We start from the raw sequence: 72,089 nt of genomic DNA on the forward strand, positions 1-72,089 counted from the left end.
GCGAGGAGGCGGAATCTCGCCACCACGCCAGGGACCCCACAACTCAGCCCTCGAGTGGGCTAGAGACACAGGGTCTTCACTGGTGGGGGCAGGTGGGTGGCCCGGAGAGAGGTACACTGTCCACGACCAGCTATGACCCGAGGGGGCGGAGTCTCGCCATCGTGCCACGGATCCCACAACTCAGCCCGAGTGGGCTAGAGACCACCGGTCTTCGCCAGTGGGTGCAAGGAGATTGCGCAGAGGTCACTGTACTGCGCTCAATCAGCTCTGACCCAAGCGGGCGGAGTCTCGCCACCATGCCACTATCCATGCCATGAACTCCACAACTCAGCCCCTGAGCGGGCTAGAGACACACCAGTGGGTGTATGGAGATTGCCCGGAAGCAACTGCACTACACCCGAACTGCTCTGATTCGAGGGGGCGGAGTCTCGCCACTACGCCATGGCCAATGGGCCTAGGATATAGACAATTAACTACCAGTGGAATGTTGGTGGAGCATCCATCGGGGACCCGCTGTAGGTCTGCTAGCCTTGTGTTATCTGGGTTTATCCCTTACCTTTGTCCAGAAACAGACGTTGAACCAAATGCAGCAAAATAGCTGACGTTACAGTAATCATCAGTGTAACTGCTTTAGCCACTGACCGCTACCATTAATGTTATGGAAGCTGCTGCTAATTGTTGTGAGCTCATGAGCTAACTGGCTATCTCGCTCTTATTGTGCAGGATTAGCATTGGAAGCATTGGAACTTATGTGTCCAGGCGACAAGACCTATTTTAATTTATCAGACATAATTTCATGTCATTTCAATTCACAGTTATTTCAGAGGCATGACTAGCTTCCATCCTACCAGTCCTGAACAGAAACAAGCCAGCAACGCACATAAGCCAGGCTAGACCTGGCCTGGTTTTTTTCAGGACGGCATGTAGCTCAGAAGGTAGGCCGGCTGGGGATCACAAGGTCCCCGGTTCGATCCCAGCTTCCGGAGTGTGCCAAAGTGTCCTGGACCCCAAAATCCCTCACAGTGGTGCAGTACCTAGTACATGTTGCCTCACAGCAAGAAGGTCTCCGGGCTCTGTGTGGAGCTTGCATGTTCTCCCCATGTTCGCAAGGATTTCCCCAATAAAGAACCCAATATCGAAAAACATGCAGAAGAACAGATTGCTAACACTGCCTGTCCCTGGCGAAGACAGACAGGAGCACTGGTTGGCACCCGGGCGCGTCCCCTGCACGCTGCCTACTGTCTGCTCCTGGCTGCCCTTGGGGGAAGGACGACGGGATAGGTTAAGAGCAGAGAACATTTCATCTGCGGCTCTAAATGCATGTGTGTGTGTGTGTGTGTGTGTTCCAAGTGTCGCCCATTTCATGTGTAAAAAATAGTGTGCTGTGTGACAAATAAAGATTTCTTCTTCTGTCTGGAAATGAGTGTGTGTGTGTGAATGTGAATGAGTGTGCACTCCTGTACTTGTGTGTGTTGCGTAAAGCACCCCGTCAGATTCTGTTGCCTTAGCTGAGCGTGCCACTCGCCCACAACAGACTTCCACTTTTCAAGCAGCCAGATCACCTTTCAGCTGGATTAGTGTGTGTGTACAAAGCTGAGCCACCTTTAATACATACTATTCTCCACCACTGTGACTGAACCACTTTAACTGAGTGGAATTTAAAGTCTCTGATAGCAAATCGATGCACAGTCAGAGAGAGTGAAGTGTTTAATTCGGAGGAAAGAAAAAATATTTTTAGATTTTAGTGCAATCCTCTGATAACAGGTGTGTTTATGTTTCTCTTTGTTGATGGATGCCATTTTGTATTCTGTTAACAGCATAACGGTGCTGAGCACCAACAATGTCCCCTATTGGAGAGGCAGTAAACGATGCACTCCGTTAAATCACCGGACCACCTGGCAGAGAGCTGGGTTGGCTTTTTATGCAGAAAATGCCAGTATGACAGAGTCATTGGAGGCCCAGTTTTATTGCAACATTAAGACATTTCCAGCGTTTATATTTGTGGTAAGATAAAAGGGAGAGAGAGGAGACATTGTACTTTAATGGACAGTTCTAGGAAGAGATAATATCTGCCGCTCTGGCAATATATGACCATTTTTACTCTCTTCTTTTTCAGATGAGTTTCGGGCACTGTTGAATTTTCTGTACAAGCTGGTACAAATATTATACTTTGTGTTGTCCTGCATGATTTTCTTCCACCTGGCAAAGGGGGCGGGAAGGGGGGGGTCTTAGATGGACCCCTGTATGCTAGTGCGTGCATGCGTACGTACGTGCGTCTGGCACAAATGTACCAGAGCCCACCACTATGGAGTCGCCACAATTCATTTTTCTCATTGTCAAGTACATTTTGTTTTGTACATAAAAAATCACACCCAGGTGGTGAAGTAAGCAGTGCAGTTTTATAAGCAGTCTCTACTGCCCTCTGCTGGTGTGCAATGGTATTTGGTTTAAATGTCAGACATTCACACACGTCACGTTTGTAGGTTGCACGGCCTAAAAATGTCCCAGTAAAAGTTGAGTCTATTCTATTTCCACATTTACAGTAGGAATAGATAGATAAGGACATCTGAGGGAGGCATAGACCAAATGAACAGTAGATTATCATACCATCTTTTTACATAGCCTGGTTTTCAGTTTTTTTTTCTATAAACATTGTCATCATCATCACATATTTTTTGTCCTACAGAAAGTTACAATTGCTTGAGGTTCATACATAAGTAAAAACTAATTTAATCACTTCCCTTTGAATTCCCTACTGACTTTTGAGTAAATGCTTACATTTTATATCAAACAAAAATATGATGGGCCTATATGCCGGCTTAAAGATGAATCTAAACTAGAAAAGTCCACACAACTCATAACTTAAGGAGGGTTCGGTGCACTTGTCAAATGAGCATGCATGTTTGTGTTTCTGTGGTGTGTGTGACTAACAGGCCAAGAGGTTAGTGTTTGACTGTGTAAAATCCGGATCTATCAAGATGCAGTCTTCTGACAGCTCAGAGCAACGAGCCATGTGCAGGACCGTGTCTAGGAACTCTCATTCTTACAAGAACAAGACATGCTCTAGTACGTCTTGTAACACATGGCTCCCATTCGTCTACTCAGCCTGCCGAGCCCGGCACTAGCTCTGACAAGTCATTTGTTCAGGCTGTTGTACCTCACTGCCCCCCAGTGAGAATGATTCTCTCTCAGTCCAGATGAGACGGGAGTGCTGGCAGCCCAATTTCCCTCTGCTAGGTTCATCGAATACAACCACTGATGATAGGGAGGTAGAACTAACTGTGATCAGCCTCAGCTTGGCTTTTAGTCCCTACAAATGTCCTTTTTAATGTTTCAAGGTATTTTTAGCATTGCAGTGGTCGTATTGTGTCATAAAGTCATTAGTGCACTCATTAAATAATCATTCAAAAGCTGTTAAAAGAGCAATTAAATATAAAATGAAAATGGATAGTAAAAATATACTCAGTAGATTTTATCTCTAGGATCAACGTCTAGGATCATACCATCTTATTACATGGGGATTACATTCTTGTTGTCCTACTCAATCCGAGTGCTTGAGTTCATGTGTACTGTATGCACATATATGTAGCCAGAGTCTGTCTGTGTTCCCTCTATTCCAAACATCCCACTTCTGTAATTTCAGTATTTATTGGGTTGGAAGGTTTGACTGTACTGAGTTGAAAGAGAAGGGACCTAGTGCCGCCTAGTGGCACAAAACATCTGCCTTTTTGCTCTGGTCTACTGCATGGTCACAAAAAGAATTGGTAATAGGTAGACATATAACAAACGTTGATCAGCACATGAGTAAAAAATGAAACTAGAAATAACCGCCTCGCTGTTATGTGTAACTCAAGTTACAGTTTACATCCATGTCTGTCCAGACTATATGTAGTGAAAATATATGTAGTGAAGACTTGTGAGGGTCATTCTACAGAAACCACACTTTGCCTGCCTGCCATCCATCCATCCATCCATCCATCCATCCATCCCTCCATCCATGATTAAATCCGTGACCCATACAGCAAACTGCAGGACTGCACATGTAGGCTATAGAAAGCATTACTCGCAACACCAGGGACAAATAAATCAACTAAATTGACCTCTGGTGTGCACCACAAACCGAAACAAACATTTTTTCTTTCATGCCAGAAACCAAAACAAATGCACCTAAAACTGAAGAACATTTACAGTAGCCTACAATGCCGTTTCAACAACTAACTATTGATCTGACCGTAGATAAGATGTAGCCTACATTTAAAGGGGCAGTAAAAATTTTGATGTAGACTAATTATGTTGCAAGAAAAAGAAAACACCCACAGAGCTTTTAAAAAGAAGCAGAATAGAAGTATTGATCCCCCCCCAAAAAGTAGTGATTATGAATTTATCATTTTCACAACACTAGGCTTTTAAAGAAAAAGGCTCTTTTTCGACAACCTGGACTATTTACGGCATATTATAAGATGTTTGACTCACCGAGATAACTTTGGTGTAATTCGGAGGCCTGTAGAAGAAATGTAAAATCCAGCGAGAGCCAGTATATCCATGTAATGGCGGCGGACGGGGCACCGAGAATGCAGCTTCTAAAAAATGTATTTTCTGCCGAGAAACGGTTGTTTTCATCAATCTATTTTTAGGAATCGCTAGTTGTGCTTCCATAGAGCGAGAGCTTGTTGTGGTTTTCACATGCCTCTGTAATATGATCTTTAGAAACGTCTTTAGAAACTAAATAAAGCTTCCCCACTTGCTCCAGCACGCATGCGCAGAGCAGCGCGCAGACTGGCTATTCTCCGTCTGTAGGCTACACTCACGGCTCACATTCTCGATCGGCTTGTTGGTGCCTGGAATATTCTGTGCAATATGGCTGATTATTTATCAGATTTTGAGGATATAGAAGATGACTTAGAATATGATGGAAGCCGATCATAGCGTAATGTGTGCCGCTACACTCTGCACACACACTGTACACTCAACACACTCCACTCCACTCCATCCCTTTTTAATAGTATATTGTATTTTGTATATTGCACTGTATTTTGTTGTACTGTATTTTGTATTTGCAGTTTTTTTGCATGGCTGTAAGCCAGCACACCTAGTATAGCGTTTCTCCAGTTATCACTCCCTCCCTCCCTCTGTTACTCTGGACAATGTTGGCCTGCATTTCTCTGTTGGCACCACAAGAGGCAGTAGTCCCAGCACACCAAATTCAAGAAGGACACCAAAATCAACCCGCCGATCTTCACTGCATAAGTAGATTAGTGGTCAGAGCATTGGACTCTCACCCGGGGTGGGGATGACTTTATGGGACTATACCCCAAACCACCACAAGTTTGTTCGTTCACTCCAACATTTACCTCTTGCCTTATTGGTCAGATCTTGTCCCAACCCCATCCCTTATTCTAACCCCAACCCACACTAGGGACTGGAAGAAGGACACCAAAACCAACCCACCGATCTCCAGTGCACAAGTAGAGTAGTGGTCAGAGCATTGGACTACCACCCGAGAGACCAGGGTTCAAGACTCTTTAATATTATGGAAGCTGCCGCTAGTTGTTGTGAGCTCATGAGCTAACTGGCTATCCCGCTCTTATTGTGCTGGATTAGCATTGGAACTGATGTGTCCAGGCGACAAGACCTATCTTAATGTATCAGACATTACTTCATGTCATTTCAATTCACAGCTATTTCAGTGGCATGACTAGCTTCCGTCCTATCAGTCCTGAACAGAAACAAGCCAGCCACGCACATAAACCATGCTGGACCTGGCCTGGATTTGTATTGCGTTTGCAATCATATCTTTGCACTGTCCTGTCCTGCACCCATTCCTATGTTTTCTGCAGCAGCGTACACCATTACCCTAGTCAAATTCCTAGGTAGGTGTGAACCATATAAAATTCCTAGTAGGTGTGAACCATATACATAACTAATAAAACAGATCTTGAATCTTGAAAAAAAATATTGAAGCTTTGCACAGGAGCGTATCCTACTTTTTACTGGACAGTGCCGGTCGAAAACTGTTGATCCAAACAACTTCAGAGGTGACACTGCACATTCTAGTGTGCTGAGAAATACACCTGCCAAATGTCAACTTCCAAATCTGTCATTATTAGATATAATTATTAATTAATGTGATTATTAAATTGTTTTCTCAGCTACAGTGGTAAGCAGAACATGATAGCACATTGAAAATCTTGAGCCTTTGAACTTTTGGATATGTGTCATCACTTCATTTTATCCTATTATACATTTGTGTGAAATCTTTTGTCATAATTAGAATTGAGTTATGGCCAAAAATGTATTTTGTAAGGTCAGTGACCTTGACCTTTGAACATTCTAATCAGGTCATCCTTGCAAAAATCCATACCGTTTCATCCCTATTCCTGAGATATCGCATTTATGAGAATGGGACGGACGTGAGGTCACAGTGACCTTGACCTTTGACCACCAAAAGTTAATCAGATCATCCTTGAGTCCATGTGGACATTTACAGTAAGCCAAATTTGAAGAAATTCCCTCAAGTTGTTCCTAAGATACTGTGTTCATGAGAATGGGACAAACAGATGAACAGACTGACCCGAAAACATAATGCCTCTGAGTCTAATGTTGGACATGTTGAGAAGATGACACATTGTCAGTGGAGAAGAGTTAATCTCAGCACCATCTTGCAGCATCACATTAAAACAACATTATCCAAATAGTAACTGCACTTTCACAGTACTAATGACATTTGTAAGCATCTCTAAGTGCTTTGAGAGGCTCTAACCAAAAAACAACCAATGTATTTACTGTAATGAATATTTAAATACACATACAACAGTGTTTGATTAGTGTTTTCAAAGCAACAAAGCATTCCAGTCTCTACTTAACAAATCAGGCAAACACTATGGCTGGTTTAATTCTCTATCAGTGTGCGCACTATCAACTGCTGATTTCACTAGGCCAAGAATTCTAAGCAGAACATCGTATCTAAAGAATGAGGACATTGTTCATAAAACTGTCAAACAGACAAAACCATCCCAAAATGAACCTAGGGAACATGTCATCAAAACACAAACGCGCCAGATCAAGCCCCATCAGAAACAGCAGTCTCTCAGCCCTCTCACCTGCTCCTCTCCTGCAGGCGGGGCACTGGGCCTGACCTGGACAGGTGGCTGGTCGTGACACGGGACAGACCCATCCTTCTGACTGGCCGCGCACGGACCATGGAGCGACGGGTGCGGGCGTTTGGACGGGTGCGGATACGGGTCTGAGAGGTGGTGGTGGAGGAGGAGGAGGCCGCCCCGGGTGGGTTGGCTGGCCGACTGCGAGTCGCAGGGGAAGTAGCTGTGGAGGGGCGTGAGGAGGAAGAGGAAGTGATGGAAGGAGCGCCCGTGGAGGGGACGCTGCTGGCAATGCGTTCCACAGCTCTAGCCATGCGCTCCAGACTGGAACACATGGAGGAGAGGAGGGGGATCAGACTTCTGACTAGCCTGTAGTGGCTGCTGACCATGCGTCTGACACTTTGGAGTAGGATGCTATACTGGAGCAGACGGTTATGCCCTCCTCCACTTCGGGCCTGTGAGATCCTGTCTGGCCCGGAGGTTGGGAGCTCTAGGTGTTGGGGTCATTACTGCGGGGATGGATGCTGGTTTTAGATGGATGCTGACTGTAGATTCAAACCTGGGGGCAGGGAGTGAGAGAGGAGAATGTTTAGAACTTGCTATTTTGAGTTTTGTAACTAGTTTAATGATGTTATACTACCAGCCAAAGAGTTAAAACAAATTAGTAAAAAAAAAGAAAAAAAAAAGAAAAAAGAATTGACACTATGGCATTTCATAGGGATGTCAGGTAAATTTGAGACATCAGGTAACATGGGACATATAAGCTTTGGGGCACTGTGCTCCCGTGCATATTAGCAGCCAATAACTGCAAACGCCTTCTTCTTCTTCGTGTGGGTTTCGTTGTTTCTCTCCCCCCCAGGCTTGGGCCGAGGGGCTATCCTTTTACTACCCTGAGCCTGGTTGAGGGGGTCACCCAGGCTATATATCCGGGCACACCTCCAGGAGCCATGCCACCGTTTCGTCATCCACAACCGTCAGGCCATGCATTCCGTTGGGTGTCCGATATATCGGACAGTCCTGGATGACGTGGTCTGCGGTTTGTTCCTCGGCGCCACACTCGCAGGCCGCACAGGATACCAAGCCCCATCTGTACATCGATGAGGGGAAGCGTCCGACGCCAGTCCGGAGGCGATTAAGCCTCACCCACGCCGGTCTGGGTAAGTCCATCCCGGGAGGGGAAGGACCGGCAGCCGGGATGAAATCACGGAGTCTGGAGGTGTTCGCCTCCCACTCCGCACCCCAGGTGTGGTCCGCCCATCCTGCCTCGCTGATGTTAAGATCTCTGCATTGCTGCAGGAGATCCCGTGCGGCAGGCACAAAAGGATGTCTCGACACGCCGGGGAGGCTCGGCTGTTACAGTGAGCCTGTCGTGGAGCAGATGGTTAGGCTCCACGGCCCGGCAGGCAAGACGTGCTGTGGTTCCTGTGCAGCAGAGGCCAGTGGGCTGAAAACGCCTTGAACAGTTGCTAAGACTATAACAATTATTTTGATTGGTCTGTCGTAACCGGTTATTTGTGGCAAAACCTTGAATGACGTCAGGTCAGGCCAATCGCTGGATAAGCTGTGAATTTCACTTTTGCAAGGGTGCTAAACCAAAAACTGAATATATATCTGCAGAACTGTATAATGATTATTTAAGAATTTTAAGAGACATATTTCAATAGACATATTTTGTTGAGTGTGCCTTATTATTATTATTTTAATTGGGACAATTTTTAAAGTGTTAATAGTTGCATTAAGATCGAGATTTAATCAGTTATGCTGTAAATTGTTGTTATTATTAGGCATTATTTATTGTAGCAACTTTCACACTGTCACACACTTTGCCTTGCACAGATACACAAACCCTATCAAACCTAATATAATGTAGGCTATGCTCCTACACAAACCATATCAAACCTAAGATAATGTAGGCTATGCTCTTACACAAACCATATCAAACCTAAGATAATGTAGGCTATGCTCCTACACAGGCTCAAATCAAACCATATGAGTCAAAATTAACCATATGAATCTAGGGAAGATGCTCTGTATCACCTGTGTAATTTAGAATTAATATTTTTGTATTCATAGACTACCACACCTGATAACATATTTCACTTTGTTCAGCCCTTCTAACTTATGATTTACTATGTAGTACTACAGCACGAATGAACAACAAAAAAAGTTGAACTGAAAATGAATATCCCAATTTATATATTAGGCTTATAGACTACCAGCTGTCCAGCTGAACATGCCATCAACATGACAGGGTCTTGGTGTGTTTTAAAGTCTGTATATTCTAAACAAGTAGGCCTAGGCCTAACTTAATTCCAAAACAGAACTGCAGAGATCCGTGATAATTTATAAAAACACTATTGGAGTAACCCGTTTTCAGGGCTGCCAGGTTTGACAAAATGTTTGGAGTGAGTCCATCCTACATGTGTGTAACTGTTAGCCTGTTACTTACAAGTTGAAATTGGGGTTGAGAAAGAATGAGGTGATGATCTCCCAGCTGGCAAGCTTAGGTCTGACTTCGAGTTAATTCTTCAGTGAACATAGGCGTTCGAAGCTAATCTAGCCCATGTCCTCCATTCGCTTTTGATCGGCGGCCCGATTATAATTGAAGTCAAACGAATTTGGCTAGCCTAGAAAGCTAACATGAGGAGGGGCGGGATCATGGATGTATGGGCGGGATAGGTCCACGTGGGGATTTGTTGTGGGAGGCGGTGAATTACACTAATGGCATTGATGGGCTTTTAAAATGTATGCGTCCATGAGTGAGGCTGTAAGCAGACAATGGACTTGTGGTGTCATAGGCAGGAAGTAGCGGAGGAAAGTAGGCCCTATGTTAATGTTTAGTTGTGGTGGTAATAAACGGTTTATTTTTGGTTCGTATGTAATTTGTAAGGTAAGCCAAGGTATTAGGTTGTAACCGTTAGTTGCTGTCCACGTAGAGTGATCTAGCTTAAAGTTATTCACCAAGTCAGGTAAAGTAGCCTAATGGCTTACCAAACGCCCAAATCCTTTGCTCTTTATTGTCACGCAAAAACTAGAAACAGCAGCGGGTTGTTTAAATGCCCTGGGCAATAAAATAAATTCTTTGCAGCATCTATGTTGTTCCAATATTACGACTTAAAAGCTCATGAACATCTCGAAAACACGTGAATGCAGCATACCTCATTCGAGTTAAAAAGAGAAGAAGCCCAAAGTCGCGCATTATAACGGACTTTGCGACTCGGATCAGGGTGTATCTGCAGAGCCGCACCCTGTTCATTCTGAGCGAAGACACGCCCTCGTATTCTGCGCGTGCGCAAAGTAAAGAAAAACAATAAGTTGCACACACCAAACTAGTAGGCTACTAGGGCAATCCTGCTTGACCACTGTATTTTCTCACGCATATTTTGTCTCTAGTTTCTATAAAGATGTTTCAAGAGACGTTTATGAATTTCAACATCAATTTCAACGCTTTAAATGCGAAGGGAAGCTTCTCAAGTGGCGACTTCATGGCCGGTCAGATCATCTTCGAGCTTGCGAAGACAACAAAGATCGAATCAATCAAAGTCTTTATAAAAGGGAAAGCCAGAATACTTTGGACAACGGGCGGTGGTAAGAAGAAATCAAGACGCACCCATTCGGCGAAGCTGAGTTTCTTCAACATCAGCATGGATGTTCTGCAGGCATATGGTAAAATGTTGTATTGCCGTCACAAATTAGCAAAAACATACGCCCGACCTATTATTCTAATCTAAGTTTTGTATGTGTGTGTTCGCGTGCTGCTTTAAATCAACAGCTGTTGGTCCCACAGTACTTCAACCAGGAACCCATACCTACCCCTTCAGTTGCCAACTTCCAGCGGGGTATGAATTTAGTCTATCTAATAATCGAACGGTCCCTTCTGTAGTAGCCATGGATGTATGGATGTATTAGGGTATAGTAGCCTACTCTGATGTCATCATCATGAACGATCCGTGGTTCTCAAACTAGGGGTCATCTGATATGAAAATGGGGTTGCATTTAGCTAATATAAAAATAACATGTTTTTATTTAGTCTTTGTAGGCTATCCCGAAAGCATAGTCATACAAAGGTCGTAATGTTATGCTAAAATGTACAAGTATAGGCCAAGTCATGGGCAGTATTTCTATTATTTGTATATACAAGACCTAACCCTAACCCTCCGAAATATTTCTGAATCAGCTAGAATCCGTTTATTGCCATTGTAGTTTTTCAACATAGGCGTACTAGGAATTACAAAAATTACAATTTTACAAATTAACACAAATTACACAATAATTATTGTGTAAAATTAAAATTAAGGTGGGATGGGATATATAAAGGTCTGGATGGATATTATGTAGGGTGTTATAATAAATAAAGTCCAGGGGGCTGTTAGAGTCATTCAGGAGCCGGATGGCTTGCGGGAAGAAGCTCTTCCTGAGCCTCTGTGCCTGCCATTTGAGTGCGGTATCTCTTCCCTGACCGTAGCAGAGAGAACAGTCCATTTCCTGGGTGGCTGGGGTCATTCAGGATCCTGTTGGCCTTGGTCTTGGTCTTGGACAGTGTCTCTCAATGGTGGTAGAGTCCATGGTGAAGGGGAGGGGGGGAGGGGGGTCAGAGGGGAACACAAGCCTTGTTGAAGAGGCTGATGGTGTGGGGAAGAAGCTGCCTCTGTGGCGTGCAGACGTGGTCCTCCTGATAAACAGCAGCCTCTTGCCTGAGGGGAATGGCGTGACGAGATTATGGCCGGGGTGGGAGGGGCCGGTGTAATCTTCCTGGCCAGCTTCAGGGTCCTGGAGTTGTGCAGGACCAGGAGGGAGAGCAGGTGGCAGCCGATCACCTTCTCGGCGGATCGGATGACGCGCTGCAGTTTGGTGGTAGATGATGATGGAGGAGGTGAGGATAGACTCGATGATGGAGGTGTAAAAGAGTTCCATCATTTCCTTTTGGTGGTCCGAATTTCTTCAGCTGCCTCAGAAAGTACATCCTTTGCTCGCCTCACCTCTGGAATATGTAGGGGTGGGACGCCCACCTCCGTTGTTCTCTGTAAAGCGCATTGTGTTGCCTCTGGGTATGAAATGCGCTATACAAATCAAACTTTGATTGACTGATTGATTTGCTGTGCCTTCTTCACGAGGGAGCTGGTGTTTAGTTCCCATTTGAGGTTCCTGAAGATAGTGGTGCCCAGGAAGCAGAAGGAGTCAACAGTGGGCACTGTGGTGTCATTCAATGTGACACCACTGTCTTGAGAGCGTTGAGCTCCAGGTTGTTTTGGCCACACCAGAACAGTAGCTGGTCGATCTCCCACCTGTAGGCGGAGGGAGATGAGTCCGATGAAGGTGGTGTCGTCCACAAACTTCAGGAGCTTGGAGCTTGATATAAGGCCAGATGGGGCCAGCTGTAGGTAGATCACCTATTAACAAATACTTAAGTGATTAGTAAGTAGTTTACTAATCGCTTGTTAATGATCTATTAACTCTTTAAGTCATAAGATCATAAATCATTAACCAACTATTAACATTTAATTCAGTCTTTAATAACTAATTAACACTTTTATCTCATAGCGGCAAACCGGATGCAACCTGATCGGATGACACTTAATACAAAAATGGATGATCGGTACCCAGACTGTAGCGGATGACAGTTTCAGAGAGGCGGGCTCTAGACAGGATCTGAATCTGGTAGTGAATGGAAACGTGACGTGAGGTTAGCTCGTCAGATTGGCGAGAGCTTTTGGGGCGAGGGTGGGGGTCGCGAGTCTGCCAACATTATTTAGAAGTTTTGAGAACCACAGGTAGAAGTCAAATTGTCTTGCTCATTCATTCAGAGACTTCCCATCCTCATTCCGTGGAGCCCATGGCAGTATATTCTACTGCCTGAAGGTGGAGATACGAAGACCTTGGCGTCTAATGAAGGCGTTTGTGACTGAATTCAAATTTGCTTCTCACGAACCCAACGACCCACAGCTTTTGGTAAGATTGCTCTTTGGTCTCCTCTCTTTGCCATATCTGGGGAGTACCCCAGAGTAGAACCTTGAAGATCATAAGCTCAATGTTAATACTTGGTTAACTTAACTAACTGTCTATACGGCCATTGTGAAGAGTAGCATGTGCCCTTTTTGGTAACGGTTTATATGAAGGGGTGTGCATAAGACTGGCATGACACTGTCATGACACTAAGGAGTACATAAGACATGACACATTTTTTGCACGCATGCGTGAGGCAAAATGCGCACAAATCATGCCCACAACAGGGCTCATGACTGCGACCAAAACTGCATATGCAACCATTATTTTTGAGAGTGCGAGTTCAAATTGAATGTGGCATTCGTGCGAGTGCATGACGATCAAGGCTGTTTTGGTGCACGTTCATGCAGGAAAGCATGCACACACTAGCATATTTCCAGATTCCTTCATGTGTCATGTCATGGTTTTATGACAGTGCCATGTCAGTCTCATGCACACCCCTTCAAATAAAATGCTACACACCTGGTCTTTTCATTCTGTTGAGAGATGAGCTGTAGTTTGGTTTTATGGTTGTAGGCTCCTTTGGCTGGCTCCAACAGCAAGATGCTGTGCTGTCTGTGGTGTGCTTCGGGCCCTATCACAATGACTACACGACTGGAGAGGAAAGGCTTTTGTCCAGGTATGGTGAAATAAACAACTCCCGCTATTTCATCACTTATCAACATTTTTATAAATGCATAGGTAACCATTTGAATTAGTTGCCTATGCTTGCTGCTGATATTGTAGCCAAATTTAGCAAGCATTCATGATTTACTAGGTAACATTTGCCATTACAACAGAGGCTGAAAAAATACAGTATGTAGTATGTATGTATGTAGTGCAGTACTGTATGTAGGCTAATCTGCTGATTCTATTAAAAATAATTACACTTGTTTTCATACAAATGTAAGCGCCCAATTCAATCCATACTTGTTGCATAATATTAATGTAATTCAGACATTCATATTTCAATTGCTGTTTGCTGCTTGTATGTTATTTTTAGGCAAATTTAGATAATTTCCCACCTATTTCTCTACATACTGTAGAGCAATGCCACATTCAGCTTTAGAGGTGTGGAAGCATTATAACTTAGCCATTAAACATGGAAAGACTGTAGTGTGCAAATACTGCACAAAGTCATATGTGAAGGTTTGAAAAGCCTGTGATTCAAAATAGCGCTGGCATGGAACAGTATGTGTTATAATGTATTTTCATACATTTTCATCCGCAGATCAGTCTGGTCATGCTCAGATTCAGACTGAGTTCCACACCACTGATATTTTCTGGGCCAATCACAACCGTTTATCTACTTTGATACAACAACTGTACCCATTTGATTTGATGATACAATGATACGACGACTAACCCATGTTTCGTTGCTCTGATTGGTTCTTCCTGGAAGAACCTGGAATCTTGCAACCGTAGTCATGTACTGTATACATTTCACAGAATGTTCATATTCAAAACAATAATGCCACAGTTGTTTAAAGTGATGTTTACTTGGACCAGGAGCGCAGATCTCATGACAACTTAGGGGGGGGGGGGTGTATCTCTGAACGTGCGTGAGGCAAACCGGGCACGTGTGCGAATCACGCCCACAACAGGGCTCGATAGAATCTGCACAGTAGATATGCTCCCATGAACATTTATTTCCACCTCAAGAGTGAGGGCTTGCGCCCGAAGGTATCGGTTAAAATTATCGTTAGTACTTTATCTTCTTCACTGGCTCAGTCGGTCTCTCCCTACTGCACTCTCCCTGCCTGCACTTACATCATCACTGCGCATGTACGTAACAGCACTGACGAAATGAGCAAAACATTCCTTTTACCTGTTTAGAATTGGGGGGGTGGCACAATGTTATTCAGAAGTTGAAGGGGACATATCACCTGTGTCCCCCGTGGGATCTGGATGCATGCTTGGACCAAAAAGCCGTTGCCCTCATGACCTAAAGTTCCATTGGTTCCACTGAAAAGGTCTTATAGAGACATCTTGAAATTGGAACACTCATTTAGGCAACTAATCACACATTCTTTTTTCACTTCAGGAGAGACCATTAAAATCATGTGTGAGTTCAGCAACCCCACATCCAGGGATGCCACTCCGAAGGCAGTCCTCGTGCAGCACCAGAGGTATTTCAGCAGTGGTGGAGCCAAGAAGATGGTTGAAACCCGTCTGGCCTCAGAGATTGGTCCACCTGTCAACGGCGGGAGCCCAGAGACGACGCTACAGGGAGATGACGCTGAGCATCCCTCCTGATACCGCTCACTCCATCTCCAACTGTAGCATCCTTGTGGTGGAATACAGTGTGGTTGTAGGTATCAGTATGGAATGGATGTAGTGTTCACCTTTTTGTTTGGGGGACAGTGGTTTTCCTTCTTGTTGTAGTGAAGTCTGACGCACATATGAAAGCACATATGAAAGCAGAGTTAGTAGCTCTATTGTGTGCATGTGATCCATTTCAGAGAGAGGATTGAATCGATTCAAAGCTTTTTAGGACTTTGATCTGACCTGGTTTTGTGTTGTCTTTTTTTTCTCTTACAGGTGAGACTGTGTGTCAAATATTCCTCGGACATCAAGGTAGTGTTCCCCATTATTCTGTGTAATTTTCCAACACCGCCTCCTGACTATTATTAATTGACTTACATACGTTTGCCAAACATATTGTGCGTGTGCGTGTGTGTGTGTGTGTGCACGAGTGTGCGTGCGTGTTGCGTGTCCGTGTCCAAAACCTTTTTTGCCTTATGCAGTGTGTCAGTTTACTTGATGAGAGCAAAAATATCCAGATGGCTCTCAGTCTGTTACTTATTAGTATGAAGTCTCCGACGTAACTTCAGGCGAGGCATGGACGTCAATGCCGGGTTAATCGGCAGAGGCTAATCAGTCACACCCCGTATGACGCAACCCACCAGCTGACTGTCAGCTGTCATAGCATTGGTTCAGCTCGCTAGAGCACATGTATTTAAGCTGTCAAAACATGTCATTACTCGCTCTTGCCATTACTGCTGATCGCTGTATCTGCATGCTCGCCCCACCTCCTCCCCTGCTCCGCCCGTGTTCTGTCGATGTCATCTCTGTTGTCATCGTTGCTCTGTTCTGGGGGTATTGCTGCATTCTTCTGGTATTCTACTATGCGTCGGCTAGTGGAAGCCGGGGAATTTCACTAGCTTAGTCTCTGTGGCTCTCCGTGGTGATCGTGGGCCGAAACATCTCCGAAGGGCCATCCAGCGGTCCCTCCGGTCACCATGGAGGCAGAGACACTAGGCTGTATCTCCTTCGGACTCCACAAAGCGTCGACCATTGGAGGCCAGAGACTATAATGTACAGCAGTCCCTCTGTGGCTCTCTTAGACGGTCTTAGTGGGCTGAGTTACCTCCGAGCGTCTTCCCAATCGTGGCCCACTCTGATTGTCATAGAGGCAGGGGGCTAGATGCCGTTCCCTCTTCCGGCACTCTGGGCCAAGCGGCCCAGAGGGGGGGAACATCTAGATTGCCTCCCCCTACTAACACGCTTTCCACATGCGTGGAAGGCAGGGGGCCCCCCGAACAGAGCACACCACCAAAAATTCATATCCTGTATATATTGTTGCATGCTATTAAATGGGTAAATTTTGACTAAAGTGATCTCGACTGAATTAGTATTATTGCACATGGGGCTATACTACTTGGCGCTTTGTCATCCCTCTCAGGTTTAGACACTAACTTAAGCCGCTCCTTGCTCTCGTCACACCTAAATCCACCCAGCGTAGCCGAGTGTATTTGTATTTCCCCTAACGCTGATTGGCAAGATCGTTTTCTGATCTGGCACAAACAGATCTCCATAGAGGGTATCCAGACTGATTTGCGAGAGAAACAGAATGTGAGCTGGTGAGATCAGGATGGTCTAACGAAGCTAGTTGTAGAGCTCAAGATGATGATTTCCGGATCTCTCCTGGTATTTGTCAACTTTATGGAGTGAATCTGTGTAATCATATTGTTATTGCAATGTTGGCCCCTGTGATATACTAATGCACAAAGGCTGTAATTAATGAATTCCTTTGAGTTGCCCACTGCGTTAAAAACTACAAATTCCTGGTTTCAAATGGCTCTACACAATATGTGAGCACTACAAATCACAGAAATGTGTGGTGCTCCCGCTATCTGATGAATTACTCGTAGAACGGCCCCTGAGCATTTTCTTTCAAATTCTGGAAATCCAGAAAACACAAATTAACACATTTAATTATAATGTACAATAATTTGTTCTTCCACTTTTAGGATAGATGATCATTCAGAATATCCTACACTACACCTGATCACAATTTACACCAGCACGACCGTGCTGGTTGGATTTAGAATGGATGAACGATGCCTATTTCATGAACCTTATTGCTCTGTAGAGGTATAGTTGGAGGAGATGGAGAGTGAGCCCATCTATGAATTTATACTGTACAGTCTACTGTATATCTGAGCAAGCATCAAGGCTACGTCTCGAAAATAATGTGTTGATAGTTAATGTTTGCAACAGTGCAGGGAATCCTGAGCCTCTTGAGACCATCCTGATCTTGCAAGCTCACATTCAGTTTCTCTCACAAATCAGTCTGGACAGATCTCCAGTGCCCGATCAGCCAATAAGCATTTTTTGAGAAAATACTAAAAGCTACACTGGGCGGGTTTAGGTGTGATGACAGTGGGAAGTGGTTGAAGTTCGAATAGATGTTTATAGACGGATGGTTCATCCAATCACCTGCCAAGTATTGAAATAAAATAAAACAAAAAGTAAATATTGAAAGTGCCTGCCGTTTTCCAAACAGTTTCCATTTTATGCGAAGCAAACCAGATGGTTATGCGAAGCAAGCTTACAGCAAGAGTTGTATTGGGTTGTTGGGTCGCTCCGTGGAAGCATGCCGAGACCACCCTCTCTAGGCAGTCTCTGTCTGGTTGATTTTGTGCATAATTGAGTGTGATTGCTGTGTTCACATGCTCTGTGTGTGATTTAGGTAGCATTCGGTGTTCTGAAAAGTTGGCCTACCTCCTCAGGATGACCTACCACCCATTATATTATGTTTAATTCATGGGTAGCACATCCTGTCAGGTAGGAAATATCTATCGGAATGTCCTACGACGCATTTTATTGTGCTTTATTCATGGATAGCGCATCCTGTCAGGTAGGAAATGTTGATAGACATTTTGACATTTCCTACCTGCATTCTGATAGACATTTACTCTCTGACAGGATGCGCTATAAGCACACTATAGGGCATTCTGATAGACATTCAGGTAGGAAATTTCTTATCAGAATGCCCTACTACCCATTATATTGTGCTTAAACCATGGGTAAATCCTGCCAAGAAATGTATATCAGAATGCCCTACTACCCATTATTGATCTAAACCATGTATCTCAACAAGCCTTACAGTACAACAGTTGATGTTACAGATATGATGCCTTGTATGATATTTTGAATGTCTTATCTGTTTTTATCATGTGTAAAAAGGGTGGAAAAATCTCTGTCAGAATGTTTCAATTGAAAAGTCTAAACCACCATAAACGTAAACCTGTTGATTGTCAGTTTTATACCCGATATAGTTTCTATAAAAATAAAAATGTATGTAAAAATTCTGTATGTTTTTTTTATTTTTTAAACTTGCTGTTTACTCAAGTTATCTGGGGGGTCTACAGAATCTTACAGGAATGTATTGAAAAGAGTCATCAGAGTATGAAAGATCATGAAATTAAAGTGGAGGCAGAGGATGATGCAGCTATAGTGTGTCATTGTATGTAGCCTACAATGTAACACAGGTTACAGCCTATAGGGCAACTCATTTGATAAGTAAACCAAAATATCCTCATCAGAACGTACTTTATGTGTCCGTATGTCGTGTCATTTTTATGGGAATTCTAATATTACTACAGTTCTTCTCACACTCATCTTGGGGGGCAGGGGTTAACAGATTCAGGTGAGAGATGGAAGCCTTCAGATGCAGAAGGAGCTAATCTCCAACCAGGCCTCCATCTTAATCCTTTATTTTATTTGTTATTGTCCTGAGAACGTGATGGGGTTATGTTATGCTCCCAATTGTTCATCATCACTCTGCCCACCAGGGAATAGCAAGTTTAATACACCCATGGCAGCAACTCGTAAGCAAGCAGACATCGGGGACTTGAAGTTCAATCTCGTAAACTTTATAATGGCAACATTAAGACAGAAACATTGGCTTCTGGTGGACATAGCGCTGAAATAGCCTACGCCCTACAGCAAGGGTGGGACTAATCTACTGTAGGAATTAATCATCCCGTCGTCCACAGACGAGCCTCTCATCTTTGTCTTCAGTTATCCCGGTCCTCCATACACCTGGTGATCTCATCGGTGGTCTCTTATTCGGCATCAATCTTAATTATGTCCACAAATGTTTTAGTAGGACGTCCTTGCGACTTGCGTCTGCGCCATGGAGATGGCTCCCATAACACCAGCTTGCTGGCCGGAAGCTCATAGTGTCTGTAGCAGTGCCCAGCCAGCCTCATTCTCCTTGCTGCCATCTTCCCACTCAGCCTCTCTCTGTACAGATCTTCAATACTGACGTGCGCGTTATGACTTATGTCAAGTGCTGCATGTAGCATTCTGGTGTAGCATCCGTCCAGCGACCTCTGCGGGGAGTGGTTCAGGGTCCAGCACTCACAGTCATACAGGAGAATGGCCTCCGCAGTGGCGTTGAAGAATTGGAGCTTGGATTTCCACACATTGCTCATACCGTTTAGAGCTCTCCACGTGAGCGCCCTCCTCACTTTGAAGTCCTGCTCCGTTGAGTTGACCCAAGAGCCCAGGTATTTGAAGTCCTCAACCTCCTTCAGAGCAGTACCTTCAGCTGTCACTAGGGGCAGATGTTCCGGGGTGTTATAGGTGATGACCTCAGTTTTCTTGGTGTTCAGTCCAAGACCCACCTTGGCACATTCCTTTTCCACACAGCTCTTTGCTTGCCTCACTTGGTTAGATATCAGGCTAATGTCGTCAGCGTAGTGCAGGTCTGTTAGGACTACAGCGTGATACCTTCCTCCTAGGTGTTATAGTGAAGCCGAGATCCTCCTCCCTTCCCTGGATTGCCTGCCTAAGTGCGTAGTCCATGACTATTTGTAGTATATTTGTATACTGTATCATACTGTATTACATCAATCATACTGTATTACTCTCATGTAGTAATCATTTTTATTAAGAATAATGAATAAACTAAACTAGGAACTGTGTTATTATAAGTAGTTTAACATGTGAGCAAAGCAGATGTCCTGTCCTGAGTCAATAAGATAGCACCTTTGAAGTCAGTTAGCCTACAGTTGTAACATGATCCTAGCCCCCAAATAGCCCCATGTCCGAGGGGGTCAGACATCAGTTGACCGTTTGTGACCATGTTTGTATTCCTTGTATGCAAATTTGTTTGTCATGCGATTCCTGGCCTGAAGCCAGATATAAGCTCGGCACCTCGAATGAGAACCTTAGTAATGCCTACAGATTTGACCCGTGTTAGGCTTGCTCAATAAAGTGACGATTAGACGTTTTTGGCCTCCTTGAAGTTCTCTTCCACACGAAGATGATGCTTTTGAAATACACTGCATATTATTAAGAGGAAGGGCGCCAGAGTGTCCCCTTTTAACACTCCTGCCATGATGTCAAAATCTTCACTGTTGCCGTCCAGCGTCACAACCCTTGTCCTTGTGTTCGAATACATGAGCCCTATGGTCCTTAAGGATTCTCATCATGCAAGCTGTGTGCATTTAGTAACTGTATCAGCTGACGTTTTATCTTGACCTCTGTTGCATGGTTTTTCATGGTTGCATCTGGCAGGGCGTGACTTCTCGCTACCTGAGAAACATCAAGATCAAATGTCATTGTGCCATAAAAATACAGCCTGTATAGCCCACATCACTAAAATACACTGACAAGGAAGTGAAAATGTGTAACCCCAGATGCTTTCCTACCCCCCACCCTACCCCAACCCCTGCCTCTATCTGGGCCCAGGCACGCACACACACACAGACACACATCAGGGTTTGCCACACCTCTCCCATGATGCTCTTATCCTTTCTTGCTCTAAAAATGTAGTTTGATGTAATGTACTGCTCTATATATGGCTCTGTGTGCTACTAACCCTGCTCTGCCTCCCCTCTCCCTAGTGCCTCTCTCTCTCCCTCCTATCTTCTAACCAGGTCCAGTGGATGCCCCACTGTCACCAGTAGACCACCCTGAGTCCGATAGATACCCCTGTGTCTGCTGCAGATGTCGTAGCAAATTAGTTAACACACACACACGCACACACAGACATACAACAGTCCACTTCCGGCCTTAGGCCTGGGTCCAGTACCCCCTTCCCCTCACCCTACCCCGGGTCCGTATCCTCTTCCTACCCCCACCCTACCCCTGACCCCTGCCTCTACCTGGACCCAGGCACACTCACACACACACTGACAGACACCAGTCCTGGGCTCAGATCCCCTTCCCCTCACCCTAACCCGGGTCCGTATCCTTTTCCTACCCCCCACCCTACCCAAACCCCTGCCTCTATCTGGGCCCAGGCACATTTATGCACACACAGACATACACCAATGTTTGCCATGTCTCTCCTATGATGTTATTAGCCTCTCTTACTCTGAAAATGTAATTTAATGTTATTTATTGCTCTATAAATGTTCTTAGCCGGTAGACAAACATACTCCAGGAGCTTGCTCGATCGCCTCGTTGAGAGGGGTCAGGGAAGAATTTTTACAGCTCACTTATCTGGCCCCCGGGTGATTACTGTTTTTTTGCTTCCCTCTGGAATATGTAGGGGTGGGATGTCTGCCCACCTCCCTTGTTCTCTGTAAAGCGCATTGTGTTGCCTCTGGGTATGAAATGCGCTATATAAATAAAGCTTTGATTGATTGATTGATTGATGTTGCTTCATATAAAAATGTAGGCTACCCTACTGGTCTAGGACTTACATGTTAAACGTATACAGTAGGCCTACTGTATGCCAGCACCCTAGTCTTAATCAGAATATGGTGTATTGTGAAGGCTGATCTTAACGCGACTCTAAGGCTCACCAGCAATAAGTACTATCTATATGTTCAAATAAAAACAACACGTTGTGTAAAATATGATGCTATAAGCGGACCTGGCAACTCTGCTTGGCTCAATGAAACAACTGAACATTTCCTAAATTTGTCAATTTATCTGAATTAGCAAAAGAAAATGTGATTTTTGGTATATGTAAGAAAGATGGAGCACAGGACTGAGGATTTAGCATTATTATTCTTGGAAAATTATTTTATATACATACTGTAAGAATAGATTCCTGAAAGCTCAACCGAATTTCTTCATATTTCACAATCAATCAATCAAAGCTTTATTTGTATAGCGCATTTCATACCCAGAGGCAACACAATCCGCTTTACAGAGAACAAGGGAGGTGGGCATACGACCCACTCTCTACATATTCCAGAGGGAAGCAAAAAAACAGTAATCACCCGGGGGCCAGATAAGTGAGCTGTAAAAATTCTTCCCTGACCCCTCTCAACAAGGCGATCGAGCAAGCTCCAGGAGTATGTTTGTCTACCGGCTAAGAACATTTATAAAGCAATACATTACATTAAATTACATTTCAGAGTAAGAGAGGCTAAAAAGCATCATAGGAGAGAGAACATTCTACGGACATGCTACGACATCCACAGCAGACACGGGGGGTATCTATCGGACTCCGGGAGGTCTGCTGGTGACAGTGGGGCATCCACTGGACCTGGTTAGAAGATAGGAGGGAGAGAGAGAGGTACTAGGGAGAGGGAAGGCAGAACAGGGTTAGTAGCACATAGAGCCATACAGACCACACAGATATTGAAACAGGCAACCTGGGGCAAGCTCCTGGAATATATTTGTCTAATGGCTAAGAACATTTAAAGAACAATAAATTACATTAAATTAAGTTTTCAGAGCAAGAAAGGCTAAGAGCATCAGGTCCAGGCCTAAGCCGGATGTGGACTGATGTGTGTCTGTGTGTACGTGTGTGTGTGTGTGTGTACTAAATACTACGATATCCACAGCTCCACAGCTGACACTGGACCTGGTTAGAGGATAGGAGGGAGAGAGAGAGGCACTAGGGGAGGCAGAAAACGGTTAGTAGCACACAGCCATTGAAGCAACACAAGGAGCTGTGGCATTATTTATTCTCTGAAATTGATGTTGAAGAAGAATGCTTTGAAACTCCGTATACTTTAAACTTGCTTCTTAGGACTTATCTCTCTTTATTTTATATTTTTATTTATTTATTTATTCATTTTTGGGTCATTTTTTCATTTCCCTTCATTTATATGTGAATGTGCATTGTTTGATTGTTGGGGAAAAAAATGACATTCATATTTGTAAAGAACTTTTCACATGTTTAATAAAGTTATTGGGAAAAAGAACTGCTTGGCTCATGACCTCATGCAGGGTTTACGCTATATAGGGTTTACGCCCTCGTATTCTGCGCTTGCGCAAATGAATGAAAATACATGTATTGTTGCACACACCCAAGTAGAGCGATCTTCTTTGACGGCTGTTTATTTTCTCGCGCATATTTTGTACCTCCTATTTTGTCTCCCGCTTGTCTAAATATGTTTCAAGAGACGTTTAAGAATTTCAACATCAACTTCAACGCTTTAAATGCTAAGGCAAGCTTCTCAAGTGGCGACTTCATGACGGGTCAGATCTTCTTCGAGCTTGCGAAGAAAACAAAGATTACATCCATCAAAATGTTTCTAAAAGGGAAAGCCAGAGTACTTTGGACAACGAGGAGCGGTGGTAGAAAGAGGAGACGAACACAAAGCCATTCGGCGAAGCTGGATTTCTTCAACATTAGCATGGATGTCATGCAGGCACATGGTAGGCTACTGTAAATGTTTACTTACTGTTTACCACCGTAACTAATTAGCGAAAAAAAGTATACAGCTGCAGCCTTATCACAAGGCCTATATTCTAATGTATTTGTTTGGCGTGCTTTAAATCAACAGCTGTTGGTCCCAGAGAACTTCCACCAGGACCCCATACCTACCCCTTCACGTGCCAACTCCCACCTGGGTAGGAATGCTTTCTGTAGTCTACCCAATAATCGAATGGTCTTGTGTACAGGTTCTGTAGTTGCACTGTTGTCATAACCGATCCCCCTCAGTGGTTCTCAAACTTGTGTCTGATATGAAATGGTATTGCAAATTGATAGCAGATATATAATGTAGCCTATAGTAGGCCTATCTATGACCCCCCATACATATCTATACAATAAACATATAGCGAGTAGTGGTTTAATAAACTAAATTTATTCCGTAGTGGGGAGCATTAGCCTATTTGATAAATGATATTGGTCTATCGAAATATGATACCCCTGAAATCTTAGGCTACATAATGATGTTATAAAAGAGTAGGCTAGATTGTCAAACATTATTTTTAGGGTCGCGGGCTGAAAAGTTTGAGAACCATTGGTAGGTATGAGGACAATTGTCTTATCCATTCAGAAACTTCCCATCCTCATTCCATGGAGTCCATGGTCGTACAATCTACTGCATGAAGGTGACAATACAAAGACCTTGGCATCTAGACAAGGAGTTTGTGACTGAATTCAACTTTGTGAGTCACAGCGAAGCCAACCACCCACAGCTACTGGTAAGATTGCAGTTTGTTCTACTCCCTTTGCCCCCTCTGCGTCCGTCAATCATCAACCATATACTCTAAGGAAATTAAGAAAATAAAGGAAATTAATCAATTGCAGTTAATGACAGCCTGCGCTACTGCAGCCGTTGCGTCGCATTCGACGTTAGAGAATCGCTGAGGTTCATCTCGATTTTTGATGGACACAGTGGAGCCAATGAGCCGTTACCTGGGGACTAGCCTACCCCAGAGTAGCCTATAAGCTTGAAGATCATGCTCAATGTTAATAGTTAACTTACTAACTCATGACCAGTGTGAAGAGTATGCACTTTTTCATTATGATGAAATGAGATGGAGTTTGGTCTTATGGTTGTAGGCTCCTTTGGCTGGCACCAACACCATGACGCTTGGCTGTCTGTGGTGTGCTTCGGCCCCTATCGCAATTACTGCACGCATGGAGAGGAAAGGCTTTTCTCCAGGTATTGTGAAACAAACAGTTTAAGATCATTGCTGCTATTTCGTCACTTATATATCAACATTTCAATACATACATATAGTTAAGAACTAGTTGCCTGCTTGCTTGCTTGGATATAACGGTAGGCTATCAAACAACCACAGTTCTGAACCCGTAAGCCTTTCCCTAATACCCAGCCCACGGTATATTGTGCACTGTGCATGCATGGCGCCGCACAGCTCTGCTTGTGACAGCCAGGGTGAAAGATGAAGCATCACTTCAAATTGCTAGGAATGTTGAATTTCAACAGTGTAATATACATTAAAATACCATGACCTGGGTGAATAGGCTACTCAATTGTGATTGGCTGGAGGGGTGTGCATTATTTCCCTGACAATGCACGACAAGAGAATCACAGAATTTTGCAACCCTAATCATGTATATGCGACATCTTGAAATTGGAACATGCTGATTTAGGCAACTAATCACACATTCTCTTTTCACTTCAGGAGAGACCATTAAAATCATGTGTGAGATCAGCAACCCCACATCCAGGGATGCCACTCCGAAAGCAGTCCTCATGCAGCATCAGAAGTTTCGCAGCAGTGGTGGAGCCACGAAGCAACACAAAATACCTCTGTTATCAGTGACTGGTCCGCCTGTCACTGGTGGGAGACGAGAGACCTACAGCGAGATGACGATGATCATCCCTCCTGATACCTCTCACTCCATCTCCAACTGTAGCATCATTGAGGTGGAATACAGTGTGGTTGTAGGTATCAGTATGGAATGGATGTAGAGTGTTCACCCTTTGTTTGGGGGACAATGGTTTTCCTTCTTGTTGTAGAAGAGTGAAGCACATATGAAAGCAGAGTTAGTACAGTAGCTCTATTGTGTGCATGTGAACCATTTCAGAGAGAGGATGAATAGATTCAAATCTTTTTAGGACTACTTTGACCTTGTTTTTTGTCTCTGTTTTTCTCTTACAGGTGAAACTGTGTGTCAGATATTCCCCGGACATCACGGTAGTGTTCCCCATTATTCTGTGTAATATTCCTGTGTACGCACCAGCACTACCTCCTCAATATTAGAGTAGTTACATAAGTTTACCAAACGTGTGTGTGTGTGTGTGTGTGTGTGTGTCCGAAACCTTCCTTGCCTTATGCAGTGTCTGTCAGTTTATTTGTGGAAAGCAAAAATATCCAGATTGTGTAACTGGGATTCAGTCTGTTACTTATTAGTATTATTGTTATTGCTCATGGGGCTAGCAACTGCCAGATCTATAGCAAGGAGGTTTGTTCATGCTGATTGTTGAGACAACCCTGGTGTCCCTTATCCAGCGGGTTGTTGGTTTCTAGGAGAGCATGCATATTTGTTGTTGGGATGACTCTTTTTATATTTTAGCACTATAATCTAGGTTACTAATTTCTCTTATAGATGTCATTTCATTATTTTGTGTGACCTATACTTGGTGCTTTATCATACCTCACAGGTCTAGGCCTAATTCTAATGCAGGATACAGGATACACCTGTAATTCTAACAGGATACACTAAAGTGCTTCGGTAAATGATTACATATTGATTACATATTACATATGGTAAACAATTGACATTGATAACCTATTTTTTCTTTTAAATGCTGCACTCAAGATGTTGATTTCTCGACCGCTTCTGGTCTTTGTGAACTTTATGGAGTCCTAGAGTCTATTTAGTAGTGAATCTGTATGGCTTAGGGCTGCACCATTAATCATACGGTTATCACGAGTTTGGCCCCTGATAATAATCACAAAGGCTGCGATTAATGGATTCCTTTGAGTCTAGCTACCAACTACTACCAATCGCGTGCTCCTTTCAAGTAATACGGGTGTTGCATTGTCCCAACGCACATTGACAACGTTCAACAACAGCTTGACAACAGCGTTAGTCCCGCCCTTGGCGCTGATTGGCTAATTGTTAGAACCCACTGCACTCATTTGACCGATTATTTTTTACTCTGAGAAACAGCTGTTACATGTAGCAACACCACACCAAGAATCAGTCAACTTTGGTGGAGTGGGCGAATTCGAACATTTGGACCCAGGCAAACTCTCACCATGTGAGTACTACTAATCACAGAAATGTGCATTGAGTGTGTTGAGACACGCTGATTAAAACACAGGCACTCCCACTTTCTGACGAATTACAGCCATTCCCTAGTAGAATGGCCCCTGAGCACTTTTTTCAATTCTGGAAATCCAGAAAAACACATCACTCTCCATTGTCTGACAAGGGTGCAGTGTACACCAGTCAGTTTTTTGCTTGTGTCGTGGTTTTTGATATATGAACAACATATTTAATTTGAGTGAGCAGCATGCAAAATATGTTTTAGCCTAGGTGGCATACATATTATGATTATATCTTGAAAAAAAGTGAACATATTCCTGGTCTACTCCAGCACTAATTAATAATGTAATCCATAGTTGCTCATTCGCATACACATAGACTATAATACTTCACTGTATTTATATAGCCTACTTGAAGTTTTATAAAATATGATTTGTTCTTCCACCTTCAGGCTAGATGATCATACAGAATAGCCAACACCTGATCAAAAATTGTTTTAGTATTTCAAACGTGTTGGTTGGATTTTATTACACCCCCTGGTGGCTCGGAGGACCTGGGCGCAACATTAAAATCAGCAGACGGGAGAATGAGGCGTACAGACACACAAAAAAACACTTAATTTATAATGCAAACACAGTGGAACAAAATTATTTTAAAGGTGGCACCAAACAAATACATAATCCCAAAATACCCCCCCTCCCCCCCTTAACAGGTGCAAAATACCCTTAAATACAGAGGATGGTGCACACCACTAAACTAGTGAGGATAACATAAAGAAACTATGAAGCAATACACCTTTATGTGAAAAGCCACGCCCTCCGCAATCTTCATCGGCTTATTGTGGCTCTGTCTTTTTACTTTTCAAATGTTTGCCGAGATGGAACTTTAGATATTGGTCCCTTTATTGTGTCTACCGCGTTTCATGCAGATTGGTGAAGAGGAGACAGATTGTAAGCGTTTTAAAGAAAAAGAAAAATGGCGGAAAATGTAAATAACTGGAAGTTATGGGTTCTTTGGCTAATTTAGGAGAGGCATGTGTGCACAATTTCATGACTCTAGGTCAAACGGGGGCGTGATATATGCCTGTTCAAAGTCAGTCAGTCAGTATAGTGCCCCCTTTTGGCCAATCAATGTAAAAAAAAATTCATAGCATATTGGCATGATCTAAAGTTGAGTGATCTAAGGGGCAAAGTTTCTGAATATTCATATGAATAGATTTAATTTAATATTTTTTTATGCTGATTTAAGCGCAAAAATCTGTGTCAGGGGACCTTGAAGCACAGATGTTGTGGAGTGTAGAATGATTGTTGCAGCGCCTTGAATTGATTGTTGCAGCACCTTGAATCACCTTGTTTTTATATGAAAGTGTCACTACAGTTAATTAGACTTAATAGTCGTAATTACAACCAAAGGCAAAATAATCACAATTAGTAATCTGTCATTGTGCAGGCCACTATTACCTTTTATGTTTGTTAGTATTTACTGTTTACCTACATGTTCAGAAAATAGCCTGTTTGTAATATATAATGCAATGGTTATATGAAGAACATTTACATTAGCCTACATGGTCCATCTTACTTGAACTGTACAACTTTGAAGAACCGCTATAGGATTATTACTTATTACACAGTTGGAAATGTCTCATTTGTACGATATATAACATTTTATATGCTTAATATATTTCTGTTACTACAGTTGATGGTTTGTTACTGGACATTTTGTCCACACCTGTAGGTTTATCATGCTTTGCACACTTCAGTGCCATGTTCATTGAAGGCTACGGTCTAAACTATGCATCTCAACAAGCCTTATAGTACAACAGCTGATGCTACAGATATGATGCCTTGTATGATGTTTTGAATACGTGTTTGTTTTTATCATGTGTCAAAGGGTGGAAAAATAAGTTTATCCAATGTTTTAATTGAAAAGTCTAAACCACCCATCCTTGTAAACCTGTCAATTATCAGTACTAATTTCAGACCTGATGTTTTCTGTTAAAAATGTATGTACAATTCAGTATGTTTTCTTTACTAAAAGCAAGGTTTTCATTTTCGTTTTCATTTTAAACTTACAGTATACTCCTGGGGGGCAACTTTTACAGAATCCTAGAGGAATGTACGGAAAAGAGTCATGAATAAACCTTTGCAGTACCAACCTAAACATAGGATTTGGGTGTGTTGAATATATTTGCATATTTATTGAATCTGTTAATTGTTAAACTTAACTCCTCATCTGAGCCTATTTGTTTACTTGTACGTATGTCTTTTAATTTTTAGTGGGGTTTGCTAATATTCCACTGATCCATTACAGTTTTCTTTTCGTACTGCTCTGGGGGGGGGGGGGGGCAGGGCTTAATGGATTCAGTGAGAGATAAAGTAAGCCTACAGATGCAGTATACACTTAAAAAAAAAAGAAGAGTTTTCCAGAAAGTACACCCCCATGAGCTATTTGAAAATATCCTGCACAAAAGGTATATTGTATAGTTCTTCACAACAGATCTTCTACCATCTTAATCCTTAAAGGTGCACTAGTCAATAGTCAGTTAAAAAAAATATAGCAAGGTGTGAGCTAGTAGTATTAGGACTCCTGATCGCTCTCGTCTCCCGACATTTAATTTCATGAAAAACTCAAGTCTTGTGGAAAACTCCCATTGTTCATTATTACACTCTGCCCATCAGGCTTTAGAGCCCCGGAGGCTCGATTTTTTTTTCCTAGGATGGCGCCGGAATGTTTATGTCCCAAACTAATTTTATTGGTCATGTGTCACTGTTGTAGTGACAGTAAAATTAAAGCAACAAAAAGCGACTGTTAAGCTTAAGGTTAGGGGTCACGGCAGGGCACTACAACTGTGACACTCGACCAATGAACATTCCGTGGCCATCCTAGGTTTCGAGAAGGGGCGTGACTTTGGTTCTCTTTGGGCAAGTGTGGGGCTAATCTACAATAGTGATGGTTTTGTGATATGATACGAGTTCAGGTGTAGGCTAATGCAAGCTGTGTGCATTTGATGTTTGTATAAGCTGATGTTTTACCTTCACCACCACTTGAGGACTCCTAGTGATTCTCTAGATTCTCTGTGAATACGGCCCCAGAAGACTACCCTAACTTTCAACCTCAATCTTTTTCTGTTTTCTGACATCATGTCGAGCACAGTGAAGAATATTTCAGTGACCTATGATGCCATTAATGAAGACAACACCTTTTCCAGCGGTGATAATATTTCTGGACAAATAACTTTGTTTGGAATTAGCACTGCAAAATTGATTCTCTTTTCATAAAGATGAAAGGGAAAACAGAGGTTCCATCCATGTGTACCATTCCAAAGACAAGTACTTTGGCATCAAACAATTGATTTTTGTACCTCTAGGCATGCTTACAAAGATACTAAAAATCTAGCAAAATCCGACTCATGGGGTCTGATGGGGTCATTGGGTCTCAATGGGTCGTTGTCAAGATGGCACGCTGGCTATATCTTTTCAGTCCAAGATGGCTGCCGGGAGCTTAAAATGGCACGCCTAAGCGGAAGCAGGAAGAGCCGTCCCATGGGACCTTAATTCGGAAAAGAAATATGGCGATAAACACATAATTTCTTGATCCCGTTTGAATTGTGCCATGACCATCACATGATGTTCGTCCTTTTCTTTGGTCAAGTTTGGAGCTAATTTTACAGCTTGCCCTCCTCATACATTTAAGTGAAGCTGTTTGCCTAGCAATCATGGTATCGATTTTTTTAATGATAATTCTTTTTTTTTATGTTAATCTTCATCAGTTGTTCCATAAAATGTGTACAAAAGCAATATGGAATTAAGCAATTAAACCTGCTTACTCCAGAATCAGCTGTGGCCTCCTTTAACCCAACCCCCAGCCCCTAAAATGTGTACAAAAGCAATGAGAAATGGAACAATTTAACCTTTATATGCTTACTCCAGAATCAGCTGTGGCCTGCTTTGACACAGACCCCAGCCTCTGCACTCCAAAGATGCTTTTGATGGTTGGCTATTTTGACTTATTAGTGAACTGCTACCATTGGCAATTACTTACACACCCATAATTAGCAATTACTTACATAATCTTTCAATTATGTAATGAATGGTGAACTTTTGAGCTGATCTATTCTTTTTAATGTTTGTATCGTATACCGTTTACTGCTGCCATTCTTGGCCAGGTCACTCTTGAAAAATATAGATCTCAATGGGATTATATTAAGGTTAAATAAAGGTCAATAAAGAAAAAAATAAAAGGGGGGGGGGGATTGGTATTCATACAATATTTTTTGATTTTCTTTATGTTAATTCCAAGACCTATTCTTCATCAATTTTTCCATTAAACACAAAAAAACTAATTGGGTGAATTGTGGCAAGCACTTAAAGAACATAAAGGAACAGAAAAAAAAGTCGGGGGTGGGGGCCCACATCAATATACTTTCAGGGGCCCCAGAATTCCTAGCAACAACCCTGGTTGCCAGTGAGCGAACGTTCAGAAAACACACCTTCACAAGGGCATTTTAGACTTTGAAAACGGGAAGATAGGTCACATTATATAACATGTTTTTCAGACTGTAATGTGGTAGCCCTGGGATTCCATGTCTATCCCTTCCCCTTCCAGATCCCTCAACAGTAAGTTTGATGCAGAGTCACACATCAGGAAACTGGACAATTGAGCTACAGTAGATAACTATACTTCTGTAAGCACACGCTCTGTTCAGTTGTCTATAACACTATATGCCGTTACCTCATGGACTCATGGATCACGTTTTGTCTCTCTTGTCATTTCTACCAGGGACATGCCCTCCTCCTTCAAAGGATGCCATGGGAAGGTTCTCTACACATTGGAGGCGAGGTTGTGTAGATCAATGAGGATTGATAGCAAAGCCATTACAGAGTTCTCATTCATCTCGAAGACAATGATGAACAAATGTATATAGTAATATATTGCGATATTTTGTTCTGTGATACTGTATCGATTTTCTGCGGTACAGTATTGATAAATAAATAAACAAAAACAAATAATTAGCACAAGGAAAATATACAAAACAGGACAGGGAATATATATATATATATATTTATATATATAGATTTAAAATGTCCTTACATTCCCCCCACCCTCAGGATCACCTCCAGGGAGCGGGGGATGGAGTGTTTTTTTCAGCTGCATTTAAAAATGTAAATTATATAGAGTATTGCAATCATAATATTGTATCACAATATGTATTGTATCGCAGTGTATCGTGATACAATCGTATCGTGACCCATGTATCGTGATAGGTATTGTATCGTGAGGGACAATACCCATGCCCTAGATATAGTTATAACCATTGTGTGCACTCCATATTGGGCTGAATATTGAACTTGCATTTACATTTCTATGCGTGGAGCTCCAGCAAGTTGGCCCATAATATTATCACATCACATGTATTCGCAAAACAAAATGGTTGCCTTGATGTCCTGCTGTCTTCCTCTGTTCCCACTGCAGGAGAAGGCCTGAAGGTTGTGGCTATCATTCAGAACTCCTCTCGGGAGATTAAGCCCAAGTATTGTCTGTACTCGAAGCACAGCTTCTTTGTGCGGGGGAGGGGCTTTGTGAGGGGGAGGGGCTTTGTGAGGGGGAGGAACACCCTCCTCAGGAGGGTCCACATTAAAGAGATCCTGAAGGAGGAGGGAGAGCCCATCCAGCCCTCTGCCAGGCAGACCGTCACTAAGGTCCTCAACATCCCACATGACATTGCTGCATCCATCCTCAACTGCAGCATCCTCAAAGTAGAGTACAGGCTCAAGGTGTGTATTTAATCAAACAAATGTGTGTTTTGAATCGATACGTGTGTTTCCTCATGTGGCCTCATGGCTGGGTGTTCTGCCATATAACATTAAAAGCAAACCATAGTATAACTATGGAAACTTTATGTTTAGAGTGATTTTCTACAATGGGTTTGCTTTTGAAGTGTGTGTGTGTGTGTGTGTGTGTGTGTGTGTGTGTGTGTGTGTGTGTGTGTGTGTGTGTGTGTGTGTGTGTGTGTGTGTGTGTGTGTGTGTGTGACAGAGAGAGAGAGAGAGAGAGAGAGACTGAGTGTTTATTATGGCTAAGCAACAGTGGCTTATTATATCTCAAAATGCAAAACACTTTTGTAATATTGTAGAATTGTAAAGGAACAGCTTCTCCAAAACAAGTCTGCTCTTTATCGTCCTTTTTCCATAAGATGTGGAAAATCCAAGCGAATCAATTCCTAAATCTATGACAATTTGAGCAATATTAGAAGTCCCCAAACGGTTTTCCATTAGTTTAGTTTAGTTTAGTTTTTTCAGTTGATAAAAAGGATAATGAGCAGACATTAGTTGTTTACAAGAAACAAAAAGATGGTTGCACCAGATTTAGCAAAATGCTAATTTTCATCTGTAGTTCTCATATAATAAACATAAACACACACACACACACAAAAAAAAAAACAGTCTTAAAAGTAGAGGACAGTAAACACCTTTCATACAACAATGACAGTACAAAGTCCATGGTAATAGATGGTAATACGAAAATCAAGTAATCAAAATCTCAATTATTGCCTGACCTACCTAGAAACATACAGTATTAGAAACAATACGATCTGTATAAAGGGCATACTGTAGTTCCATACCTAGATACCGTATAAAGTGCATAATAAAGTGCATAGTTTAATACCTAGATACCGTATAAAGTGCATATATAAAGTACATAGTTCCAAACCTAGATGCCCTATAAAGTGCATATATAAAGTGCAAAGTTCCATGTCTACATACACATAAAAATCTATGTGATCAGTACAAAGTGCATGCAGTCAGTCATACAGATCAGTATGGAGTGCAAAGGTTACCTATATCTATAGCGACTAGTCTGTTCAAAGTATTTTAACCGGTATTGCAGACATGTCCCATATCCTTATATATACTGGCAGGATCCTGCCATTAACTGAATGATTCTAGCGAGTTAACTCAATGTCATAATGCTCTGTGTTGATGCATATTTTAGTAACTCGCTAGAGCATTTTCCATCAACAATGTAGTGAATGGAATACAAATATTATGTATTGGTCATGTGTCAATCTATTGAGGTGAATGTCTTTGGACATAAATACATAAAGACAAGACAAAATGATTTTGCACAAACTATATAATAGACTGAGCATGCGTAACATTCTTTACGCTCCAACCTATTTCCATCACATGAATGTCGAATCAACACACTAGTAAGCGTATAAGCGTGTCAAAATCGGCATTAACTAATTATTTTTCCATCAACCGTGTGTCGCTGTAACTTTTAGATGCTAGATGATGATGGAAACTATTTTTTAGAGTGATTTTCTACAATGGGTTTGCTTTTGAAGTGTGTGTGTGTGTGTGTGTGTGTGTGCACGCGCGCATGTGTGTGTGTGTCTGAGAGAGAGGGCGAGAGAGTGTTTATTATGGCTAAGCACAGTGGTTTATGTCTTAAGAAGCACAACACTGTAATATTGTATAATTGTAAAGGCACAAAGCTTCCCTAAAACAAGATAGAGATCAATAGAGACGTTTCTTATTTTGTTAGTCATTGTTTACAAAGGGAGGTGGTAGAGATGCAGATAGACCTGTTTGTTTTACAATTTTGCGGCTCTGTGTGTTATCACCACATGTAGAGCAAAGACTAATGCTGCGTTCCTTTTGCCTCAGACACTGGGACTTTCCGCCCTGGATGGCGTCATACCCCAGTTAAAAGCATTCCAGAAACAAAAGACGAAAATCCCACTTTAACCCTAATTTTATAGTTTTATCCAAGTTAGCCATTGTTAGCATCACCAGTTGACAACAATGCACTTTGCACTATTTTGCACATACGAACACCGTAGCAATATTGTCCATTGATAGGAATTGGACAGTAGTGTGCGCGACTGATTTAATGAGACACGAATAAGACAGAAGCGCTAATAAGCAGTCTTATTACAGCTTTCACTTGTTGTTGATTCACGGAGCAGCCATCTTGATTTGATGTAAAAAGCTGTGGTCGGATCAGGTCAGGGTAGATTTTTCCCTCTTGAGTAAAATGGCGGAAATCCAAGTCCAGGTGACGTATTGACGATTTTGACGTCAAACTCGGAAGGTCAGATTTTCAGATGCAACTGGAACAACTGGAACTGCTGACTTATTCCCCTATTGGGTGTGTATTCATTTGTTTAAATAGCTGCCCTGAGGCATTGAGTTTATTAGCCAAAGTAGTCTTTATCCTTTCCAGGATGTTTGAACAGGTTGAACAGGGTTCACATGCATATTTGATAAATTGCAATTTCTTGTAACTTTGTAAACAATAATCTATGAAATAAAATAAATAAAAAATACTGCTGAAACATGTTCCTGCTGTAGGTCAAACTGGATGTGCCGTACGCCTCAGACCCAGAGGTGAAGTTCCCTCTGGTTATTCTCAGCAGGCTGCTGCTGCCTGAACACCAGTCTGAGCAATGAGGAGCAACCGCCACCGTACTCTGACTTCCGCTTTAGTTTATTTGGAAACCCAGACCAGCCTGCAGGGAACAGTGTGCCTGCTGTACTGCAATCCCCTGCAGCCTCCCAGTTCCCCACAGCCTCCCAGTTCCCCGCAGCCTCCCAGTTCCCCGCAGCCTCCCAGTTCCCCACAGCCTCCCAGTTCCCCACAGCCTCCCAGTTCCCCGTAGCCTCCCAGTTCCCCGCAGCCTCCCAGTTCCCCGCAGCCTCCCAGTTCCCCGCAGCCTCCCAGTTCCCTGCAGCCTCCCAGTTCCCTGCAGCCTCCCAGTTCAATGCAGCCCCAGCCTCAGAGCCGGTTGCACCTTCAGGGCTGGGAGTAAGCTAAGTCTGTTGTAACTTTCTGGGCGGAAATTTTAAGTCCGTTGCACCAACTGTTCGTAACCACGGTTTTCATTAAGACCGGGCGTAAATTCTACGTCTACCTACAGGTAGGAGCAAGCATAAGTCTGATTTTAGAACATTTCTGTAGGCTGGTAAGCTAATGGTAGAAACATTATCATGTAAATAGTTAATTGCAATGCCGCGAATGACACAGAGGTAATAAAGCTTCCGGTTTAGGAGGGCCTAGTACCAGATCTTAACATGAATTCTGCTGCAGTGCCCGAAGATGTTGCAGGTGTCGGGACAAAATACTTGCGCACACATATGGCCATGTGCATCTTACTTTAAGTTAGTTAATTTTCAATAAATCTATACTTGTATTGTAAGCCCTGTTAGTGCAACCGGCCCCTGGAGCCTTTCTACCCTCACCAGCCTATTGTTCAATGTACCAATCATCAAATTTTGGCGAGAAGTCATAGTGCGAGAAATTACATTTTAGGGTGAAAACTTGAATTATAAAAGAACATTACAGCAGTCACTTACATCACAGTCATTTAGCAGATGCCTTTATCCAAAGCGATTTTAATAACTGCATTTAGTCATTGTACCACTTTGCCACTTGCCAAAACGTAAAAAGTTACGGTTCCCTGAAATCATAGAATGTCCTACATTCATTTTCATATCAACAGAAGGCTACACAGTCTTGCTTTGTACATAATTAGGCTACCTCTGTTTAATTGACTGCTTTAAAATATGAGGAGTGATGTGGTAGGCGTGTAAGTGTGTGATGGGGTTTAACGTGATGATCGCATAATCTGTACCCAATGCATAAAGATCACAATCTGTACCTGATGCGTAAAGATCGCATAATCTGTACCCGTTGCGTAAATCACGATTCCCTTAAACAGGGGTTCCCAACCTTTCTTCTCCAGAGCCCCCTACTTACATCTGATGGAATTTGCGCACCCCCCAAATCGCTGTGAACGTCCAGTCTGTGTATGTTTGTGTGCGCAAATTCCATCAGGTGTAAGTTAGCGTACAATGAAGTGCTTTGCCAATGTAGCAGTAATATTAATGTTGACACGATTCATAGTCTCTGATTAATTTGTTGAATTTATATGGTATTGAAGTGCCGTAAATACAAGGCTTTTTGGCCCTTCATCAGATATAATCATGTATTTTGTTAAAATTGCTGTGTAGCATGTCAATAACATAATTCTTTGACAAATATTTGTCTAGCTAATAAGGCCTCAAATTGTTTGAGGCCTGTGCCCCCCCTGCAATTGTTGGCGCCCCATCTGGCAATCTGATGGACGAGTCTGGGTTTGGCGGTTGCCAGGAGAACGGTACTTGTCTGACTGCATTGTGCCAAGTGTGAAGTTTGGTGGAGGGGGGATTATGGTGTGGAGTTGCATACCAAGTGATTCTGGACAAATCCATTCTCCCAACTTTGTGGGAAAAGTTTGGGGATGGCCCCTTCCTGTTCCAACATGACTGCGCACTAGTGCACAAAGCAAGGTCCATAAAGACATGGATGAGCGAGTTTGGTGTGGAAGAACTTGTCTGGCCTGCACAGAGTAACATACATCATGGGTGGGGGACACCATGTTTATTGTGCACTTGTTTGTTATAAGAAACTCTCACTCATGTTCCTTCATACTCTCAATGTAGGCTAGCAAACCTTGCCCTTGAACATAGAAAGAATGACTTGCTGATGACATAACCAGCTATGCCTCACCTACAATAGGCTAATGGACCATCCAAACATGTAACATGTGATCATGCATCACATGATGGATGAACTAGACCAGGTCAAGCCTGGTTCAGGGTCTGGGCCAGCTTGTTTCTTTAGCTGTGAACTGAAAGGACATGAAATCTAACATCAGCTAAATTAAGATAGGTCTTGTCACCTGGACACATCAGTGTTTATGCTTCCAATGCTTATCCAGCAAAATAAGACCGTGATAGCCAGTTGGCTCATGCGCTCACAACTAGTAGCAGCTTACATAACATTAACGGTAGCTGACAGTGGCTAAAGCAGTTACACAGATGATTCCTGTAATGTTAGCTATTTTGCTGCTGTTGGTTCAACCACTGTTTCTTGGGCATTAATGAAGGCAAACTCAAACTCACATTAGCAGCAAAACAGCTAATATTACAGGAATCATCTTAACGTTAGTTGCAAATGTCCAGCCAGTTTTTCCTACCCCTGTGTTTGTTAATCCAATACAAGGCCTTCATAGCCAATCAGCTGATGAGCTCACTGAGGTCACAACTAGCAGCAGCTTCCATAACGTAACGGTAGCTGTTGGTGGCTAAAGCAGTTAGCTAACTTTACAATGATGATTCCTGTAACGTTTGCCATTTTGTTACTATAGCTTTAAAATAAAGCTATAAAACATCCTATGTTATTTTGAGGGATTTTGAAATCGAAGATAAACATCAATAAACAAAATGATATGCTAAATATTTTCCTGATATTCTCATTGTGCATCAGACCAAGATCTTATAGTAATCTCTTCTCACATTTTTAATGAGCAGGTGCACAAAACAAACCACAGTGCAGGTGACTGAATCCCCCTGGGCATAGGCAGGCACAGGAAGACGATAGAAAAACACTGACATAGTCTGCTAAATGAATAATGTAATTATTCAGTGCAATACACAGGCATACAGAGGAGAGGAAAGCATCTGACAAGTAGTCAAACCAGTTCTCCGTAATACCTCGCTTAGGACTGCTTGTTCCGGGTTCGAGGAGAGCATTGTAGTCACCAGTAGACTACACAATCAGCGCTAGTGGTAGTAGCAGTAGTAACAGCAGCAGTCCTGCTACAGTACTGTAGTACTACTAGTCAGCAGCGCACATTTCCTGTGGAATGACTATCAAAAACTTCTCCATCGATTATGATGCAATCAACAAACCAAACATATTTTCCAATGGAGACTCTGTTACTGGGAGGATCACTTTGGAGGTCTCAAGTCAAACCAAGATCAAATCTTTGACTTTCACAGCAAAAGGAAAGGCAAATGTCTGCTGGTCTGAACACTATGGACAATATACCACCATTGTATACCATGCGAAAGAAAAATACTACAAAATTGAGCACAACATGCTGAGGGGGGGAAAAGGCGATGGTAATGTAATGTTTATTTTCTAATTATAATATTTCAAGAACATAGGCCACTTACACTCATATTCAGTCCTTATATGTCCACTTCCTCAGAATTGTTCCACTTTCTCAAAAATAAATGGATAACAATGAGAACATGTTTTTCAGGCTCTGAAACCATTGGTCCCGGGAGGCATGTGTTCCCTTTCAGTTTTCAGATTCCTGACAGGTAGCTGTCTCCAGTATATTACTGTACATGCATACGTGTAGGCCCTATGCTAATTGTAGTTACCTTTGTCCGGGGGACAGTGAGGAGGTTCGAGCTGCCTGACCTGAGTGTCCAGGGTGATGATTGTGGTGTGAGAAGTTCCTGGAGGTAGCTTGGTCCGGTGGAGTTCATGGCCTTCCTCACTCACTGTCCCCCGGACAAAGCTGACAACCATGGGAGATTGTGCCTTCTCTGTGCTGGGGCGACATATGTGGAACCAGCTCCCAGAAAGGATTAGGGACTTGGACTCTCTTGCTGCTTTTAAATCTATCCTTAAAGGTGATCAGTTCGATTTTTTTTTTTGCCAGATGGGGCAGTGGTGCAGCGTATCAGATATAAACAAGTGGGCGTTTTCACTCCATAAGGTGCCGTTCAGGGGGTGGGGCTCAGCGCCGGGCCGGCTTCGCTCATAATAAAAAGAAATTCTGCATTTGCTCCACAGGCACTACACCTTTGGCTATATTTTCTGTACAGATAGTTATGACTCCAATGGACCTATTTATTGCATATATTGGATTTTTATTATTATTATTATTATTATTATTATTTTTATTTTTTTTTACAAAAAGTGCAGTAAATCGAACAGAGCACCTTTAAGACTCACTTGTTCTGTATCACCTTCCCATAGGGCCCTGCAAGCTCTAAGGTGATGATTGGCCTTTTGGTTATGTTACTGTCTTATCTAGTTCAGTTTATTTCTTTAGTTATGTTGAGTTTCGTTGTCTTTTATTATTGTCCTTATTCAGCTCTGCGTTGTGTTTTGATTTCAATAAAAGACGGCACCCAATGTCTCACAAATACCACACAGTCCAGTATCCCTTTTCCAGGTGTATTCCAAATGAATCTCTCCAACACGGGATTTGAGCGGCAATCAAAAGGTGCTTTATTACAGAAGGTTATAGCATACAAAAGACGATGGCATCTAGTCTAATGTCAGCTTGCCTGTCCGTATGGCTGGCCCAAATCCAAGCATCTGAGCTTGAGTAAGGTTCTTATGGTTTGGGGGCATCCCCCCCCCCCTTCCCCGATCAGACTGGTCTGGACTGGTCTGGTCTCTCCTGTGGCTTATAGCCTTGTAGCGAGATAACCGGCCGATGGTTCGGCGCCATGGTCTCTATCTCTAACCACAACAATTGCTGTTGTTCACAGAATGTACCAACCATGGAACCATGGTCACCCTTATCTCACAAGTCTATGGAAGGGAGACACGGTTTCTAATGCTGTGTTCACACCGGGTGCGGCGAGAAAATTTGCGCCGCCCAGTTCGCCCAATCTCGGATGCCGCGCGAATCCGCCGCAGAAAGTTCAAAAATTGAACTTTTGCGAATGTTGCCGCGTGGCGAATCCTGGCTGCCGCGCCGCTGGGTTCGGCAATTCGCGCCGCCCGTGCCACCCGCCGCCCAGTTCGCGCGAATTGTATTGACTTTCTATGTAAACTCGCCAGGCCGCCGGAAAAATCTGCGCCCGGTGTGAACACAGCATTACTCCGGCCGACAGCCACACTCAGGAGTCAACATCATAATTAGAAACAGCTAACAGGATCAGGTTAAACCACGCCATTTCTCTGAAAATAGCCATTTTCATCAGTTATTTGAATTATTTATGGTTGTCTGAATAATCTTTGAATCAATATCTTTTCCCAGTTTTGCATCTTTTAATCCCTTTGGCCCTAATTTTGCTTATTGATTTGATTTTTTTTTTTTTTTAACCTTGCCTCTAAAGCATCTTGAGAGTTCTCTGTAATTTAAAGTGTGTTATATAAATAAAATTCATTATTATGATTATTATTATTATTATAACCTTGTCTTTTAACATCTTTCAGAGAAATGCCATCTACATTCAAAGCTTGGAGAGGCAAAATTGCTTACTACTTGGAGGCACAGTTGAACCAATCAGTGAGAGCGCCAACTAAAGCCAAGACCAAGTTTACATTTGTCTCCAGAGCTAACATGGCTATCCCTATGCTCATGGTACAGTATTATACACCTGTAGAACTCCCATACCATCAGACATTCCTTCTTCCTTTCATCCAACTAAGAAAGCACATCTAGCAGATCGGACTGCATCCAACACATTATTTGCACAAGAGTTGAAGGACTAGTTTGGTGTTTAGCCTTGTTATAAGGTTATTTATGATCATATTCAACTGTCCATATCAAACTTTTCATGAACAATGCACTCATGAGCTCTTTGCTCATGTCACAGCTAAGTACACAATGCATCTCTATGGGCATACAGTATAGAGAATCTTTCAAAAATCACCATAAACTCGTTTTCAAAGACAGGAAACTCACCGAGCTCAAAACAATTCAGAAGTAGGCCTATTTATGGTTTCTGGCTGTGGATGAATCTAAACATAACCGGCTTTGGTGTCTATGGATTTAATAAAATGATGAATAAAACCCGATACAACGCATACTTTGCGTAATATCAGAATATCAACGGATACCAGTAACCACTCTGTGAGTTTCCTGTCTTTGAAAACGACAAAAGTGTTTTTGAAGGATATATGCCCATAGAGATCCATTGTGTACTTAACATGAGCAATGAGCACTAATATCCGAGTAGTGCACAGGTCGTCAAAATGTTGTTATAACAGGGCTTATAATGCTAAATACCAAACTACTGTAGTCCTTTAATACTCAAATCATCTTTATGACTCTCTCTCAGGAACCTCAGTATGGGTGTCACCTGGACAAAGATGTTGTTTTTTTTGCATCTGGAAATATCTCTCTGAATGTTTACATTGAGAAAATGGGATACCTACAAGGTAAGAGGTCCTGGCGTGATCTTTGTTCGCCCTATTATATGGTACATTTATAAAGTCAACCTATTGTCCCTTCACCTTATAGGAGAAGAACTGAATGTCATAGCTGAGGTCACCAACAGCTCCACTCGCACGGCGAAGCCCAAATTCTCCCTGTATAAGAAGGAGAGCTTCTTTGCTCAAGGCCAGAGGAGAGTCGAGACTAAGAACATCCTCAAGGACAAAAGTGATCCAGTTTGTTCTTCCAGCAGAAAGACCGTGACCAAGATTCTCACCATCCCCCCAGGATTGATCCCCTCCATCTTGAACTGCTCCATCATCAAGCTGGAGTACAGGCTGAAGGTACACATCTACATTACAGCAGTGTACAGAGCTTTGGTCCCCATCATAAGGCTTATGTGATGTATTACTGTCTATAGCAAACATGCTACAGTATGTTCACGTTTCAACTTTGGCAAGGTATGTCCTGTACTACTGCCATGGTATGTGAACCAACCTGTTTCTGTTTCAGGTCATCCTGGATGTGCCACTCGCCAAAAACCCCGAGATCAAGCTTCCTATTATAGTTCTCCCTGACATATATGGTTCAGCCCCAAAAGAGAAGGCATTCTTATCCTGAAACATTGCAAAGCACTCGAGGTCATATTTTCAGTCGGCATTATTAGTCTGTTTCATATGTTAAATGTTTTTGTTTTATTTGTGAGTCTTGTACTTACAGGAATATAGTCTTATACTAAAAGGAACGATAATGTTTATATTTGTCTGATATTGAGAAAAATTTTAAACCTTTTGTGATTGTATATTCATATTCTAATAGGCTATATTTTGAGGTATAGGTTTAGACTTTTAGGTTTAGGTTCTCTCTAGATTCAGGTTAATATATCAACTGTAGTATTTTCATATTTGTAGGCTTTACTGTTAGGTCTACATATAGGTTAATATTATATTACTCACATTTAAATCAGCCTATATTGTTTAGTCAGGAACTTTGGGACTGCTAAGCAAAGAGGGGCAGGACCAAGAATGCACCTGTTTTGTTGCATAATGGCAAAATAAAATCTCTTGAACCTTAACTCTTGAGGACGGTTTACTTAATGGGTAGTGTGAAAAAAGTAAAAACACTATAGGCCTAATATGAAGGCAATACTCAAAACAAAATCTATATTTTTGAAAATACCAATAATCCTACAGGATAATGATCCATCGACTCATTTTCCACCATATGGGTTTAACTAGTCAGGGTCATAGACAATGGGGTTCTAACATAGATAGGGTCTGTGAAATTGACACCATCGGCTTGGTCACATGATGCGTGACACAGATAGGCCTACATTCTTCCTGGAGTCCGTACACTGGAGTAGTGAGTTTGTATCCCTGTTCAGAGAAGAGAGAGGAGCCTTGAAAGCCAATTGACAGTGCATTCTCAGGGTGTGTTGTCCACCTTCACAGGTAGGCCTGGTCTCATGTGCTCCTAATAATATCATTGCAACTGGCTGGTTAATTACACTTTTTTTCTATATCTATCCGTATGAGATGAATCATACTTCAGTGATGTCTCTGCAGAAGCAGCTCAACTGACCCGTTTACCATGACGATCAAAAAGCTTCTGTTGGATTACAACACGGTCAATAGCCAAGGGACTTTCTCTGCTGGGGACACACTCACAGGACGGGTCACGGTGGAAGTTGCCAAGGAGACCAAAGTGCAGTGTTTTCTTGTCAAGGTGAAGGGGAAAGCTGAAGTAAAATGGTCGGAACAAGACAACCAAAGTCCAGTGGTCTACAGTGACAAGAAGATATATTTCTGTTTTGAGCAAATCATTTTGCAGGATAGGCGAGGGGATGGTATGTTGTTTTGTTTGTGATGTCACTCATTTAACCACATATTTGAAGAACCTGTACATTGACACACTAATGATGCGCTTCACCTTTGTAGGCTCTGAAATCATCTGTCCTGGGAAACGTGTGTTCCCTTTCACCTTCCACATCCCACACAAGTGAGTGTCAAATGCTATCAGTGTGTTTATGTGCATGTCTGGGTATTTTATTTTCATTTAAAAGAGACAATTATCCATGAATCAGAATCAGAATCTGTTTATTGTCGTTGTTTTTCATCATACTAGGAATTTGCTTTCAAAACTAACAACTAACAAAACTAACAGCAAGAATCTTCCTCCTTAGAAATATGCCTTCATCTTATGAGGGGAAATGGGGTAAAATCACATACAGTCTAAGCGCGAAGTTGACCAAAACCATTTGGATGGTGTACAAAATCAAGAAAGAGTTCCCCTTTATCTCAAAATCAGATTTGCCAGTCATCATCCCAGGACTCAAGGTATGGAGTACAGTAGGCTAAATTCTAACTGTATTGTATACCTCCAAACTGGTATTGCACCATGCTGTGTGTTACTGTATTATAACTACTTTGTGTCTCATGCCCTGTAGGAACCTCAGTATGGAACCAAAATGTCTTTCCTTGCTTGTGGAAACGTGACAATGAATGTTACCTCTGAAAGAATGGGCTTCATACAAGGTGATTAAATAGAATGTTACCTCTGTAAGAATAGGCTTGATACAAGGTAACAGGGTCTAAAACATTTTGGTCAATTAACTGGGCCATCATAGTTTTTGATTATTATTATAACTGGATCCTTTCAGTAAGGTGGAGAGGATTGATAGTAACTTTTTTTCTGGTAATAGATGCATAACATAATCCTCTTTTCTTTTAGGCGAGACTTTTGAAGTCCAAGTCGAGGTACACAACAACTCCACACATGCACTAACCCCTAAAATCTACCTGTATGAAAAGCAGGGCTTCTTAGCCCAAACCAAGGGCAACATCCACACTAATGAGATCAAGTTAGGAGAGGGAGACCCTGTCCCAGCCTCCTCAAGTCACTCTGTGTCCAGAATCCTGACCATACCCCCGCAACTCCACCCCACCATCTTCAACTGCTCCCTGGTTAAGCTGGAGTACAGACTCAAGGTATATATGCTCACGGATACATTTCATTCTGGTCATCTGATATCATGCCACCTGGTGTCTGTAAACTGAGACTACAACCTTTAACTTAAATGATTTTCCACTGATAGGAACATCTGTAACCTGTCGTTATCTGTACTGATAGGCATTACTGTGACCTGGGCATGTTTTCTTTATGCATGGAAAAAGTGATGAGAGCAGATGTCATGTGATCTAACACCATCATGTGTGGCCACACTTCACTCTGCTGATCAGATTTCACACCAACCGGTTTTGCAGCTGTCTTGTTTGATTCAAATTATTTTCCTATGGTTTGAATAAGACCAGTGAGATAACTGTTCTGTTGCAAGACTATCGACCAAACACAAAGGCTGTCGAAAGTTAACGGGAGAAGGCTCTTACAAGGTTTCTTCCTTAAGTTTCATTCATATTTCTTCCTGACAGATTATTCTTGATGTGCCACTGGTCAGAAACCATGAAATTCTACTACCCTTTGTCCTCTTCCTGAATGAATCAAAAGCACCAGAGGTACAGAAGAAGAAGTCCAGATGGTCCAAATGAGCCCCCAGTTCATCCAATTTTGCCAACAACAAGTACATGATGTCATGAGAGTCCCTATGCATTGGTCACCTGTATTTCCTACAGCTGACCGCTGCAAGAAAACTGCACTACACTGTGTGGCCACTAGATGGAAGTGTAAGCCATAGAGTAAGCCACAGCAAGTTGGACAAACACCAACACTGTTTAATAGCCTATTATGCTCCCATGTTATTGTGGTATATACATGCATTGTCAATGTGATCACTGTGAGGAGAAGTGTTGTCATCCAGGTCATGGTACCACCACACATAATTGAAGACATCAATGTATCTTGTTCTTCTACGTGTGTGACTGTCTAACCAAGGATCTTCTGCGTTCAGTCTTATGGCCATCATGAGTTATCAACAAGCTGGGTAAAGGTATGCTTAGTGATGAACATGGGACTCAGGTGGGTCTTTCTGGCTAGGTGGTTCAGGAAGTGTAGGTAGACAATCTGCAATGTAATCAAAAACCGCAAAGCAGAGAGCTACAGTAAATGTGTTGGTGCAGAAGATAAAGCGGGAACATTTCCCAGACCAAACCTCCTGTTGTCGTCTGGCATTGTTTGTGACTCACGCATGTCACAAGTCGTATACATGATTAAAAGACCAGAGTTTTGGTCTGGATGATTCTCACGGTCATCCTTGTCCAACAGTACTTGGAGGACAAAACAAAGGACAAAGAATATTCATGATTCATGTGATTTGGTACGTGTTACTGTACAAAATCAGAAAGCCCTAAGTGAAACCACGCCAGTGCTCTTGACAGAGAGTCAGGGAGCTCTGTCTGCCCAGAAGGATAGTGTGTTAAGAGCTGAAAATTTTATGGCACAGCTCCATGCTGAAACCCTCAGATCTGGCAATTGGGACACCAGCACGCGCACGCACACACATACACACACACACACACACACACGGAGCTCCGCTGGGTTCTGACTCAGCAAAAAAGATTCACAGGGCCTAACTCTCAAGTTCAACCCAGCTGAGGAGAAGCCTGCTGGTGGGGAACATCAATTACCCGTTCAAAGCATTGGTGTTACATTCAAAAAGGAAAACAGGCTAAAATGGGAATATATCATGTCCATGTAATTGTAAGCTTTGAAATACAGTACACTACAGTATATTTATACCAAGCTGTGTTTTCTTGCACACAGATCTGTGGGGGGTAAAAGAGAAACAAACAAAAAACTCACAGAGAAAACAGCTCTGACTGAGCTCATGTTTCAGATTGATTTGTTAGTGACTTTTTATGGCTCTGGGGCTTGATTCTATTCTACTTGACTCTATTGCATCCTGTAATACCACACTGGCAGTAGATCATGTTATAATCCAGAGAGTACAGGGTCTTTACAGCTCCAGCCTGTATCTGCCACCATATGTGAATGGAGCCGTCAGCCAGGGGAGGAAGCACATGTGTAGAGAAACAGCGAGCGATAAATTACAGCAGGCCGAGCCTCCTGCTACGCCTTCATCCACTGACACAAACATCTGGATGGATAACAGTAAGACATTCAGTCAAGACAATGGTAAAAGCATGATGATCACCGAATACGGTAGTTCTAGAATAGGAAACGATAGAATTAATTGCGTGTGTGAGGTAAACACCGGACAGCTGGGAAGTCAGTTTGGACATTTATTGTACTGAAGCTGAGCCACTACGTAAGGTAATGCAACAGCACTACTATTGTATTCCCCCCCTCGTGTTCCTACACGTTTGAAAGTCTTCTGGCTGCCAGTCTTTTTAATATCTGGCCTTATCTTGGCTGAGGCAGAAGCTGCCTGCCTGGTAACCAGGCTACCCGTCAGTGTGGGGGCCCTACAGCCAGCTCCCTGTGCATGCCTCCGCCTCGGCTCCAGCCACAGCCCCGGCCTGCTTTTGGAACAGGCAGGGGGAGGGAGGTGTGGCCTCTGGCGTCTCCCGCCCCCGTAGCCAGAGAGAGTACCCATGACAACCGTACGGGCCTGCTGGCGACTCCCTGTCTTCGCCGGTCGGGGTTGCCATGGTGACTCCCCGCGGGGCTCCCGCAGATCAGCGGGAGGGGCGTCCAGTTGACTAACCCTCTCCCAGCTGGGGAGCAGCAGAGAGAGGGGGGGAGAGAGAGAGAGAGAGAGACGGAGGGCTGAGAGGGGGGGTTGGATGGCAGGGCGTGTGTGCGTGTCTGTCTTGTCTGTGTGTCTGTGTGTGTGTGTGTGTGTGTGTGTGGTGGCGGCACAGCAGAGACAGGAGTGGAGAGGGAGAGACATTACACACCAGAGCAACAGACAGCTTGGTGCTGGAGAGAGGCGAGGTGGGTCTGGGGGAAGAGAGGAAGGGTTGAAACCCCAGGAGATGGACACACACGGGACTCTAGCCTGGCGGTCTGGATGGTGAAAACAGGCCCTCAGAAAAGGCTCCCTCACTGACTGCAGACAGGCTTTAGCCTCCTGTGCTGCCTGCTGTATTTCAGTCAATATCACAGATAATAACTGAATATGTTAAAGACATCAAATTATGCTCTGGCTTTAGGCCTGAAATAAACCATAAATCTCTCTCTCTCTACCCAACGTAAATTATGTACCGTTTATGAATGGATGATGTTTCTTGACATGACCTCATCCCGCCTCAGTCTAATCTTCAGGAGAGCTCTTGACAGGACTTCCTTAACGAGAGGATCCAGTTGAAGGAGTTTGCCGAGAGCACCTCTCACAATGACCTTTCCTGCCCACTCCAGCCTGTCTCCCTGACAAGCATCACCAGCGGGTCTGGACCCTGGGCAGAGGCCTCCCGGCGGTTGTTCTCTAGCGTGGTTGGAGAGCCTCTGAAATGGCAACAGTATGTCCACTGGCTGGGAGGAACACAGGGGCTTTTTCTGCTCTGTAATTGCTCCAAGCTGTGTCCCCTGGAAGGTCTGGAAACAGCTTTCTGTATGTGGGTATGTGTTTGAGGGATCAAAGGGGATGCCGTTTTAAACACTGGTGAACAAATATGAATCCCATTTGTTGAAATTACAGTGTGTATTGTTCAACATTCAGGAGTTAATTTCTATATGAGTCTTTGTTCCATGTGAAATAAGTACAGTATGTGAGAGAAACAGCCTCATCATGAAGAATTTATTTCTGAAAAAGGAGAGATAAACTTCCCATGGTAAACATTTCATGAAGTGCAGAAAAGTCGTCTTTAACATTTTCTTTTCTAATTTCCATACAAAAACATAATCTTTTCATTGTATAAAAAAATGTGACACAAGGCAAGTTTGTCAGTGTTACGAAACGGCAATATGCCAAAACATTCTCCTAATGCAAATTAACTATCAGTTTTTCAGTTTCTTTTCTCTAAGTCATTCGTGCAATAATACTTCTACTATTCTACAACTTAGAACAGACTACTTCTACTTTGGATAAAGTGTGGCTATACTGTGTGCACCTGTAACTGGCAACCTTTGGAACTTCAAAATCGTTTTTAAGTGTATAAAACCCTCAGTCACATGTCACCCTCACAGTCACCCTGACACATGTTGAAATATGTTGAGCTAGAAAAGCGGTCCGGGTTTATTTGTGGAACTCGGAGAAGCAGCCTCCTCTGCACAGGTGCACGTTGCATATCTTGCAGCCGAAGACGCTCTCGTGGCGCAGTCCCTTGTTGGTGCAGTTCCTGCACCGCCGCGAGCGCTCCGACATGCGCTCCAGACGGTGGCCGTACTCGATGGGCGAGTCGGCGTGGCGTTTGCGTGCCGCGCGCTCCATGCCCCTGGCCCCCTGGTAGTCCCCGATCAGCTGCTGCGCCAGGCGCACGCGGAAGTGACGCTGGGTGAACTGCTTCCCGTTGAAGCCCGGCGGCGGCACGCCCCCCCGGCTTTCCCTCAGGATGACGTAGGCGTTGACGATGCACAGGTTGACGTAGAACCACAGGAAGTAGCGCCACCACTTCTTACAGGGCCGGCCCACCTGGTAGCACTCCCTCAGCTGGTCGCACAGGTCCACGCCCCTCATGTTCTCCTGGTACAACAGCAGGGGGAGTGGCCGCGGTACTCCGTACGACGCCCCGCCTCCTCCCGCCGCGTCCACGCCGTCGCTATCCCCGTCCCTCTGCTGCCGGCCCGGGCTGATACCCACGATCCCCGGCGCGGAGTTGGTGGACAGGCAGCTGACCACCTTGGCGTCCCGCGTCACCGTGGCGACCAGGTTCCCGCGCTGGCACTGGTAGAACTCGCCGGGCGCCAGCTTGCCGATGTTGCGCGGGCGGAGGACCTCGGGGTGGCCGCGGCGGGACGGCTGGGTGGGGCCGCAGGCATAGATGCTGTCCCTCAGCAGCCTCTGAAGGAGGGGCACGGAGGTGAAGAAGCTGTCCATGAACAGGTGGTGGTGCTGACCCTCCAGCCCCCTCACCAGGGAGGTCACCACCCTGTGGCCCAGGGCGGTCGCCGCCACCTCCTCGCTGGGCTTGCCCACGTAGATCCTGGCCCGGTGGCAGTAGCCCGAGCGAGAGTCACACAGCATCCACACCTTCAGACCCTTCTTCAGGGGCTTGGAGGGCATGTACTGAGTCGGGGAGAAGCGGCCCTTCATGGCGATGGCGCACTTGTCGATTGTCAGGCAGCGGTTGGGCGCGTACGAGTCCCACATGGTGTTGTCCACCACGTCCAGCAGGGGGCGTATCTTGAAGAGCGCGTCGTACCCCCGCTCGCCGCGCACCGGCTCTGAGTCCCGGTCGCACAGGTGGAGGTTCTGGGTGATCTTTTCAAAACGCCGGGATGTCATTGTCTTTTTAAAGCCTGCATTGCCGATAAAGATGTCACTAGCCCAGTACATGCCAGAGTCAGGCAGTTGGTTGATACCCATGAGGATGTTGAGCCCTATGTATGCCTTCAACTCTCTGAGGTCAGTGGGGTGCCAGTGGGGATCTGATTTCCCACTCCTCCTTTGCCGATAGAGGGCGTAATTGTTTGTTTGTTCTACCATGTGTTCAAAAAGAGAATCTGGGAAGAGTAACCGGAAATAGTCACGGCTATCAGCATCGTCCCCCAGCGAATGCTGAGGGCCACTGACAGCGGAGAATGGTTCTATCGAAATCACCTGGTCAGGCTCGCCCCAGAAGTCGGGAGAAGTGCAGTCCTCATCCAAGTCATCATCAAAGCTGAAAAAACTCGTGCGCTCCTCCTCCTCCAAATCGGAGAAATCAATATCCGAGTCGTTTGACGTGGTGTCAGAGCAGTTATTGGAAGTAGAATAATAACACTCCTCTGCGTACTCCTCCTCCTCGTGCTTGATTCCATTGCCAGTGACCAGAATAATATTGCAACCGCCTTCTGCGATGTAGCTGGCCGCGTCTGCAGTCTCCTCCGCCGCGGCTGTGCTCTTGTATTCATTCTCCCCCTCGCCGTCCTCCTGTACTTCTTCTTCCTCTTCCTCGTCCGAGTCTGGCTTTCTGAAAGGAATTTCAAACCACTTTACATCGGCTGATAGATTAAGCGGAGACTCCTCACTGTCGGAGACCGTGGTAGTTTCTGGGTCCGCGCTAGTTTCCAAAATAGTAAAAAGCTCTCTCCTTTTTCTTGCCGCCATGTCGGGGTATTGAACTGTCCCTGCATGAGTCTTTTATTTATTTTTTTGGCTTGGAAATTATCCTCAAAACTAACCCCTGTTCACGAAATGTACGGACCTGCACTTAAAGACGCCCTCGCAAAACTTGCTGGTCTTCAAACCATGCTGTTTCTATAGGCTTGATTCTCATTGTTTCCGCTCTTGGTTTTTCTACGCTTTGTAGCGCAGTGTGGCCGCAGACGTCAGAAGCTGCATGCATGTCCTGCTTTGTAGGGCGTTTTGCGACTGCAGCTGGTGGGGTTGCTAGTTCGCTAGGCTGGCAGATGGCCGCTTGCTGTTGTAATGCCCGCTGGCATTCGCCACTATCAATAGCTGGATACCCACCTCAGGGGGCACGGAGAGAAAGAAAGACTTTACTAATTCATATGTGTTCATTCTCTTGATTGTAAAATATGCTACAATTCCCTCCAATGTTTCTACGAAATTGAATATATCAGCAATGTGAGAATAAACGTGTTTTTCAAAGCCCCATATGTCACTGTGTCTATCTCTATGACTATTTTAAGGACATTGTTTTATCCGCGTAATTACGCATAGTATAATAATGCGCAATACGCACAATGTGATCGTGTTATAATGAAAGAAAAAAAAAAACTGCTAGTCTACAATGATACAGAATACTGATCCTAGTCATAGTGTCACACCAGAGTCAGTTCAAGCACAGGACGAGCTCAGCTCATTCATTCATAAACATGCTTCCTCCAACAGGTTCTTACATGAAACTGAAGTCCCATAGGCTATTGTGGGAACTTGGGCCGTCCCTCGATTCTATGAATGTGGGCCGTCCTTATTCTTCAGAGGAATGTTGGAGATAGGCTATGTTTGATGTCTGTCTACAGTAGACTACTTCACATTACTTAGTAGCCTAATAATTAGTTGACCAGTGTGGCTACTTTGATTTATTGTATTAATGCAAGAAGAACACTGATTTACAAACATGTAGGCTACATGTATTTTCATGTGCTAAGTGTATTGAAACACAGAGAAATACACTTGATTGCAATAAGACTTGGCACATAGGCTACTGTAGCAATATTATACAGTAGTAATAGATAAAGGTAAAATATATATATAATTTCAACCTCACCCAAGTGTTACGCCACCTGAATGGGCATAAACGTGTTTTTTTTTAAGCACAAACAAACAAAGGTTGGCCTGTATTGGACTGTATTTATCTATGTAGCCCGTGTTGTTGGACGTTGGCTACCGATGCATCTACCTCGAGCAATGAAATGCCCTAGTTTAGCCTATTTCTGTGCCTTGTGGTTACATTACACATTCAAAGATATGTCTTATGGTCAGTAACAAGCAACTGAACAACATTGCTATTACGGGTGCTTTTAGTCTGATGGTGTCCATCAACACAAGAAGAACTAACAAGAGCAGGCAGCAAGAAGGCAAAAATGGCTAACTGGTCATGATTTGCCTGAAAGAAGAAAACCCTTCCCTGGTCATGGATTCTTTGCACTAGGGAGGAGGAGGCTAAATCATGTTCTCTAGTGTGGGGGATGGGCACTGGGAAGGAGGGGGTCCTCCAAAAATCCTGCAGCCGCGTCCTGCCCGCCTGCCTCCATGGCTGGGTGAACACTTGGTCGCTGCCCCTGGTTCTTGCATAGAGAGAGAGAGAGAGAGAGAGAAGGGAGGGGGGGGGGGGGGGCAGATTTGTGTCGCCGTAGCTTTCATGCTCAGATTCTATTAGTCTGTGTGGTATCACATCGCCTTGCTAGTGTTGTTTCCTTATTAAGAAACCGTATTGTGTCTCATCTATGGGGAGCAGGACCTGCGGATGGTAGCAGAGCAGGATACACTGGGAACCAGTGTGTTAGAAATTGGGGGGGAAATGAAATGAGAGAGACTGTGGTCCTGTGCTTAAAGATATCCGGCCCCAAAATAGAAGGAAGGAAAAAAAGGCTTGCTCCAGCGTTTCCAGGCCCCTGGAGCGGAGTACTGCAGCAGACCCCTCAGAGACTCCCGCGGTGGGGTGGAGAGACGCCGACCAATGGGGGCTCAGGCACTGCGTGTGTGTGTGTGTGTGTGTGTGTGTGTGTGTGTGTGTGTGTGTGTGTGTGTGAGTGTGTGTGTGTGTGTGCGTGCGTGTGTGCGCGCGCGCGTGCACGCGTGCGGCTTTCTCAGCCTCACATTTTTTACACAGTCTAACAGATGGGGTAGAGCTGATCATAGACTGCATATGGTCATGGTCTGTTTTGTAGCAATAACACGACATCTTGAAGCTAATATTCACTGATGGGGATCAACCATTTAAAAAAAGAATATAAAATCTCAGAAAAACAGAATTACCGTGATGATGAGTACTGCCAGACATTGCGGTAATAATGACACTTTTCTTTCATATACTCAACCCAAAAAATTGCATTGCCACGAATTAAACTGCGGTGACCATGTCCTCATACGATACCCCTGCTCAAATAATGCGGCCGGGGGCAAATCGCGACCTTGAGTAACATTCACCTACCTGGTGGCCTTCTCAAACTGGACAGTCATGAACACACCTCCCCCTTGTGGGGGACACAGAGAATTGCTTTATTTCCAAGACCTTTGTAAAGAGCATCGCTTCAAGCCGTCCTGGTGCGTGTGTATGTTTGTATGATTATTGCCTACTCCTATCACACTGAATCAGTCACTGGCGCCCACTTATTTGTTGCATTACAGGCATTTTGTTTGAGCATATTTATATCAGCTGTATCTAGACATGGGGACATATGTGATGAGATGTTTAGTTCAGTGTACTAGCTGTGAGGATAAAGCTGTTCTGTAAGAAGGGGAGAAACAGAATGGTGTTCCAAACATGACCACTAGATGGTGGTAAAACATAGGTTTTCATATAAGCTGTGGTCCAAATGACAGACACCAAGAATGCTGAAGTAGAAAGGATTGGTAACAAATTGTAGCAGTATCCCATCATTTAACATCAATGACAACAATTGTCAGGACATGGGCCGTTGTATTGCTGTTATGTGCGTGAGTGAGTAGTCCTACAACAATACTACACACAGCTGTCCTGTCATCAGAGCAAGGAAACCCTCCCGGCTACTGTGTTGTCCAATGTCATAGGGAAGAGCGGCTGGTACATCCACATCATTCATCTTACTGTGCTGCTGTGTTTAGGGGCCTACAGAGACTCCAGAGAGTTTGTTGTGTGTCATGTCCAAGATGTCTGTTTCAATTTGTCCTCATGCAAATCACAGGATTATCTCTCTCTCTCCTACTCCTTCTCCCCCACATATACTCTTTGAGCAATTCACCCTATTCGTCTCCTTATTTATACCCCTTCATTTTCAATTACTTTTTCATTTCTGTCACCTTTTCCACAATCACTGAAATGTGATTGCATGAAGTATCCTTTATAATGGGATAGCTTTTCTTTCACATGATGAAAGAGTCATCTGATGCATAATTTACAACAAAAGTTAAAATAAGACAAACAAAAGTTGAGTGCAAGGGATCAAACAGTGGCCAGGCTCAGAGTGTGACCCTGCATTCTTCCATCGTCCTGCAGAAGTGTTCTCTTTAGGCTGTCCTGAGGTCCACTCTTGTCTGTATATGTACAAGGGCCAACAAAAAGAAAATCAGTAGAAGATTACAGACAATTAAAACTCCATTACTAACGGTAACACATCTCCGGGCGGTTCAGTTGGCCCACAGCCACCTTGGAACCTACTCTCAGCTTTTATTATCCCTGTAGAATAACAGTATAGCTTCTCCGGCTGGTGCCAGACTGGCCGACAGTGAGGTATGTAGAGGAGGCTGGGAACACGCACGGAGAGGGGATCTAGGATGGGAGAGAGGGGAAAGATTATGTTAGCATTATTCTATTTTTCCTTTCAGTGCCAGGGAGGCTTACTGGATGTACTGTATTGAGGTCACTTTGAGCTGGTTGTTTCCTTACAGGGAAGCACCATCTCTCTTCAAGGTTTGTGACATGACATTTCCTGGATTCTCAAGTTTCAAGATCTGTTTATTTTGCCATGTATGTGGTTTACACATACTAGGAATTTGACTAGGGTAATGCCTTATGCTGATGAAGACAACTGTACAGGTGCAGGATTGGAGAGGACAGTGCAAAGACATGTGTAAGTGTCTGACTGTGCAAATGCAATACAAACCAGGCCAGGTCAAGTCTGGCTTATGTGCGTGGCTGGCTTGTTTCTGTTCAGGACTAGTAGGATGGAAATTAATCATGCCACTGAAATAGCTGTGAATTGAAATTACATGAAATAATGTCGGATATTTAATCATATTAAATTAAGAAAGGTCTTGTCACCTGGACACATCAGTTCCAAAAGGTAAACAACAGCGTTTGTTTAGCTACATATAGACTAGAGCGGTTTTCTCAGCATAGACGGTAATCTCTAAGAATGTCCCGCGTGGGAGTCCAATGCGCTGACCACTACTCTACTTGTGGAATTTAGTTAAGGGCTAAAAAAATTGGAGTGAAAGAATGAACGTGTGTAGGTTTGGATTATAGTCTCATAAAGTCATCCCCACCGAGTCTTGAACCCCGGTCTCCCGGGTGGGAGTCCAATGCTCTGTCTGACCACTTCTCTACTTGTGCAGTGAAGATTGGCAGTTTTTTTTTGGTGACCTTCTTCCAGTCCCTAGTATGGGTTGGGGTTAGAATAAGGGTTGGGGTTAGGACAGGATCTGCCCCATAAGGCAAGGGTTAAAGGTTATCCCCACCCTACCCCCGACCCCTGCCTCTACCTGGATCCAGGCACACTCACACACACACACACACACACACACAGACATACACCAGTCCTGGGCTCAGATCCCCTTCCCCTCACCCTAATCCGGGTCCGTATCCTTTTCCTACCCCCCACCCTACCCCAACCCCTGCCTCTATCTGGGCCCAGGCACATTCACGCACACACAGACATACACCAGTATTTGCCATGTCTCTCCTATGATGTTTTTAGCCTCTCTTACTCAGAAAATGTAATTTAATGTAATTTATTGCTTTATAAATGTTCTTAGCCGGTAGAAAAACATACTCCAGGAGCTTGCTCGATCGCCTTGTTTAGAGGGGTCAGGGAAGAATTTTTACAGCTCACTTATCTGGCCCCCGGGTGATACTGGTTTTTGCTTCCCTCTGGAATATGTAGGGGTGGGACGTATGCCCACCTCCCTTGTACTCTGTAAAGCGCATTGTGTTGCCTCTGGGTATGAAATGCGCTATACAAATAAAGCTTTGATTGATTCATTGATTGGTTGGAGTGAAAGGATGAACATGTGGAGGTTTGGGGTATAGTCATCCCCACCGGAGTCCAATGCTCTGACCACTACTGTACTGTACTTGTGCAGTGGAGATTGGCAGGTTGATTTTGGTGTCCTTGATTTTGGTGTTCTGGGACTACTGCTTCTTGTGGTGCCAACAGAGAGATGCAGGCCAACATTGTCTGGAGTAAAGGAGGGTGGGAGTAAGGGAGGGAGTGATAACCCAACAAACGTTATACTAACTGCACGGCTGGCCAGCCACGTACAAAAATAGTGCAAATACAAAATGCAGCACAAATATAAAACACAGTATAACCACTAAAAAGAAAAAGAAAGGCACAGTGCAAATTACTCAAAACATATAGAATAGAATGTGGTGAGTGTATTTACACTGTGTGTGCAGAGTGTGGTGTGGTAGATGAGCAATGTTTTATGTACAATATGTGCAATGTGTTTGCAGTTCAGATATGTGGAACAATTAGAGGTTGAGTGCAAGAGGTGCAAAGGGTATAGAGTCAGTGGAAGCGTGGGGGCGGGGGGGGGTCGTGGGGGGACACAAGCCTTGTTAATGAATCTGATGGCCGTAGGAAGGAAGCAGTTTTTGTGCGTGGACCCGGTCCCGATGGACTGCAGTCTCCTGCCAGAGGGGAGTGGTTCAAAGAGACCGTGACTGGGATGGGAGGGGTCAGTCACAATCTTCCAGGGCCCTGGAGGCGTGCAGATCCTGAAAGGATGGCAGTTTATAGCCGATCACCCTCAGTGGAGTGGATGATGCGCTGCAGTCTGCCCTTGTCTTTGTCTGTTGCGGCCGAGAACCAGATGGTGATGGAGGAGGTGAGGATGGACTCGATGATGGAGGTGTAAAAGAGTACCATCATTACTTTTGGCATGTTGAATTTCTTCATCCTCTGCTGTGCTTTTTTGGTGAGGGAGCTGTTGTTCAACTCCCATTTTAGGTCCTGGGACATGGTGGTGCCCAGGAAGCGGAAGGAGTCAACAGTGGCCACTGGGGTGTCATATAGTGTGATAGGGGGAAGAGGGGCTGGTTTCTTTCTAAAACCTACAACCATCTCCACTGTCTTGAGAGCGTTGAGCTCCAGGTAGTTCTGGCCGCACCAGGACAGCACCTCATCGATCTCCCACCTGTAGGTGGAGTCGTCGCCCTCGGAGATGAGTCAGATGACGGTGGTTTCGTCCACAAAGTTCTGGAGCTTGACAGACTGGTGGCTGGAGGTGCAGCTTTTCATGTACAGGGAGAAGAGTAGAGGGGCAAGAACACAACCTTGCGGGGAGCCTGTACTTCTGGTCCTGGAGGCAGAGACGTGCTTGCCCAGTTTTACATGCTGCTTCTAGTCAGACAGGAAGTCTGTGATCCACCTGCAGGTGGAGTTGGGCATGCATAGCTGGGAGAGCTTGCCTTCCAGAGTGGGTGGGAGGATGGTGTTGAAAGAAGTCCACAAACAGGATCCTGTCATAGATGCCTGCGGACTCCAGGTGCTGGAGAATGTAGCGAAGGGCCGTGTTTACCGCACCATCTACTGACCTGTTGACTCTGTAGGTGAACTGCAGGAGGTCCAGGAGAGGGTCTGTGATGGATTTGAGATGCCGCATAACAAGTCTACCCCCCCACAAACAACAAGTCTACAACCCACAAATTCCTGCTTGTGAGGCGGATGCACTAACAGTTGCGGCAACAGGGACCTCCCTCTTGGAGGGACTGTTAGCGTTCCTTTGAGGGGGGACTTTAACCAACCACTCGCTACCACTACCTAGGACTCACAGGACACTTTGTCACTTGATCAAGTTATGTAAACAGTGTACTGTCTGTACCATACTGTACACTTGTCATGCCTGTGGGGAGTTACGTAAAGCAATCGCTGAGTTCATCATCATCTCTGGCCTACAGACACAGCATCCCATTCATTCAGTACATCACGTAGGCTACCGCAGGAAACCTACAAATAGAAGCAGATGATATCCATGGAGGAAAGAGGTAGGAGTGAGCTTAAGCTGTCTTCATATTAAACAAATAATCAATCACAATGACACTCCATCAAGAGAATAATGATTAGTACTGCTACAAAATTACCCTCCCAGCTGATACTGAACATTAAAAAATGATTGATTATCATTCTATCAGAATGATAAGGGGAAACCAATGGGATTTAGGGGAAGCTGCAGTCCTCTCCTCTATTCCAGTCTTGGCACACTCTTCTCATGCTCTGACACACTCCCACATAGGACCTCTAATCAAAACCCCCTACAATATGAGACTTTGGGGTATTGTGCAAGGGCATGGTGCATTTTATTGGTATGGTTGATACAAAAGATTAATGTTCTTATGACTAGAATGTTCATACTTAGCAGACAGTAGTAAGCATAAAAATAATTTATCTCTGAGAAAATTTCTTCCAACACATTGTCAGTAATCCATAACACATATTTTGTTTACATGGGAAACTGAGAATGGTTGTCAGTACAATGTAATGACAATATAATTACATATTGTCTGGTACTCTGGATCCACCCCGAGATGCGGCTGATCACTGGCTTATTTGCCTCAGCTGAATATTCAACAGTAGCAGCAATAACATCAATAATTGTTGTTTGACAATTTGTAATGAAGCCTCCTAAATTACTCGAACACTTGGCTGAGAAAATAAAACAATTATGTTGTTGGGCTCTGATGTGCACTTGATCGTGCAGTCATTTGTTCTATATGATGTGGTTGTTATGGTGGGGTACAGTATTTTTGAAACTGTAATGTCGCTTTTAACATTAAAAAACTGTGTTTGAGTACTGATTTTACCGTGTCAGTCATCAAAGCCAGACAGGCTGAGTACAGTAGCTGAGAGAGAGAAAGAGAGAGAGAGAGACAGAGAGAGAGAGAGAGAGAGAGAGAGAGAGAGAAAAAACAACACATATGTGTTTGACTAATCAGCTCCATTTGTGGTTCTCATTAAGGAAGATCCTACACTGAAGACAGACAAAACATTGGATCAACACAACTCAGATGACGACTGAGCAAGCCTTGATCCATGTCTGTAGTTGCTATGGTTCCAGTCAACAGGGTCTCTTCTCATACTTCAGACAATGTCTTTGTTCGTTTTAGTCACACTGATGACATGGTATCTGAGTAGTCTTTGGTAGCCGTCGAAAGCTAATGACAGAATGGGCCTGCCAACCACAGAGTGATCCACTCCACTGGCTGGGAGAGCTCACTCTAGAAGATTACCCAATGAACTTTGCTGATGGTGCATTAACAGCATCTTTTATAAACCATTTACTGTATAAACCTTAGCAACAGGGATTTTCCATTTCAAATCTGACACAGGAGTTTGGCTGGAGTTGATGTGCATGATTCATCTGGTGTCTCTTTGAGGTGAACCAGAGTGGATGACATGGCCCTCCAACCATGGGAAATTAATGCGCAGTCTGGAGCAGGTCAGAGACTGTCGGTGGCAGGTAGGCCTTGTGTAATTAGTTAAGATGTCTGAAGTGATCTATGAAGTTATGCCTAAAGTTATCTATTATGTTATGTTTGACGCTTAATTAACATATTAGCTAGCTAACATTATATTGGTGAACGGTATAGGCCCAAGCCTAATTTATACTATAAGACAAGCTATGGCTCATGTTATACCCCTAAAGCAAGACCTGCATTATATAGCTAACTGTAGCCTACCCCAGACCATCTATACCGGTGAGATGAGATGGGCAAAAATACATCCAAATGTATCTTGTTACAAAATACCCCTCAAATGAATGTATCAAAATAAAATAAAAAATAGCCTACTGGTGCCAGAAAATGTATCAAGATAAAATAAATTTATTTTCAAAATGCAGGAAAATATTTTTTCCCCTTTTTTTTGTCCTGAATATGAGCCATTTATTATTATTATTATTATTATGGTTATTAGGCTATTATTAGGCGGGCTAGCCCAACTTGTGATATTCACACTATTTCTTTCTTTCTTATTATTCTCCTCAGTTTTTTTGCCGCTTTATAACTTCTTCATACTTTGTGCTAGAAACTTCATTCAAATTTTAAAATGTTCATGATGTAAAGCTCTTGCTCGGATGTATTCAGATTTTTGATATTTTTTTTAATAGTTTTTTAGGAATTTAACTTTTAATAGTCATTTTTGTGCCACTGAAACTGCTCGTGGAATGTTCAGTATCATTATGTTTTTAGAGTGGTGGCAGCTGTTGCTTTGACTGCTGGCACTCCTACAGTTTTGACAGCTCTCAGACATATTATATATCGAAATGTTCACACAACTGTGCTGATTCGTACAATATAAGTATCTATATTTGTGACTTACAGTTTTCGCTGTATGACGATTTGTTCTTGTTCAGTTTTTAAGCTAAATGGACATATTAGGCTATATATCAAAATGTTCAGCTGGTTCCCATGATCCCTATGATGTAAACATCTAAGCTGTGACATTTATACTTTTTGAGCTGGAGCTGTCTGAAGCTGGTCATGCTTTCCCATGCAAACAATTGATGGAATGTTGAGTGTCAGTTGTGATTTGAATTTGGGTGCATGCGCAGCCTCTCTTAAAGGTACAGACACCCTTCTATGACTACTGTAGCATTATATTTCTACCTTCAGATGAATGATACAGATTAGATGTAGGTTGCATGATCTATCATGCAACGGAGAGAGGTAGTCGTTGCTGCCCTCTGGTGGTCGGTAAGTATTAATAATCCATATATATATATATTCTTAACGAAAGAGCTAAATAATTAGTGGATCCGCCCTGTTATTCAGATGGTAAATGGTAAATGGACTGCATTTATATAGCGCTTTTATCCAAAGGCCTCTCATTCACCCATTCACACACACATTCACACACCAATGACGGCAGCTGCCATTTAAGGTGCTAGCCTGCTGGGAGCAATTAAGGTTCAGTGTCTTGCCCAAGGACAATTCGACATGTCACCAGGAGGAGCCAAGATTCGAACCGCCAACCCTACGATCATTGGACGGCCCACTCTACCTCCTGAGCTACAGCCGCTCAGATCCGCTCCAAAACCTAATCAGGTAGTATGTACCAAGTATGGTCCAAACAACATGCCCATCCAGACACCCACACACCCACACACAGACTGCAGTGAGCACCCTACACCCTACTCTAAGTAACTACTGTATGCAGGAGGCAATGGCCTGCAAGGCAATAGCCAACGTACTGTAGTTATTTACTTCCGGGGATGCGCGCACAGAACTCTGAACAACTGAACTCCGCACAGATTTTCCAAAAAGGCTTGCATATGCTTATATAAAATATCAAATTGAAAAATCAGTCATTGCCTATGCCAGTGATCAACTGAGTGGTGAGGTGATCTCATCATTTTGTAGGCTGAAATGTTAGAAGTCCATACGGATTCCATATGGAAGACTCATAACCAAATGGAGGTGATGCTAACATTTCGGCCTACAAAATGACATCACACCTCACCACTCTATGCCCATGTGCAGTTACAGATGGATTGGCCAACCCATTGAGGAGAAAAATGGATCCAGACAGAGAGAGCAGACAGTTTTCTCCATTTAATACTAGGATAGTAGGATGTAGCCGACTGTCTGTACATCTTACGCTTTCTTCTTTTAACGTTTCTTGCTTAGTGAGTAGTCGCAGCAGAGGCTATGCTGTTCGGCAATATGTTAGAATAACTTATTGATAACGTTAAGCATAACTTAATAGATAACTTCAGGTATAATTCCTAGATAACTGCCGGCATAACATCATACTGGAGATGACTTCAGGCATAACTTCACAGATATCTTCAAACATAACTGCAGTTTTAACTGAATAAAGACTCTAATCCAGCCCCATACAGAGTGAGTAGAATGTTAAGAGGGACTGAATGTTGCTCTTTCACTTAACCATCTATCAGTCTGGACACATGTCACACCCACACATTGTTACGCAGAGTGTTTTGGAGATGTCGGCTCTGAGGCCCGCCCTAACCACGCAGCAATGACTTTCATGAGTTAGATCATGACGGAGTACAAATATCAGATCCAGTCTACTCCTCCACATGGATCTCACGGTCTAAATGGCTTGTCTGAAAAGCATCTTCTTTTAGAAATGTTTTTAATAGCCTCTCTCATCCTGTTATGGCTACCACCCTCAGGTTCTGATGGCCAAGGGAAGAACACATGAGAGCTACATGGTTGTATAGAGAGGGGAAGGGTGACATACACCACCAGCTAATAATATACAGTATCCTGTTGGTGCACCATCGCTACCTCCATCTCCACTATCAACCTCACAAGAGGATATTGATTCCTGATTGACCTTAACCTCAGGTACTCTAGAATCAACAGGAGACTATTGTCTTTACAGGCTTTATGTGTCTCTGAGTGAGAGAGGAAGGGGTCTGTGTCTCCTTCCCCCTTTCATCACATAAATGATCATCCTAATTGTGCCTAGACTGGGCTGGAGACCTTGCCGAGGAAGACGGAGCAGAAAACATGCATGTGGAAAACAATACATCACAAATAATTGGAACAGAACATCAGACATGGTGACAGAACTGGAGGTGAGCATGATGTACCTCAAGACCAGACTAATGGGTAAAGCTGTCACATGACCTCCATTAAAAAGAGAGAGAGAGGGGAACTTTTGAGGACACTAACAATCTTCTGAAGATGTTTGTGTTGAAGATAAACTGTTTCACCAGCAGATGTTACCCTCAGTTCCACTGACAGACAGTGAGAGGTTAACAATGTGAATTATCCATCTGTATGTATTTCACATTTCCCACATACCAGCTGCATTTGTTGTAGGTGGGGTAGGGGAGGTTCACACACACACACACACACACACACACACACACACACACACACACACACACACACACACACACACACACACACACACACACACACACACAGCTGGGTTGCTAGGTGAGTATTCATACAGAGTGAGCTGTGTTGGAGGGTGTCTAAGAAAGGGAGGTCTGCTGGAGAGAGATGTCTCCCTGTGTCAGAGGCTGGTCCACAGATACATCTGACACTCTGATACATCTGAGAACCCCTCTCTCCAGCAGTCTGGAGGGATGAGCTTGTCCTGTTACTTTTCACATTAGACTTTTAACATCTCATGATGAATGGACGTTACAGTTGTGATCCTAAAATATGACTGCTGTGTCTGTCAGTGGATCCTGCCATCACAGTATGTACTGCAGTGTGATGGCTAGGAGCGTTCCTTTAAGAGAGCACCCTAGAGCCCATAGAGGAATGTAGAAGAATTCTTTATTCTTTATGTTTTTTGTTTGGGTTGTTAAAGGGGAAACCCCTTGCAAACATACAAACTCCACACAGAAAGGCCCAGGAGATACCCCACCTGGGTAACTGACAACCCTAGGGAGAACTCACCCTCCAGTGCTAACAGCATCCTTGGCAGGAATCGAACCCAGGACCTTCTTGCTGTGAGGTGACAGTGCTAAGTATTGTGTCCCCATGCCGCTTGTGAGCAATTTGGGGTTCTGTGTCTACTTCAGCACACACTGCTGGGAGCTGGGATCGAACTGTGGACCTTCCAGCCAGCCTCTGTACCTCTGTCCCTGACCAGAACCTGGACTGAGCACTTGGACTTGGTCCCCGGGGGCCATGAATGATGGCTGCCCACTGCTCCTGGCTTCCCCTGGAGGAGGACAGCTTGGATGGGAGAAATGCAGGGAACAATTTCCACCGGCGACCGCAGATGCATGTAGGTGTGTGTAGTTGTCGACGCTCACTCACATGTGTGTATTTGTGTGTTCACAACCGTGTGGCAAATAAAAGACCTTTGAGTAGCTGCTTTTCCTGTTTGCTTGACTTTAGCATCTCCTAAGGGGGCTGCATCCTAATAGAGGGACTCTAGCTCTCATTACAGTACAGTGCTGTCAGGATATTGTCCGCGCGCCGATTGTATGGCTGCCTGTCGAGGCTGGCTGCCTGTATGGTAATTCCCTTCCCCCTCCCCTCCCCTGGTAACTGTAACTGCCTTGTACTGTATTTTGTAACTGCCTTGTAATGTATTTTGTATGTCGTAATTGCCTTGTATTTTGTATGTTTTGCATTTTGTATGTCGCTCTTTCTTCCTTTTTATGTGTTATTTGTATTGTAAAGCGCTTTGTGCATTCGTGCTGTGAAAGCGCTATATAAATAAAACTTACTTACTTACTTACTTACTAGTGAAGAGCAGGAACATTTCACACCAAGTATCTATAATAGAGCTACCCTTGGGCTGTCTGTCCACTTTCCTCCATCCCTCTATCCAGACTTTCCTCGGACACCGTTGGCCTGACCGCATTCCTGTTTGGCATGGGTATCCGCAGGGGTCCCAGACATTTAAAAAAAAAATAAATTATGTTTTGGCTAATTTTAACATAAAATACTGATCTGACCCACCAGCCAATTGAAATACTGCTCCAAATAGAACCCCACCCAAAATTAGATACAAACACTGAACCATTACCCTGTGCCAGAATACTCTAGAATTAGATACAAACACTGAACCATTACCCCGTACCAGACTAGGCTACGCTAGAATTAGATACAAACACTGAGCCATTACCCCATGCTAGACTACTCTAGTGTTATTTTGCCGTTGCTCAGCTTTGCCCAACATTATTGTGTTCTATTGTCCACCCAATCGTAGTAGCTAGCTAGTTTGCAATAGCCATTCAGACGGGACATGTCTACTGTACTATGTTCTGGGGGGGGGGCAGGCATATAGTGGACTAAATGGCCAATTACTGAGTGTGTGTGTGTGTGTGTGTGTGTGTTTGTGTTTGTTTGTGTGTGTGTGTGTGTGTGTTTGTGTTTGTTTGTGTGTGTGTTTGTGTTTGTTTGTGTGTGTGTGTGTTTGTGTGTCACAGTGCTCTTACAGTAACAGACAGAACAGTGTGACGACTCCTCGTAGCTTGGGGACTTTCCCTCATCAATCACCTCGTTCTTGCTTTTGGTAGTTTAATTCACTTTTATTATTATTATTATTAATATTAATATTATTATTATTATTGTCATTATTTTGATTACTATTACTTGATTTTGTTTTACTAGTGCTGTGTGAGTTAGGTCCGTGGGCTGGAGATTGTGAGCGTGGGAGTTTTGTGTTTGTATGTGTCTGTTTCTATAATTGTTGCATTTGTTGAACTGTTGATGTTTTGTGTTTCAAGGACCTCCTCGAAAACGAGATGATTCATCTCAAGGGGTTTATCTTTACGATATATATCAATCAGGAATTCTCCATTACCACCCTCTTTGTCACTGCATCACATACCAGTCAGACCCAGGGAGAGAAGTTGGTGGTTTGGGGGATTTCAAAACCACTCTCTTGAGCTGTCTATATGAGACTCAAAGCCTTGAGCTCAGTGTGACGTTTGCCCTATCTGACATTTCCACAGATATTCACCCGTTGCATCTGTTGGAGATGGCCACAGTCAAAACGCGATGCTTGTAAACAAGTTGTTTTTTTTAAGCTCTTTATCCATATAATTTTCTGTTACTACATAGATTAACTGCACTTTCCATACCAAAGTAGCATAATGCTCTCTTACACAATCCACCTATATCCAAAATGGGATCATCCTTTTTTGTTTCTTTTGGATCAAGTCAATGAGGGGAAGCCTAGAGCTCATTCCAGAACACTAGCCTCAATCAGAGCTATCTGTTCCCAGATAAATAGACAAAGCTTTCATGAATATCTGGGGTTTTCTACAGCAGTGCGGTTCCACCTTGTTTCCCAGGGTGTCTTGAGCCTGTGCCTCTGCCCATCGGCCTCTTGGGGGGCCTTACGTTCCTATGAATGGGCATGTCTCCATGTCCAATCTGTGGCATGCGATCCTGTAATATCACATGATGCACTGTAAAGCCTACACATGTAGAGAAAGGCTTTCAGTTTGTTACCTTTGCACCAAACTGTCATTATTCATATTGAAAACCCCAAGGCTCAACTAGGCAGTCGAGCTGACCTCAGCTCAGCCTCAGCTCCCCATAGCTCAGGCCATTTTCACTGTGCTTCCTGCGACACAACTACATTCTTTCTCCCTAAACAACATCTGAAGAAAACAGACCAGCAGCTGAAGCCAAACAATATGTTATATTGTTACAATATGCTAAAGGTCTTTTGCCGGGACCCCCTGGCATTGGCCTGCCTTCTAATGGGCCTGCAATTGAGACCGTGGGTCTAGAGGCCTGGTCTACTGGCCATGGCACATACTTCACCATGTGTGGTATGACCTTATGAACTCTAATGATTTGACCCCTGACCCTTGGTGTGCTGGTGCCACAGAGGCCTTCATGGCGGTGGCTGGATAAACAAGTCCTCACAAAAAATGAAGTAGATAAATAAATGAGAATCTGCTTTTGGAGGGATGTTGAGGGATGTTGGGGCGATGGCTCGACCACCTACAATGATGGGACACAAAACAGAGACCAGGGATATGTGGGAGACATGAGACTGTATGGGGACTGACACAGTATGATTGATGTCAGCAGCTTCAGTGTTGAGGCGCTGTGAGGCTTATGTTTTCTCCATCCAATGATTTCCACAAGCTTCTCCACAAATGTACAGTAAAATACACGGTAGAGTAACATTTTTCATGAGAAATAGGGAAAACTGAACAGAAGTGATGTGATAATGGTAATTAGACGCTGTCAGGGTTGCTAGAATTAGGGGTATTTTTTTCATTTGCTGTAATCACGGGTTTGAATTTACTTGTTAGAGGATAACTTGGGTTTCCAAGACGTTCTGTGTTGCTCTCCCAAAAACTCCCAGTCTCGAGAGTAACAGTTAATTGCATTGACAGGTTTCTCTTTATATACAACCACTGTTGCAATTCAATTGTAGGTTATGGACATGTTCATTGTTCATATCCTGTGCTGAGACCACGCTAGTGATGTCGGACATAATTTTCAAGACTGGAGACTGATAGAGAGGTGTGTCTATCAGCCAGCTGGCCTGGTCCAACTGTCTGGATTCAGCATAAAATAACTTGCTACAGTATGTGTAAAAGTTAGAGTGAGCTAGAGTGTTCTGTAGCCTACATGTACTGCATATCAGGTGTGTCATCAACCCACAGTTTCTGAACACTCTTAACGTTTCCATCATCTTCTGTACTGCCTTACCTCACTGAGCACTTAGTGAAGCATTACACTCTTAATCATATTCACTTAAACAGCAGGATACTGCTGTAGGCCAGTCACAGTTGATATCTCACTCTCACCTGCATTAAATCTAATTGATTCTGACAGCAATGTGAACAGTTTTAAGATAATCACATCATAATCACATCTTTAGTCAATTAACAGATTAATCAGGGATGTTGAGTGCTTGAAGAAAACACATTTATTATCCTTTCATTAATCAATCAGCAGGTTGACAATGATTGGCTTTTGACAGTATATTCCACACTGACATCTGTCCTGTGCACAAAGTCAGATCAACCTCTGGTCTGGAAGGGTTGTATGGTGGACTTCAACCTGCTTTCATCTCCATGAGCTCAGAGGTTTCACAGTGCTCTTAAACAGGAGAGAGAGAGCTGGCAAAGTTCAAAGTTCACTTCATATTATACTGCAACGAAGCTCAGGCTCTAATGAGAGTAAAAGAGTTGTGTTTGTGTGGAATGTGGTGGAAAAATGGCATTTGTGTTGTTGTTGCTTTGTTCCACTGTTGGTTGTTCCATCATGTTGCTGGTGTCCATAGATCAGTTGAACTGGACAAAGGCCTTTGGATTTGGGGAAAGGAAAACTAATAACATTGCATGTATATCCAGGTTGATTACAAACCTGTCTATGTTGTTCAGATACTAGTTATGTCAATGTCTATGCACAAACCTGTGGCTTCTCCTTCTTCGTATGGGTTAGATGTATATACTCTCCCCCCCAGGCTTTTTACCACCCTGAGCCTGAACAATGTTCGAGGATCACCTCTCTTCCTCCAAGCATGTTAGTTCTGGTTGTTTCTTCCTGGGTCTTTGAACAGGCATCATCACAAAGACTTACTGCACATGGTCCAGATGTGAACTACACCCACCTTTACCAAACACAAGAAGGTCTCTAATCAAAAGTAGTCAAACAGTGTTTCATGGTCGGACCGTTCCCTCTCTCATGTATTCTGATGTGGTCCCATACTCAGCTTACAGGCCAAACCATCAGAGTTAGTGGACTGTGAGAACCTGTCACTGTGGAGGAGAATAACAACAGATCAGAGAGCAGAGGATGAAGGGGAAGATGTCTAGTATTTGGGAAATGCCCTCCAGGGAAATGGTGTGTGAGTTTTGAGGTTCACTGTCAGATGTACTGATCCTTTGCTAACCCCTCAAGGGGAGTCCTTTTGTTGGTAGATGTGTTTTATGGGTTTTCTTATGCAATGCTTTGTTTTATTAGTTGGTTATTCAGGCTTTTATAAAAATCCTCCTTATGGAGCTGTGATCAGCCTTGATCAGCTGTCTCCATACAGCCATATGAGACGGCTCTGTTGTGCTGTTCCACGGCCTGACACAATTCCTATGGTTGAAACTGACAGATGAGGCAAGAAAGAGGCAAGAAGGATAGAAATCCCTTGATCTGTCTTACCCAGGAACCTCTCCCCCTGCTCATGTTTGGACCCCTGCCCACTAGACTGCATCTATCTCAAGTGCCTGAGTGCTAACACTCTTCAGGCCTCCTGGAAGTCAGACAGAAAGTCTTGGCAGTCAGGGGAACCTCAGTGGATAACCCGTCTCTCCTGTGTAGATAGTATTTCAGCAGATTGGACCCTTGAACAATCACTTAATAGAGCTTCGTATCATGGATTTACAGACCTATATCCAACTTCATGAGCAAGATACTTGAAATTTATAATTGTTTTTTTAAAATGAAAATAGTACTCTAGAGAAGTTCTAATCTGGTTTAAAATCTAATCTAATCTAATCTAATCTCTGCTGCTGAAAAAAAGGTCTCAGTTCTCATTGAGTGCTGCATTTGACCTGACCACAGCATTTTAATCAATTATCTAGAAAACTGAGTTGGTCTCTCTATGTGCTCTTAACTGGTTCTGCTTCTCATACATTACAGAGATACAATTTTATATTAGTCTTGGAAATCATATAAGAAATATGACATACAGTATATTTTGGTGTTGCACAAGGAAGCTGTCTTGGTCCCCTTCTTTTCTCATTCTAGATGCTACTGTACCGTTAGGTAATATAATCAGAGAACACAATGTTAATTTTCATAGCTATTTCTGACGGGCCAAATTATGTATATTCATTACCCCCTGACTAACTGTCTGACTGCAGTTAATCAATGGATGAGCAACTTTTTATTTTATTTTTTATAACTTAAATGAACACAAGACAGAAACTCTTAGTTGGCCACAAAGCTAAAGAAAAAGATACCCTTTCAAATAGGTTGAGAAATTTGTGTCGTCAGAATAAAATGGGAGCAACGTCTAGTTTAATTTAAGCTTAATTTAAGTCTTAAATCTCACAAAAACAATGTTACTACAGCAGCACTCTTCCACCTAAACATATTGCGAAAGTACGCCCATTTTGAACTCAACAGGATGCCATGAAGCTCATTCATGCTTTTATTTCAAGTAGACTGGGCTACTGACATGCCCTGGTCTTTCAAAAAAGAAAGTACAGCTAATTCAGAACCCCTCTGCTAGACTTTTAACGAAAACAACTCTTGTTTCAGTTATACACTGCACTGGCTCCCTGTATCCAGCACCCTCTTACACACTGATTTCCTGTTGTTCCAGATCCCTTCATCAGCCCTTAGGTCCTCTACAGCAGGTCTTTTAAACATTCCAAAAGTCCCCAAAATTTAATTGTGTACGTTTTTAAACGATAACTGAAGACATACCTTTTTAATCTAACTTCTAACCATAGCAATACTCCTTTTACTATTTTTAATAGATATTTTACGATTTTTAATTTTAATTTTAGTCATTACTTTAATAATTTTTCTTTAAATGTTTTATTTATTTATTTGTAACTTATATGAGAAAGGATGAAAATGTTTTTGAATGTAGATTTTTGGGTGTAATAATGGATGACAAATTAACATGGAAATCTCATATAGCATTTGTAAAAACAACAGTGTCTAAGTGCATTTTGGTTTTGAACAAAACTAAATTAAAAGGCAATGCAAATTCTATATCGTTCACTTGCCATATTTTAGTTACTGTGTGGAAGTGTGGGGCAACATGTAGGCTACTGTATATGAGCAATATAAAGCCATTGTTTATAGTACAGAAGATGACTGTACAAATTATTTATGAAGGACCACAGAAGGAAATGTAATTTTAAACATCAGTATGAACAAACTGCTTGTGGTGTAGTCTGTGTATGCACAAACTACTACTAATGTTTATGTTTTGAGTAAAATAAAATGTTTCTTCCTGCTTCTTTTCGATCATGTAATGTCTAATGTTAATAATAATAATAATAATAATAATGTCTAATCATGAAATTGTGTAAATTTGATCATGAATTGCCATGAGAGAAATTAATTTAAAAAAGAATGAATTTATATTTTTTATTTTTTTATTATTATTTGCATAACCTCATGTAATATCCTAATATCATATTGAGAGTAGGGTTGAGATGGGTAAGTGAGAGTAAAAACAGCCTCTATTAAATTGTAAGTATTTCCACATGTAAACCCAGCTCAATATATCCACCCATAACACACACACACACACACTCTCATATGCAGAAAGATGCATATGCAGAAAGATGCATACAGGTAAATAATGTATTTCCTGTATAAAACATACGTAAAACATACAGTATAATCATTGTCAGAACTGGAAAAACATTGCAGTCAAGTTGTTACACACAAAACAACACACACGCATGCACACACGCAAGCACACACACACACATACACACACACACACACAAACCCTGTGAGACTAACTCTAATTGTACAGCTGTAATCGGCAACTTTTGAGTCAATAGGGATGATGAAACACAAATACACACACACACACACACACACACACACACACACACACACACACACACACACACACACACACAGTCCACACGATGGTGGTGGGATTGGTGGAAGATGAAACACTTTGTTTCAAAGAGGAAAAGAGGATAAGGTTACTGATAGTTCCCCTGTAAAACTTAACTGGATCTTTTAAGGGCTTGCGGGCTGTGTTAAAATGGAAAATGTGATTGGTTGAATGTAGTAAACATTCCATCCTCTATAACTAGTTACGGGTCTACTCATGTGTCATTTGAGGCCCTACACAAGTCTTTTCAACTGTATTTCTCCACTCTACAGATAACCAGTCTACCTGAGTAGGTTCTAGAACAGTAAATCAGGATACAGGAAGGATCCCATGCATGATTACTGTGATCTAATGATAGTGATATTATGACCTCATGATTACCCAGTAAAACCCAACCCTGCTCTAACCTCAAGCTGACCTTGAGTCACCGTCCGCCCCCAAGATACATCACTTCCTCTCCCACTCACTCGAGCCACAGTAATTAGCT

At 43.3% G+C, this 72,089-nt stretch overlaps 3 protein-coding genes across 3 annotated transcripts; all 3 read left to right on the forward strand.

Annotated features, from left to right (window-relative positions):
* Nucleotides 1-10,501: 10,501 nt before the first annotated feature.
* On the forward strand, nucleotides 10,502-18,353 carry LOC311324373 (arrestin domain-containing protein 3-like; the record flags this gene model as incomplete). The annotated part of the gene is made up of 6 exons (XM_084456834.1): nucleotides 10,502-10,763; nucleotides 10,870-10,936; nucleotides 12,902-13,046; nucleotides 13,617-13,719; nucleotides 15,124-15,390; nucleotides 15,621-18,353. 5 exons carry the CDS (start codon nucleotides 10,502-10,504, stop codon nucleotides 15,333-15,335), a joined length of 789 nt encoding a protein of 262 aa, XP_084312960.1. The 3' UTR covers nucleotides 15,336-15,390; nucleotides 15,621-18,353.
* Nucleotides 18,354-23,671: 5,318 nt separating this feature from the next.
* On the forward strand, nucleotides 23,672-26,243 carry LOC311324375 (arrestin domain-containing protein 3-like; the record flags this gene model as incomplete). Its single annotated transcript, XM_084456836.1, has 4 exons — nucleotides 23,672-23,939; nucleotides 24,081-24,134; nucleotides 25,662-25,924; nucleotides 26,142-26,243. 4 exons carry the CDS (start codon nucleotides 23,672-23,674, stop codon nucleotides 26,241-26,243), a joined length of 687 nt encoding a protein of 228 aa, XP_084312962.1.
* Nucleotides 26,244-30,395: 4,152 nt separating this feature from the next.
* On the forward strand, nucleotides 30,396-42,835 carry LOC311324376 (uncharacterized protein; the record flags this gene model as incomplete). Its single annotated transcript, XM_084456837.1, has 9 exons — nucleotides 30,396-30,493; nucleotides 31,212-31,246; nucleotides 31,811-31,871; nucleotides 32,035-32,171; nucleotides 32,734-33,033; nucleotides 35,675-36,066; nucleotides 42,120-42,219; nucleotides 42,302-42,558; nucleotides 42,728-42,835. 9 exons carry the CDS (start codon nucleotides 30,396-30,398, stop codon nucleotides 42,833-42,835), a joined length of 1,488 nt encoding a protein of 495 aa, XP_084312963.1.
* Between the last annotated feature and the right edge of the window lie 29,254 nt (nucleotides 42,836-72,089).

Source organism: Borostomias antarcticus, assembly GCF_949987555.1.
Source record: "Borostomias antarcticus genome assembly, chromosome: 23".
Classification (NCBI taxonomy): domain Eukaryota; kingdom Metazoa; phylum Chordata; class Actinopteri; order Stomiiformes; family Stomiidae; genus Borostomias; species Borostomias antarcticus.